This window comes from Harpegnathos saltator, unplaced genomic scaffold (assembly GCF_003227715.2).
Source record: "Harpegnathos saltator strain DR-91 unplaced genomic scaffold, Hsal_v8.6 scaffold72, whole genome shotgun sequence".
NCBI classification, from domain to species: Eukaryota; Metazoa; Arthropoda; class Insecta; order Hymenoptera; family Formicidae; genus Harpegnathos; species Harpegnathos saltator.
In genome coordinates, this window is record NW_020230560.1 from 431,604 (window position 1) to 503,692 (window position 72,089).

The 72,089-nt window shown below is 39.8% G+C and overlaps 3 protein-coding genes and 3 long non-coding RNA genes across 10 annotated transcripts; 4 read left to right on the forward strand and 2 right to left on the reverse strand.

The window, feature by feature from the left end:
• Positions 1 to 5,237: 5,237 nt before the first annotated feature.
• LOC112590128 (putative nuclease HARBI1) lies at positions 5,238 to 14,560 on the forward strand. The gene is made up of 5 exons (XM_025305856.1): positions 5,238 to 5,442; positions 5,725 to 6,021; positions 6,126 to 6,186; positions 13,985 to 14,132; positions 14,216 to 14,560. The coding sequence occupies exons 2-5, from the start codon at positions 5,827 to 5,829 to the stop codon at positions 14,502 to 14,504; spliced, it is 693 nt and encodes a 230-aa protein (XP_025161641.1). The 5' UTR covers positions 5,238 to 5,442; positions 5,725 to 5,826; the 3' UTR covers positions 14,505 to 14,560.
• Positions 14,561 to 14,672: 112 nt separating this feature from the next.
• LOC105181347 (uncharacterized) lies at positions 14,673 to 16,599 on the reverse strand. Of its 2 annotated transcripts, XM_025305854.1 has the most exons (6): positions 16,333 to 16,599; positions 16,026 to 16,239; positions 15,877 to 15,924; positions 15,499 to 15,603; positions 15,246 to 15,305; positions 14,673 to 15,172 (listed from the first exon to the last, which is right to left on the reverse strand). In XM_025305854.1, the coding sequence occupies exons 1-6, from the start codon at positions 16,507 to 16,509 to the stop codon at positions 14,862 to 14,864; spliced, it is 915 nt and encodes a 304-aa protein (XP_025161639.1). In that variant the 5' UTR covers positions 16,510 to 16,599; the 3' UTR covers positions 14,673 to 14,861. The 2 variants fall into 2 exon arrangements, with proteins under 2 accessions (XP_025161639.1, XP_025161640.1); XM_025305855.1 differs by lacking the exon at positions 15,877 to 15,924.
• A 10,069-nt stretch (positions 16,600 to 26,668) lies between these two features.
• RpL24-like (ribosomal protein L24-like) lies at positions 26,669 to 28,140 on the forward strand. Its single transcript, XM_011153245.3, has 2 exons — positions 26,669 to 26,916; positions 27,483 to 28,140. The coding sequence occupies exons 1-2, from the start codon at positions 26,836 to 26,838 to the stop codon at positions 27,918 to 27,920; spliced, it is 519 nt and encodes a 172-aa protein (XP_011151547.1). The 5' UTR covers positions 26,669 to 26,835; the 3' UTR covers positions 27,921 to 28,140.
• A 4,865-nt stretch (positions 28,141 to 33,005) lies between these two features.
• On the forward strand, positions 33,006 to 36,009 carry LOC112590124 (uncharacterized). Its single transcript, XR_003114016.1, has 4 exons — positions 33,006 to 33,185; positions 33,265 to 33,448; positions 33,533 to 33,642; positions 35,787 to 36,009. It is a non-coding gene; the product is annotated as an uncharacterized LOC112590124 (long non-coding RNA).
• An 838-nt stretch (positions 36,010 to 36,847) lies between these two features.
• On the reverse strand, positions 36,848 to 49,694 carry LOC105185669 (uncharacterized). 4 transcript variants are annotated; one of them, XR_003114020.1, is made up of 8 exons: positions 49,530 to 49,694; positions 47,047 to 47,252; positions 46,685 to 46,966; positions 46,014 to 46,226; positions 45,551 to 45,648; positions 45,274 to 45,476; positions 43,659 to 43,974; positions 43,050 to 43,574 (listed from the first exon to the last, which is right to left on the reverse strand). It is a non-coding gene; the product is annotated as an uncharacterized LOC105185669 (long non-coding RNA). The 4 variants fall into 4 exon arrangements; XR_003114021.1 differs by lacking the exon at positions 49,530 to 49,694 and adding an exon at positions 47,997 to 48,248; XR_003114019.1 differs by lacking the exons at positions 43,050 to 43,574; positions 49,530 to 49,694 and adding an exon at positions 36,848 to 37,530 and having other exon boundaries at positions 47,047 to 47,965.
• Positions 38,815 to 42,279, forward strand: LOC112590126 (uncharacterized). Its single transcript, XR_003114022.1, has 2 exons — positions 38,815 to 40,344; positions 42,200 to 42,279. It is a non-coding gene; the product is annotated as an uncharacterized LOC112590126 (long non-coding RNA).
• Positions 49,695 to 72,089: the final 22,395 nt, after the last annotated feature.

Genomic DNA, 72,089 nt, shown 5'->3' on the forward strand with positions numbered 1-72,089 from the left:
AATACGTTCATACAAAAAATATTACTTTTTAATATCTTATAACAAAAATAATGAAATCAAAAAGTTGCGCCAATTGGTAATGCAGAAGTATGTTACATAAAACATAATAAACGATAAAGCAAAAGAAACTAATAGAGTAAAAAGTTTCTAGAATTAAAACATTTGCGTTTTATAACCAAGAATAAAGAAATTATTATGTTATACGAAGAATATAAAAAAGAATCTTAAAAAAGTCATATTTAATGACATTACAAAAAGTATTTATTGACTAAAACTTAAAACATGTAAAAACTAATATTAAAAATATAAAATAATTAAAAAAATTAATAAATGATGTAATAATAAATAACAAAAATGAAATAAATAGAATAATAAATATACTAACGTAATAAAAAAATGAAAAAAATTAAGATTTAGACAAAAACACTTAGCGTGCCCTTGTATACGTGCTCAGGATGCATCAGAACAAAAGTCGTAATAAATTGTACATTTCAATCTTCCAGTAATATAATATAATATTAAATTAATATTATATTTTTATATTATATATACAAGGGCACGCCAAGTGTTTTTGTCTAAATCTTAATTTTAATTTTAGATCTTAATTTTAGTTTTCATTCTTTTATTATGTTTATTATATTTATTATTCTGTTTATTTCATTTTTGTTATTTATTATTACATCATTTATTTATCAATTTTTTATCAATTATTTCATCATTTATTTATCAATTTTTTATCAATTATTTATCAATTTTTTTTATTATTTTATATTTTTAATTTTAGTTTTTACATTTTTTAAGTTTTAGTCAATAGATACTTTTTGTAATGTCATTAAATATGACTCTTTTAAAATTCTTTTTTATATTCTTTGTATAATATAATAATTTCTTTATTCTTGGTTATAAAACGCAAATGTTTTAATTCTAGAAACTTTTTACTCTATTAGTTTCTTTTGCTTCATCGTTTATTATGTTTTATGTAACATACTTCTGCATTACCAATTGGCGCAACTTTTTGATTTCATTATTTTTGTTATAAGATATTAAAAAGTAATATTTTTTGTATGAACGTATTAATAATTTTCCCTGAACATTTTTTTATGCATGTATAGTTTTCGGCAAGTTAAAATATAACATTCCATAATATTCTATAATAATTATCTTTGTCTTTATTTTTTTGTAACGTTCTTTTGGAATTTGTTTTTAGAAATTAGTCCTTTATGGGATTTTCTATTCGGTTAATTGTACCAACAAAAAGGTAAAAAGAAGGCGCCAAGTACAAGCGCTGTGTGTACATAACATAAGTTTTTACAAGTAAAACTTATAACAATATAATAAAACTCTACACTATTCTATTGTACAAAAGAAGTGATATATTAGACAATAGCGCCAACTCAGAAACCTAATATATATTGTCATCAATTTTTACAAGTAACATTTATTTACATGTAAAATTTACTGTCCCAACAACTAAAGTATCAGTAGCAGGACAGTTATATAGCTACAAAAAATGTCTTTAACATAAATTTTTACAAGTAAAATTTATTTACATGTAAAATTTACTGCCTTAATGCAAAATGTGGCTCTGTAGGGACCTCGATAATAGTTCAAGGAATATTCCATATCAATTCGGCGGTTACATATATTACGCCAACAAGGCGGAATATCTCTTCTTGTGAAATTGTATTCGCGTGATCCACTTTGACGCTTGATGCATCTTTATTTATTGCGACCGCTCCTATCGCGCAGGAAGCGGGCAAAAATTCGCCACGATCTGTCCGTCGCCCTCCGCCTCGTCGCCAAAAAGTTTCCTCCACCAAAGTGGTTGGACGCCAGGCACGATGATCGTGCCCACCAACATTAACGATAGCGGTAGCGGCGGCGAGACGACTCGATCGCCTACGAGACCGGTAGCTCCTAGGATTATAGTCGGAGTCGGGGGTAGGTTCTTTCTATCAAAACCTTCGGGAACCGGATGGTGGGAATTGGAAATAATGCGGACTCAAGCGGTTTGACAGAAACGACGTATATTTCAGCTCGTGTAACCACGGGGTTACAACTCGGTATTCCTTTCCCGGCGACAACTGAGTCCCGCCGGGATCGCTACTCCGCGATAGCTATTCGGTATCCGCGGTGACTCGCAGGCCACGTACAAGAATTTTCTGATTGACTCCTGACGGAGAGGCGATATCGATCCGATATGTCCTCGCAGCGCACAACTCGTGCTTTCGATAGCTGCTAACACTCGCGTACGAGAGAGAGACGCCCTGCTCCCCGCGTTCCGCGGGAGGACCGCCAAACGGTTTCGGACACCAACCCTCAACACAAATTTTCGCCCAAAGTCCGACAGCCGATCGGTCCCGTCGCGCAAGCGGTTCGCGCAGACAAAGGCTACTACAGACGGATACTCTTACACTCTCGCACGCCTCTCGGCAGCCTCCTTCGGTTGCGTTGCGCTCCTCCACTGGTCCGATTCACTCGCTCTCTTCCTCGCCGCCTGCACTCGCTCGATCTCTCTCTCTCTCTCTAGCCCGCTTCGCTCGCTCTCGCTACCTCTCTCTGGGATCCGCACGCGCACGATGCACTGCACGCCCGAGCACCCACGACACCAAAAAAAAATGCGATAGCTCCCCTAAGCTCGCGAGATTTTTCTCGACAACAATCGTGCGTTCACTCTCTGTTCGCGTCTTCGCCAGAAGTGAGACCTTTTCCTCCGATCTCGAACGATATTGCTTCTGTTGCTTCAATTTTTTTTCTTTCCGGGATCACGCGACATCGAGAGGCGGCTCTTTATTTTCTTTTTTGTCGACGAGTCTCTTCCGCGTGATAAAGGTCCCTCGTTAGCAGGTGTCGTGTCCCGGTTTGTTTTCATGCCTACGATAATAGACAAAAATACATCGACAGCGGTGCAATCTTAACGGCACAATTGTCCGAAACCAAAATTATAAGCGGGCCAATGACATCACCTGAGAGATCCCTTAGTGCCCTTAGCGCGGCGGCTCCTCGATACCTCCCTCCTTCCTCCTCGGTCTCTTCTCCCTCGTCCGCTGCTCCTGCTGGTCGGAGGCTACCCACGGCGAAGGGCACACAAGTCATAGGGACGCGGAAGTATCATCAGACAGAAAAAGAACAGTAATCTCGCACCCGTTGGTACGAGATCGCTCGCCAACCAAAACATATCCGCGATTCTTCCGAAAAATTACGCAACTCGTGTCACGATCGCGGCCGAGCGCGATAGCCCGGGGACCCCCTCGGAGGTCCTCCGCCTCTTGTGACGGGCGACCCCAAAATCGCCACGTCACATTATTTATAATAAAAGTTAGGCAGCCCGATTGCAAAATTTGGCTTTGTGAAGATCTTGGGAATAGTTTTAGATATATACTATAACAATATGATGATGATATATTAACATCAGTGAAGTAATATATCTTATTTTGTAAAATGGTATTGTACGTGATCCGCTCCGACGCTACATCTGTATTTATTTATGATACATTTTTCATGGCCTGACTGCAAAATCTGGCTCTGTAGGTTTCTCGGGGTTAGTTCAAAGAAGATGTTATAACAATTTGGCGGTTAAATATATCGTCAACGAGGTGAAATTTTGCATCTCTTACAATGAGTTTTCAACTGATTCGCTCCAACGCCTCGTACGACGGGCGCTTTATTTATATATTGTAAATTTTTGATGATCGGATTGCAAAATCCGGCTTTGTACCGATCTCGGGAATAGTATGAAGAAGATGCTGCAACAATTTGGTAATAATACGTATCGTCAAAGAGACGAAATATTGCATCTCGTAAAATGATATTTCGAGTGACTCGCAGCGACGCTTGGTACAGCAAACGCTTTATTAATGTATGATAAATTTTTGGCGGCCGGATTGCAAAATCTGGCTCTGTATGGTTCTCGGGGATAGTTCAAGGAAGATACCATAATAATTTGGTGATTATATATATTGTCAACGAGGCAATATATCTGTTCTTGTAAAATTGTATTCCGCCTGACTCGATTTGGTGCAGCTGACGCTTTATTTATGTATAATATTGTTGATAGCCTATTTGTAAAATCTAACTCTGTAGAGATCTCGGAAATAGTTGTAGGAAGATGCTATAACAAGTTCATATATTACGTCAACAAAGCAAAATATTGCGTCTTGTAAAATATTCCACCTGACTCGCTGCAACTCCTGGTACGGCTGATATTTTATTTATATATTATAAATTTTGGACGGCCGGATTGTAAAATCTGGCTGTATAAGGTCCTCAGGGATAGTTCAAGGAAGATGCTGTAACAGTTTAGTAATTATACGTATCGTCAACGAGGCGAAATTTTGCATCTTGTAAAATAATTTTTGGAGTGATTCGCTGCGATGCTTGGTACGGCGGACGTTTCATTTATTTTTCATAAATTTTGGTCGGCCGGATTGCAAAATCTGGCTTTGTGGGGATCTCGGGAATAATATAAGGAACATGCTATAATAATTTGGCGGTGATATATAACGTCAGCTAGACAAAATGCGTCAATTTGTAAAATGGTATTGCACGTGAGTCGCTGCGACGTTTGGCTCACTCACCCAAAAGCCTGAAAAGCATTTTCTCGCTGCGTATCGGTCGGCGAAATGCCCGAGTGAGTAAGACAAGGACCGTGCGATCGATTGTTCGTCCTTGTCAAACTGACTTGACCCAACCTTCCTGCTCTTGCGCTCCCGCGCACGGTGTTAGTTCGCGATCTCGCCGCACGAGGCCTCCAAAGTTAACGCTGGATTAGAGTCCCTATGGGCGGTATTCATAGTCGATTCTTATTTTGAGGACCGCCTTAAGTTTGGTCTCAAAACATTCTCTACATCAACAAATAAGCGAAGACTTGAGCAAAACCTGAAGGCAAAACTGTTCGAAGACTATCTTATTTTAAAACGTCTTAATATTATTCATAAACTAATCTTATTTCATATAAGCATTGACTTAAAGTTATCTTATTACTACCGAATTCATAGTCGTTCAAGATTATCTTATTCGACGTATATATAGTTAAATAAGGCGGTCTTCATCAAGTCATGTTAAAAGTAGACTTAAGATATTAGTAGTGCTCAGTGCTTGTGTAGCTATTTTGTCCATAGTTAAACAAATTTATTTTTTAATATGGAAGTGGTAAATATAATTAATTTACATAATGATTTAGAAATAGAGGATATTAATAGCGATGATGAAAGAGACGTGCGTGTTCCGGAAAGATATATTAGAGACTGGTTCGATCCGTTTCACTTTTATAGTAACAAAGAATTTAAAAGGCGTTTTAGATTTAATAAAGAATCTGTAATACACGGAATTTTGCCAGAAATTGAAGAAGGACTTGTACGCAATAATAATCGTGGTCTTCCAATACGTCCAGTATATCAATTGTTAATTTGTCTACGGTTCTACGCTACAGGCAGTTTTCAGGTTAGAGAAGATAAAATATTTAATTATACATGCAATAAGTTATTATATATAGTATATATTATACATGATAAATTTATACCACAGTAGGAATATCCAAAATATATCATAAGCATATCCTAAAGATATTACAACTTCTGTAAGATATCCCTATGATGTGTTTTGATGATTCCTGCTAGGATATATTGAGATATCTATCATAATTATTTCAAATAATATTTTATAATTATAATTCTTTTGGATTCATTAATGCAAATAATATATATTTTTTTTATATTTTTACAGGCAGTACTTGGAGATACAATTATTGTCTCGCAACCAACTATATCAAGAGTTGTATTTCGAGTATCCATATTGTTAGCAAGGATATTCAATAGGTTTATAATAATGCCTTCTACACCAGATGCTATAAGAGAAAATCACAATCGTTTTAAAAATATAAGACGTCGTGCTGGAGGTATTGGTTTACCAGGGATTGATGGAGCTATTGATTGTACACATGTACGATTAGTTGGTACCAAATTGCAGAACATAGAAGAAATTTATAGAAATCGAAAGGGATATCTATCATTAAATGTACAGGTATGCAATGCAACATATGTAAATACACACATATTAATTGTAATAAAATGTTATTAAGTACATTATACTAAAAAATATTGGTTTTAATATATTTTTATATGTAGGCTGTTGTTGGGCCTAGAACAGAATTTTTGGACGTTGTTCCAGAATGGCCGGGTAGCCAACATGATAGTCCCCCCCGTGGGCGCCACCTTGACGTGGTGGGGGGGCTTGTGTGCCACAATGATGTACAGAGCTGTGCCGGCGGCGGTTTCGACCCCTGGCAGGTTCTACCATGCCGGAGTGGTCTGTACTGAGAGGCCAGACTAAGAGCGTCCTTATTCACTCTCGGAGGGGCAGCTGCCTCCGTGTTTTATACAGGGACCGGAGGACCGCACTGGTACTTGTACCTGTGCGACCCAAAGGACCCTACAGCGCGGGCAGAACGGGCTGGTGAGCCGGGTGAAGGCAACCGTTCTAGGGGAAGGAAAACCCTGACTGCAAACCCGTACTTGTCAGGACATACAACCTGACACAATTGCGAGGGGCCAGGGTGCTTCGGCACTCTGGTACAGGGGGCTCAGGCATCCCCGGCAGACCCTAGCCTACTACAACGTAACCCTAGGTCATGTCTCTGGGGCCGGGAGTCTTGCCTTAATCGGCCGGACCGCGAGGCGGGTTCTCTAAAAAACACCACGTAATCCTACGGTTGAGGCATGACACGCCTATGGGATGAATGGCAGGTGCGTGACCCGTCGCTAGTGGTTCCTCATCCTGGGCACCTGGCGAACCCAGGGGACATGCTAGCCTTACCCCGGGCAATGTGGGGGCTCTGCCCGGGGTCGACGCCCACTTCCCGCCGTACTCGTGGGACCAACAATGGATTCACTCTTAAAAAATACAAACTCCGAGCTCTCGGGCTCAGAGCCCTCGGACTCAACGGTACCTAAGGATGGGCGTAGCAGCCCGTCCATGGTCCGACCACCCGTTTCGGGTGATTTTTTGACGGTAGGGACGGGGGTTGAAGAGCTGGTAGCAGGAATCCGATAGGCGGGTGCCTCTTCCCCTCCCTCCGGGGAGGTTGAGCATGCGGACTCCAGGGGGCTAGCCCCTGGAGTGCCGCCTAAAATTGAGGACCGACCACCGTCCTCAACACAGCACCTCCTTGATCGCGGGGATGGTGCGGTGAGCCCGCCGGTTAGGATAACGCGGGCGGCCACCCAACGAGGGAGGGGAATGTCCCAGGTGTCCGGGGATAAAACCCCGCCACCTGGGACCAACAAACCAGGCCCTCTCTGCTTCAAGCAGAGACAGGGGGCAAAGGAGGGGACCACTGGAACAGCGGAGGCATCGGGACGGACCGCTGGCCCGGTTGTCCGCTCCGACATCCGGCTCTCACAGGGCAGCAGGGTGGTAATCCAGCGCCTCGCGAAGAACACACCGGGACCAGAGGCTGGGCCGAGCACCGGCAGGGACATCGGGAGAAAGAGGATGCGGGCCAACACCACCAGCGGCAGCTCCTCTGGGGAAACTCCCGTTCTGGAACCCGCAAGAAGGGGGCCGGGAAGGCTACCCACCACTGGCGTGGTCAAAAAGAAAAAGGAAGCAGAGATGGAGAAGAAGAGGGAGGAGGAGAATAGGAGATTGGAGGAGGATATACGGATACTCCTCGACACGGGCATACTGAGGTCCCTCGAAGACAAGCGCCCGGTCGAGGAGGTCTACAGGGATAACGTCACCATCAACCTCCTGAGGGAGGCAGGAGTGGCCGAACTGACCTCGGAAGTGGGCTGAGCGCTGGGCGCGGTTCGATTGGTCTCGCGAAGGTCCCGAACATTGAAAGGGACTTTCGTGGAACTATTGAACCGCGCTGTTGCCACTTCCGAGGCCGTTATGGCCACCCTACTGGCGAGGACGGCGGAGCGCGATAGTAGGGGAGAGGAAGCCTCGGAGACGAGGAAAGAGGCGGAGGAGCTCCGGGCCTAGCTTCGCAAACTGAGGGTGGAGAACAGGAGGCTGGGGGAGGAACTGGGGGCCAAAAATGCCTCCACGTCCTCAGCCCCTGTTCTCCCTCCCTCGTTGCTTCCCAGGGGAAGGAGGCTCTCCTACGCGGAAGCAGCAGGGGGCTCGACTACTCCTGCATCCACGTCGGCGGAGGATGAAGAAGGAAAAGGTAGGAGAGATGACAGGAAGAGGAAGAAGAAGAAGAGGAGGAGGGTAACCAACCCTCCCTCCCCCTCCTCCTTTGAGAGGAAAGGAAGTGGAGGTGGGTGTTCTGGTGGACATCCCGTATGACGATAATCCTCCGGAACACCCACCCCCTCCAACATGGAGGACGGAGAAGGCAGAGGAAGAGTTGGACGCCGCCATGGCCATCTCGGCTCATACTTGCGGTCATGGGGAGGAGCTCCGCCGTATGAGGGCGGAGCTCGACGCCCTTATGGCCGCGGGTGGAACGGGCCGGGCGGCTATGGCGGTGAGAAAGGAAGGAGGAGAGAAGGAAGTCCCGGACCAGCAGACCCAGGCCCGGAGGACGTCGAAGCTGGAGCAGTTGGGGAAGAAGAAGGGGACCAAGAGTGAGAAGAGGAAGAGACAGAAAAAGAGAAGGAAGGAGAGGGCCAGAAGGATGAAGGAGGAGGAGGAGGAGGAGAGGGCCCGAGAGGAAGGAAACGGGATGCCGGCCAAGGAGCTGCTGAAGGCGATACGGCGGCCACCTGGCCAACAGCAACAGGCATCAGTGGGTAAGGCAGAGGAAGTGGCTTGGTCCCAGGTGGTGGGAAGAAAGGTGAGGAAGGGGGGAAAGGGGGAGGAGGAAAAAGGAAGGGGAATGCCCCATCCTCCACCCCTTCCCCTCCAAAACGGAAGGGACCCGGGAGGGGGACAGCTGCGGCGGCACAGGGCAGGCCGAGACCGCCGCGCTCGGCGGCCGTCACCATCACGTGCCCCGACGGAAAATATGAAGCATTCATGCTAGAGGCCAAGCGCCGTATCAGGCCGGCGGACAGGCCTGGGGATCAACGCGTCCCTGAGGGTCCGCCGGGCCCTGAATGGAGCGATGCTCATTGAGGTGCCTAGCCTCAACGTCGGGGCGTCCGCCGACCGGCTTGCGGAGGAGCTCCGCAAGCTGGCGGTGGACAAAGGCCCCGCTTATCGCGTCCAGCGGCCGGCGAAGTTCGCAACATTGCGAATAGCCGGCCTGGACGCGACGACCGAGGAGGTGACGGCCACCGTGGCCCTCGCTGGGGGATGCTCGCCGGAGGATATCTCCTCAGGCGAGATGAGTATCTCCCAGCGAGGAATAGGCGCAATGGTGGTGCGATGTCCGCTGGCAGCGGCCGCTAAGGTCGCCGCCGCGGAGCGGGTCCCCCAGGATGGACCCGCGCCGGAGTAACGGCGCTGCCCGCTCGCGCGACGTTGTGTTTCCGTTGTTTGGAACGGGGACACGTGCGCGAGCGGTGCACGAGCGCCGTCGACCGCAGCGGTATTTGCTACCGCTGCGGTAACCCCGGCCAGCGCGCCAAGAGGTGCACGAAGGCGGTGCGCTGCCCAGTGTGCGCCGAGGCGGGCAGGCCCTCTGGACATAAGATCGGAGGGCCTGCCTGCAAGCCCCCTCCCGGAGGAAAAAGAAGGGGGAAGAAAAAAGAAGGGAGCAGCCAGAAGGAAGTCACCAGTGGGGGGAGGCCCGAACCGCCATCACCGGAGGACCGAACTCGACCAGCCAGGGGAAAGGGAGTCGACAGGCCTCCCCCCACAGAAAGAAGAGACGGCCAGAACGACCCCAACTCCCCCCCCCCAGGCAGGAGTCCCGGAGGAGGAAGTGGACGTCGTCTCCGTGGACCTCATCGACCTCGGGTGGGAGCTGGAGATGATCCACGAGTCGGAAACGCCTCAGCCTCGAAGGAAGAGGAAAGGAGAGGAAGAATAGACAGACAGGAAGGAGGACGACCCAGGAGAGGACGGACAGGTGAACAAGGTGAGGAGAGTGGAGCCCTCGGGCCCATTCCCATCGGAGGTAGAGAAAGGGGAGTCGGTGGGAGCGCTGCCCCCGACTCCCCTACAGGATGGCTCCCCCTCGTATCCCCCAGAGGAGAAGACCACGAAGGTAGGGACCCCCCAAATCTCCGCGGAGACACCCGTGATAGAGGCCACATTGGCCGAAACCCCCTCCGGGGAGACCATGACGGCAGTACCGTCAGAGGTCTCCCAAGAGGAGGGGGTTAAAGTAGGCCGCCCGGAGGAGGCGTGAAAGGCCTAGCCTTCACGCTACTCCGGGCCCTACAGGCCAACCTCGGCCACGGCGCCCGGGCTCAGGATCTCTGTTTACAGAGAATGGCTGAGCTAGGCGCCGGGCTGGGGGTGGTCGCCGAGCCGTACTGGGTGCCGGTAACCAGTACGAACTGGTACGGCAGCCCGGACGGCTCGGTGGCCATGGTGGCGAACCCTGCGGCGGGGACCCCTCCCTGTATTTTTAGGGAGAACGGGTCCTCGTACGTGGCGGTCGATTGGGGGCCCATCACTGTGGTGGGGGTGTATCTCCCCTACCGCAGGAATAAGGCCGGTCTCGGGGAGCTCGCCCCAGTGAAGAGGATCCTCGACAGGATCAGGGAATTGGTACGTAGGTGCCATCCCCGGCCTGTCGTGATTGCCGGGGACTTCAACGCCCACTCGGAAGGGTCCCCGGCAAAGGGACCCTCGGGGCGAGTCCGTGATCGGCTTGGCAGCGGGGCTGGGCCTCCTGTTGATGAACAGGGGCTCAACCAGCACCTGTGTGCGGCCGGGGGGGAGTTCGGTCATAGATTTGACCTGGGCCACCCCCTCGGCCGCCGGGATGTTCCACGAATGGAGGGTGGAGGCGGAGGGCGAATCGCTGTCTGATCATAGACATATAGCGTGGGCCCTCCGCCTCCCCAAACCCGCACAGATGCTGGCCCGCTGCCTTGGGGAGGGGAACTTTCCCTTCCCCAAAAGATGGGCCCTTAATCGATTCGATTCGGACAGGTTTCGGGTGGCCGTCCTTGCGGCCACCTGGCACCTAAATGTGGGGCCAAGTGAGTAGGACCTCAGCCCCGCGGACGGGGCTGGGGAAATAGTGGGCATCGTGGCGTCGGCATGCGACGTCGCGATGCCCCAATCCCACCCCCGCCGGCGCCGGGCCATGTAATGGTGGACGGAGGAGCTGGAGACACTCCGGGACTCCTCCGTCCGAGCCAGACGGTTGTATTACCGGGCCCGGCGACGAGGCGGGGATGCCGCGAGGACAAGAGAGGGCTATCTGCAAGCCAGGAAAGCCCTCAAGGTCGCCATCGTCGAGGCCAAGCGAGCGGCCTGGGAGCAGATGGTGAGCTCCCTGGACGACGATCCGTGGGGGCGCCCATACAAAAGGGTCATGGGAAAGATCCGTCCATGGGCGCCCCCACCAACGGAGACGTTGAACCGTCAGACCCTCGAGGGGTTCCTGGACGCCCTCTTTCCGAGGGCAGAAGGGGGCCCCCCCATGATCCCGACCCCCCCATTGGAGGAGGGTGATTGGGACGAGGATCTGGCGGTGAGTCCAGAGGAGCTCACCGCGGCCAGGAAAAGGCTCGGGGCCAAGGGGAAAGCCCCTGGCCCCGACAGAATTCCTGGCCGAGCCTGGGCTCTCGCCCTCGGCGAGGGAAACCTGTCCAAAGCCACGCGCAGGGTATTCAGCGGGTGCCTCAAGGAGGGGGTATTCCCCCCAGAGTGGAGGAGGGCCAAATTGGTCTTCCTCCCCAAGGAGGGCAAAGCACCCGGGAGTGCATCGGCCTACAGGCCGATATGCCTGCTGGACGAGGCGGGCAAGATGCTGGAGCGCATCGTTGCAGACCGCCTCGTCCAGCATCGGAGGGGCCGGATCTCCACGACCGTCAATACGGGTTCAGGCCCGGAAGATCGACGTTGGATGCTATCCAATGCTTCCGGGATCTGGCCCAGGCGGTCGTGGAGGAAGAGGGCGGGGTGTTGGCGGTTTCGTTGGACATAACGAATGCCTTCAACACCCTGGCCTGGCCGGAGGTTGGGCGGGCCCTCGAACACCATGGGGTGCCCGCCTATCTCCGGCGAATAATTTCGGCCTACTTCGGGGGCAGGGACCTCGCCTTCCCGGTGGAAGGCGGGGTCCAAGGCCGGCGCGCTATGGAGCGCGGTGTTCCGCAGGGGTCGGTTCTCGGCCCCCTGTTATGGAACATCGCGTTCGACCGGGTGCTGCGCACTCCGCTTCCTCCCGGTTGCCACGTCGTCTGCTATGCGGACGACACGTTAGTGGTAGCCGGGGGGGAGAGCTGGGGGGAAGCCCGCCTCCTAGCGGAGACGGCACTGGTATCGGTGGTGAGTACAATCAGAGACCTGGGTCTCAAGGTGGCGCCCCAAAAGACCCAGGCCGTGTATTTTCACGGCAGGGGTCGAAGGGTGCCACTGGGGACCCAGGTGCTCGTAGATGGAGTTCACGTCCGCGTCGGGCCGACGATGCGATATCTCGGCCTGACGCTGGACAGCCAGTGGAGCTTCGGACCCCACTTTGGGGAACTGGCCCCCAGGATGCGCAAGGCAGGACTGGCGGTGGCCAGCCTGACACGCACCCAAGGGGGCCCAGGATGGAGAGCTCGCCGCCTGTACGTCACGGCGGTGCTCTCGATCGCCCTGTACGGGGCGCCCATATGGGCGCCACAGCTAGGGGCCTGCCGCGGCGGCAAGCGCGCACTGCGGCTGGCCATGCGGCCCGTGCTAATCAGGGCGATTCGGGGGTACCGGACCGTGTCGTACATGGCGACGACCACCCTGGCCGGCGTCCCCCCTGTGGAGCTCCTCGCAGAGGAGCGTCACCTTCTATATTGGAGAGTGAAGGAGCTCCGCAGGAAGGGAATAGTGTCGGTCAGGGCCCTAAGGGGTCTGAGGCTCCAGGCCGAGGCCCGGACCCGGGGGAGATGGGCGGACCTATTGTCCGACCCCCGGGGTCCCGGGCCAGCGACGGCCGCGGCTGTCCGCTCCTGCCTGTCCGAGTTGACAGGCAGGAGAGGACGTGGACTATCCTTCCGTCTGGCGCAGGTGCTAACCGGGCACGGGTGCTTCGGTCGGTACCTGCGCCGGATAAGGAAGGAGCTCACCACTCGATGCCACCACTGCCCCACGGCGGAGGACACGGCGCACTACACCCTGGTCGCGTGCCCAGCATGGGTCCGTGTCCCCTGCGGGGCGGTGGGATGCCGAGAGGGGGAGCTCTCGCTCCCGCACATAGTCAAAGCCATATGCGGGAGCGAGGAGGCGTGGACAGCGGCAGTCTCCTTCTGCGAGATAGTAATCCCAGAAGGAGACCGCCGAGTGGGGGCCAAGACCGTACCGGGGCTGCGGGGAGCAGCTCCCGGGCGGGCAACGCCCCCAGGGGGACGAGGGACGCGACATCGTGCCCGGGGCAGCGCCGGCCGAGGGGGGCTCACAGATCCGCGAGGGTCGGGAGTTCCCTCGGCCGCCCCGGGCCCGCCTCCGGTCGTAAGGGGGGAGTAGGGGGCGGCGAGACGCCTTCCCTGCCTTCCCCCCCCAAGCGATCGGACAAGTAGGGACAGGGGGGAGCGGTGCCCCGGGTGGGGCCGGGCCCGCTCCCCTACAAATCCTCCCCACCCTGACTAGCAGGGGGGTAAGGAGAGGGGGTGGATGTCCTTTCCCTCCTTGACAGGGGACAGAAGGCCAACCGGCGGGGGGTAACCCTCGTCGGAGACCGCGCCCTGGATTCCCTTCGTGGAACAGGGCGCGGTACATAGGTGGCGAGGGGCTCCCGGAAGGGAGCCCTGGGGCCGGGGGGTTTGAGAGGGAATACGGGAGTAGTTCCCCCGACTTCCCTCCTCACGGTCCGACAGGTAGACATCCCGCAGGGGTTTTAGTCGGTAAGAGTCCGACATAATCCCCTCCTCCCCAAGGGGAGGGGGTATCCATGATGGATTTCCCCTGCGTGACCAAAAAAAAAAAAGCCAACATGATAGTAGAATTTTTCAAAATTCTGCTATATACATGAAATACTTTCAACGTCAGTTGCCAGATATTCTAGTAGGAGATGCAGGATATCTCTGTTTACCATTTCTTTTAACTCCTATTCAGAATCCGCAAACAGATGAGGAAATTGCGTTAGTATTTTTCTGTGGTTACATTAGGTTATATATATATTTTTTTTTATAAAACGTTAGTAAACAAATGTATTTTTTTACAGTTATAATGTACTTCACGGAAGAACACGTCAGATTGTTGAAAGAACATTTGAGATATGGAAACGTAGATTTCCGTGCTTATCTAGAGGATTAAGCAACAAGTTAATTAGTTCAACAACAATAGTTGTTGCGTGTGCTGTGCTGCATAACATGTCTTTAATTTTTAATGATATGTTACCAGAAGAAGAAGTTGAAGAAAATAATGAAATAGAAATACCAATTGAACCACACTGGCAGCCGGGAGAGGGTTTTGTAATGCGAGAAGCACTTACTGAGAGATTGTATAGATAGTTTATTATATAACTTATTACACAACTTATACAATAAACAAAAAGTAACAAAGTAAATTTTATTCAGTCTTTTACTTTTTATTGCACATTTCCACTGTTAATTATGTATATTATTATTATATATATTTTAAAAATAAAATTTTTAAATTTTCTTTTATAATAAAACAAAATATAACAAAGTGAAAAATATTTTGTATACATCGTGGCTGTGCAGTGAGTTATCGGACACTAACATAATACGGTTAATCTATATTATTCAATACTTTAATATTATTTCTTGCAGCTAAAAATAAATAACTTTCTCTTATAATATTTCTTTGGCTAAATGGACTTCGATATTTCCTTTTACAGACTTCTTTTAAAAACGCATATTTTCTTTCTCCCTTTGTAATTGTAACTCGGTTAACTCAGCTTTCGCAGTAGCTTCTCGAATTTGTAAAGCAAATAATTCTGTTTGAAGATTTTCTTTCATTGTAGCAATTCTTTTCTCATGAAATTTTTTTATATCTGATATATCTTTCTCTTGTTCTATGATTTGCTTTATTCTTTTTATCTTTACAGTATCTTCCTCGCTAACAAAATTTTCTTTTATATTTCTCTTTCCTTTTGCTATTTTTACTGGTCGCGTACAGGCAAAATCCAATTTATTTTCTTCTTTCGGCTCAAAAACTGTAAAAACAATAATATTTAGTTACTTCCTCTCATTAACACTATAAAATAAGTAAAAAATAGTTTATACTACCTTCATTACAAAGATTAGTATCTTGGTTCTCTTTGTCAATCATCTCTTCCATTATTATATCTGAAAATCGTTAATAATGAATCTAAATTATTTGACAATATTTTTAAATAAACGTATTTATTTTTTCTATTGTATATAATTGAGTAAATATAAAAGTATTAATAAAATCTATATAATTAACAAATTATGTACCTTCTCGCAGATAGTATGGTATATGTAAATTTAATTTTGAATTAATTTTAATCGAAAATACCTTGTGTTTTGTTAATTTCTTTATCATTCAGCTCATCAACATTACTCCCGTATAATGATGAGATGTCATCATTTACTAAAAGATTCAAAACATGTTCTCCTTTCTCTGAATCATAAATAAAATATATTAATATATGAATTATAATAAATATTTGTAAAATTCTTTCTATCTAGTAAAATTATATCTTTAGCATGTGCAACTATGACCGTTTCAAAATTATTGACAGTGCTGAAAATATTTAATATACGTGACATCAATTGTAAGATGCATTCCGTTTCTAGCATGAAGCGCATAATGTGAACATTTTCTATAATATATGTAATATGAACTATAGATAAATGTATGCATCATGCATTTCATGCGAGAAATGGAATATACCTATAGTTTGTGAAGGCTGGCAATGTTTGGCAATGATTGGAACGCAGTCTATATTGTGTTTAATAGTAAGAAATTTATACATAAATATATATATATGCCTTACTTATGTTTCTTTATTTATTTTTAAATATATTTTTAAAGTTACCTACCATTTATCTCATTTTCTGTCATATTAGATGTAAACAGAACAGGAGCTGTTTTTAAAAGATGTGGTGCTATTATGGCAACATCAGGATCAATGTTTATTTCTGGTAGTGGCGGGCCACCACCAGTGGCTAGACGAGCTTGTTTTTCTTTAGTTAATAATTCTCTTTGAGTTTGTTTAATATTTGTCCAGAGTTTCTTTAGCTGTTGAACTGTACGCTGCAAAAGGGAAAACATTTATATCACTAATATATCTAGAGCTGTATTTCAAAACTTTTCTGTACGTAGTATAATTAATTTTGTTATATTTACTTCTTGCATAATCATGGAAGAATCGTTATATCTCTTACAAATTTCAGCCCATGCAAGTTCTTTGTCATGAAATGTTGAAGAATCACTTTTTTTAACCTCAATGACGTGCTTAAAATCTTTTAATATCTCTACGAAAAGTTTTCTTTCCACAGTTGTATAATGTTTATTCTTCGACATTTTCAAATTTTTTAATTTTAAAGATTGAAATCTTACAATGAGACAAGTAGCAAATAAAAATTTGTTAATTCTTTTAATCAAGTGTATCACATTTCTCACATGTCCACTTTAACTTGTTGCACTAGTGTAGTAGTACAGTTAAAAAGAACAGACCACTCTTGTTTTAACCACTTCAGCTCAAAGGAAGGATCATTTTTATTGGTTGGCCTAAAAGAAATAATACGGAAATAGCCGAATGATCAATAAGTATCATCTTAATCAAATCTTTGCGAAGATATTCTCAAATAGAATAAGAGTTTCTTAGACAAGAACTTCTTCGCAAAGATTATCTTAATATATGTTTATGAATTATATCGATTTTAAGGTGATCTTCATTCAATAAGATAATCTTGACTAAGACGATCTTCAGTATCGCCTTGAAACTCGACTATAAATACCGTATGGGTGTAAGCAGAGAGAAATCTAAGAGCGGCCATCAGCGAAGGTTCAGAAATTTTTATGAATTCGACGTACCCTCTGAGAAAATAGACGTTAACTACGTCGATGTTGTTCGGTAACGAGGTTTGTCTGTAATAGTTTGGTTCATATCTGAGCTACTACACAGAATATAGTAAAAATTATATATATCATCAGGAGGAATCATCAGCAAACACAATATTACATATAATGTGCATGTAAATTGTAATTTCCTATTCAACAATATAACTGTTATATAACACAAATGTTATATAATAGTTATGAACTAAGATCTTTATCAGTTTTCTTTCAGTATAATAGTCAAGATATGATGAGCAAAATAATTATTCGATAGAAATGTAAATAAGATTATCGAATTTGAAATACTGTATACAAAAAAGTCATTTTCACAATCATAAATAATACTTTTAAGGAAATGTCATAAATAACAATATATAAGAAAAATAATATAAAAAACTAATCCACGTTACATGTAATATTGTGTTTGCTGGAATATTTCACGCACTGCGATTCGCGTAATTAGGAAAGGAAATTATTTAGGATAAGAAATAAATATAAGTAATATATTATATTTTCAATTTTTTATTTTCTTGTGTGTGTGTGTGTGTGTGTGTGTGTGTGTGTGTGTGTATGTGTGTGTGTGTGTGTGTGTGTGTGCGCGCGCGCGCGCGCGCGTGCGTGCGTGTGTATATATTTGTTATTGCGTCATATAAATATTTATATAGGGCATTCCTCTGCCTCTTCTTCTCCATTCTCCTCTTACTCTTCCTCTTCCTCTCCATTCTCCTCTTCCTCTTCCTGCGTTTTCGCTTCCACCTCTTCCTCTTCCTCTCCCTGTCCCTCTTCCTCTTCCTCTCCCTGTCCTTCTTCCTCTTCCTCTTCCTCTTCCTCTTCCTAGTGCAGCTACCACCGCTGCTTCAATAATATTTTGTAATGCTGCAGTAACAATAAGACAATATTAAAATATAAGGTAAAAAGTGAAATAAGAAGTTACAATTTAATATAATGTACTCAGTAAACATATGTCTTGAAGACGTCTAAAAGCTTTTTTTAAGACAATTTTTAGACTTGTATGTGTAAAAAATGTCTTAAAGAAATCTTTTAGACGTCTTTTAGACATGTATGTTTACTGGATATTGATTAGCGTCTAGGCCCTGTCGCCAAGAATAGTCAATCTGCGTCGCGAGGTTCACAATAACGTTTGTTATAGCGGTGCTTCGCTATTCGTGCTTTGTGATAAATATTTTGATCTGAGCTGCAGTCTTTTTTTCCTTCGTGAGATTAGTGTTTTACAACATTTGTTTCTAAATGATCTCTCAGATCTACGTGATCTGTCTCTTTTGCAACATGTATTACGATTTTTTGCCCAATACCATTATTAATAAATATATTTATATACGCCTGTATTGGTGTATATACTTCATTGTATTGGTTCATTTATTCATTCTTTTTTTTCCTTTTACGTGTTGCTTTTTTTTTCCTTTTTCTATTTTTCTCTTTATTCTGTCATTTTTAGTTTCTTACTTTTTACATTTTCTTCTCACATATCTAAAATTATTTTTTGCACTGCATTGCAAATAAAAATATAAAGACTATGTTGACTCCAGAAGATAGCTCTTATAACAGGTACATGTATAAAGATTGTCAGAATGGAAAATCAACTGGAAAACGATTATTCAAATTCCCAATGCAGAAGGATGCAAGATATAATACATTAATACTTAATACAGGTAGATCTTTCTGCAATAATAATTTTCTATATAGAGGAAATGCGGATAATAGTACGCATTTTTTACATTTAATTAATTGTACACTGTACAATTTGTAACGATACGACATACTTACTCCAAACTAACACTGAATATGAAGTGTTATCTGTTGTGTACTGACACTACTAAAAATTGAAATTGATATAATTGAATTAATAGTGTTTCAAATAATTAACAATATGAAATGCTGCAAATGCGTACTCTTGGACAACCTATGAGATAAGAGTACGCACAGGAAGTACAAGGATACGCATTTTTTATTCTATTAATTAAATTAATGAAATTGATTAACCCTTTGCAGTCGGCAGATTTCGAAGAGATCGATAAACATTAATATCTGTAAGTTGATCTAAACATTTGAATCTAGCATCGGGAGGATAGTTTTCTTTCATTATCGCTAGCCTCGTTCGCCGTGCCGCACGCCAGGCGATCATGAATGCCAGCCTGGCGGCACTGACTTCTATGTCGACTTGCGAATGCCGCCACTGTGGCGGCATCGACCACAAAGGGTTAAATGTCATCCTGACTTACTGCAGTTACAAATCCTCGCCGTTCTATATTTTTGCGCTTGTATTTTGATGATCTAAAACTAAAAAGAGCCGCCGAACTTCTTAGACCTAACGACGATATCGATATCGCGCGACGCGTAAGCGGTACGCGAGGATGACCGGCCGGTCAATGACATATACGCTGCGGCGGCTACACAGACAGACCAAAAATGCTCGCGACAACTATTGTCGGGAAATCATTAAAATTTTGTCCTCATTTAATAATTTTTTCCTCATTTAATAATTATTTTAAAATATATATGTTTATGTGTGTTTAATGATAATATGACACAAAGATGCGCTCCAGCTGATTTCTTATATAGCGACGGACCTCAGCGGCCCGTGATCGTCGCCTCGGCCGCTAAGCGCGGAACGGCGCACAGTGGGAAAAAACTCATTTTTTGGATAAAAATCTACGGATAGTGCAATTTTGATTGCTTCTTGTACGTTAGAGAAAGAAGCGACGTGGTAACTGTGCGAACCTAGCACGTTGTACTCTTATTTTTTATTTTTTGGGTATATTATTGCAGAATTATTTTTTTTTTCGTTATAGAGAAACTGTAGAACTATCAAAAGCGCTATTAGAACTCTACTTGCTTTTTTCATATTGATAGTTTGACGTGTTAACTTCACAGACATGCCTTCCCGCTCCTCCACGCGGTCCTTGAACGCTTTATTTAAATTGGTTATAAGGCCTTCTGAATTTTTATTTTTCATTTTCTCGCGAACAAAATTTTCTTACTCATTATACTTTTACCTAATACTAATGTGCATGAATATTTATCGCTACGAGATGCAGCTAAAAATTATATTTACACGTCAGACCCTTCTCTTGTAAGATGCTACGTTCAAGTTGAATATAAGTTTTTTCATAATTAGTTCCGCAGCCGTATAATGCTATATGCAAGATTTATAGTCCTGCAAAAGTTCGGAAGAGTCTTCTTGTATAAAAGCACAAAAACTGAATGACACAACAAAATTAAGGGCAATGACTAAATGAGTATACGAATTGAGGCGCTGGCCGAAATATCGAAGTTGTAGGCATGTCAAAACAGATCTTGTATATTTGTAAGCATACTGAAGCATTTTGTACAGGGTTGTAGGCACGTTGTTAGCACTATACAGGGTGTTAAATTTCAAACGTAACAGGTAAAAAATCCTGAAAACTATGAAAGATAAAAATAAGTTAAAACATGTGTTCCATGATTTCGAAGGGGAAAGAGACTGGCATTATCAGTTTTTTATTTGGAAGGTATTTTCAAGGTCAGTTGAAGGTCAATTTAATTTTTTTTAATAGAAAGCTCAATTTTTCATTATATCTTCTTTTTCTACCAATTAATTTTAACAACTTTTGTCTGAATTATTTTTTATTTCCTTAATTAATATTTTTTGAAATATTTAAGGAAAACTTGGTAACTTTCAACATTTAATTTACGATATTTCGGTAATTTACGATATCTCGGTCAATTCGACGAAAGAAAAAATAGTATTAGACTTAATACTTTATTTATTATCAAGAATATGTTACTATAATAGTGTCCTAACTTTTGTTAACTTATCAACCTTTGGAAATTTCAAAATTATTAAATTAACAAAAGTTAGGGCACTATTATAATAATACATTCTTGAGACTAAATAAAGCAAGAAAGTGTAGTACTACTTTTTCTTTCGACAAATAGCAAGATATCGTAAGTTAAATATTGAAAAAGTTATTTAGTTTTTTCTCAAATATCTCAACAAATATTAGGCAAATAAAAAAATGTCTTAGACAACAGTTGTTCACATTAATTGGTAGAGAAAACAGTGTAATAAAAAATAGGGGTTCCCATTTAAATTTTTCAAGTTGACTTCCAAATGACCTTGAAGGTCATGGCCAAGATCAAATTCAAGGTCACCATCAAGTCCGTTACTCAATTTTCTACAACTTTTGTATTTAAAGTTTTTCATGAAAACTTAATCCTGCAAAATTATTCGGGAGGTCCGATATTTTTAAGACAGTCTGTATATCGATGGATTCGATATTAAATGCTCTTAAATTTTGTCCTTATAAAAACTTAAAAATTTGCAAAGGTAATGGAGAGGAGGGAGGAGGAGGGGGTAAAATATTGCATTTTGAAACATTTGAATAGACTGGTGGAAAGAGTATAAAATACTATAAAACTTTTGTCTGAAAGACTTTTTCATATACTTCATATTTTAAGAGATATTAAATAAAAACGAAAAAGTCTGTTTTTTTCAGAGTTTCGACCTCTAAACATCGAGATAAGCACATAAAAGAATACGTATCTAATGCTTTTTGATGCTCTATAAAATATCCAATGCCCATCAAAATCAATGAAGGACGGCCCCGACTCTTTCCTTGTCAGCGCACAACAAGGCGATCATAATCAGTGATAGCAAATTTCAGCCTAGCGGCTCCGCGGCTACACGCAGTGGGCTAGAATATCTCTAAATGTGGCCAAAAGTCAATATCCGCATTGATCTAAAATAAAGTTATTATTGTATTTAGAATGTTTGAAAATAGTTATAAGAGAAATGTTATGTTGATTGGATTGTTTTTGTATCAGTCTTAATAGGATGAAATTATAAAATACATTAACACTTTTTTTCATTTTCTTTACTTTATCGTTCATATTTTAAACAATTATATATTATTTTTTGGACTTTTAGTTAACGAATATGATGAGCGAAAATCAAGAATGAAAAATATATAAAATTGGAGGAAATAAAAATAAATTATAATATATTACATTCTCTTTTATTACATTATTACAAGTATATTAATCATAATTACTCATTCCGATTTACCATTCCCCGTAATTTCACTTTCAAGAAAGAGCATTCTAAGTTATATATGCTGCTTATGATATATATTTTAAGAAAAAAGTTTTTGTTACTTTTTGATACTTTTGTTACATAACGTAAGCAAACATATGTAAACAAATGATCGCCTATATCTAAAGGTCCGTACTGACTTGCTGATTAATATCGCAGTGTAACAGTACAGGCCTTTAGATATAGGCGATGACTTGTTTACATAAGTTTGCTTACGTTATGTGACAAAAGTATCAAAAAGTAGCAAAAACTTTTTCTTAAAATATATATCATAAGCAGCATATATAACTTAGAATGCTCTTTCTTGAAAGTGAAATTACGGGGAATGGTAAATCGGAATGAGTAGTTATGATTAATATACTTGTAATAATGTAATAAAAGAGAATGTAATATATTATAATTTATTTTTATTTCCTCCAATTTTATATATTTTTCATTCTTGATCTTCGCTCATCATATTCGTTAACTAAAGGTCCAAAAAATAATATATAATTGTTTAAAATATGAACGATAAAGTAAAGAAAATGAAAAAAAGTGTTAATGTATTTTATAATTTCATCCTATTAAGACTGATACAAAAACAATCCAATCAACATAACATTTCTCTTATAACTATTTTCAAACATTCTAAATACAATAATAACTTTATTTTAGATCAGAGCTCGACAAAAAATGCACGCGACGGCCGATTTTCGACTATCTCCGCCCACCGCTGTTCCCTTTACCTCGCCACTCCGCATGCTGCCCACAAGCCGCTCGAGCCTCAGGAGAGTGTTTCGAACAGTTTTCCACGTCACCCATGAGGTACTATTGTTGACGCGTTTTTTTTTAAGTGGTATCCCCAGTAGGCCTAATCTATAATTCTATAATCTATAATTTTTGAAAATGAAGTTTATAAAAAATGAGAAGCGTTCTTCTTTAAACGACGATTCCTTACCACGTCTTATGCGGCTCGCTACATGCAATATGCAAATTGACGTTTCCGCTCTTACTAATAAAAGACGCCGAAAATCGAATTAAATATTCTTCATTTAACATATTTTATTTCGCTTCTGTTCAATTAGTTACGGGTTGTTACAGTCATCAGTGGATTAGGCCTACTGGGGATACCACTTAAAAAAAAATACGTCAACAATAGTACCTCATGGGTGACGTGGAAAACTGTTGGAAACACGCTCCTGAGGCTCGAGCGGCTTGTGGGCAGCATGCGGAGTGGCGAGGTAAAGGGAACAGCGGTGGGCGGAGATAGTCGAAAATCGGCCGTCGCGTGCATTTTTTGCCGAGCTCTGTTTTAGATCAATGCGGATATTGACTTTTGGTCACATTTATACATTTACAGATATTCTGGCCCACTGTGTGCCACGGTCGAAAGGGAAACGCATATAAATGAAAGCCGTGTACATGTGCCACATGTATGCGGCTTTCGTTGCGCGTTTCCCCTTCCACCGTGAGACGCGGAGCCGCTAGGTTGAAATCTGCTATCACTGATCATGAGTAAGCTGTTTCGCTCAGAGTGCGACAAGGCGAACATGAATGGGCTGTCTCAATCTCGCTCAGTGCGCCAAGCGCGTGAGAAGACAGAGAAAACCGAGTGGTGGGGGTAAGCCTCGACCGTGCGTCTAAGAATTTCCAGCATTACTTGTGCCTGTGTCGCGTGTCTGCTCACTAGTGGTGAGGCAAAGTTAAAGCGATTCAATTGTTATCCTTCTCTTACTCATATATATATATATATATATATACCAGGTATGTCGGTAATTACTTTCCGGTTTTTGTAACAGATGTCATTAGCCATAAGTATGCAATGTTATGATTTGATACATGTCATTTTATTCTACTGACATTAACCTCAAAACTACACAAGTTACGTTCCAAAATAACAGCGTTATAGATTAATAATTTTTTGGAAATGTCGAGTTTTGTGCCTGAAAACATGCATTTGCGGCACGCATTACTTTTCTTGTTTGATCAAAAGAAAAAAGCCGCTGAAAGTCATCGTTTGCTGGTAGAGACTTACGGTGAGCATGCTCCAACCATAATAACATGTGAAACGTGGTTTCGACAATTCAAATGTGGTGATTTCAACGTTCAAGACAAAAAACGTCCTGGTAGGCCGAAAACGTTTGAAGATGCGGAATTGCAGGAGTTATTGGATAAAGACCCAACACAAACTCAAAAATAATTGGCAGAAAAGTTGAATGTGAGCCAAGTAGCAATTTGTGAACGATTACAAGCGATGGGAAAGATCCAAAAGATGGGAAGATGGGTGCCACATGAATTGAATGACAGGCAATTGGAAAATCGAAAAATCCTCAGTGAAATGCTGCTTCAAAGGTATGAAAGATATGAAAGGAAGTCATTTCTGCATCGAATAGTAACGGGTGATGAAAAATGGATTTATTTCGAAAATCCCAAGCGAAAAAAATCATGGTTATCACCTGGCGAAGGCGGCCCATCGACTGCAAGGCCAAATCGCTTTGGTCGCAAGACCATGCTCTGTATCTGGTGGGACCAGGTTGGTGTCGTATATTATGAACTGTTGAAACCTGGAGAAACAGTTAATACTGATCGCTACCAACAACAAATGATCAATTTGAACTGTGCATTGATCGAAAAACGTCCACAATACGCTCAAAGACATGATAAGGTGATTTTGCAGCATGACAACGCGCCGTCTCATACAGCAAAACCAGTCAAAGAAGTGTTGAAATCACTTGGATGGGAAGTTTTATCGCACCCGCCATACTCTCCAGACCTGGCTCCATCCGACTACCACCTTTTCGCATCGATGGGACACGCGCTTGCAGAGCAGTATTTCGCTGATTTCGAAGAAGTTAAAAAATGGCTCGATGAATGGTTTAGCTCAAAGGAGAAACAGTTCTTTTGGAATGGCATCCATAAATTGCCTGAGAGATGGGCAAAATGTATAGAATGAAATGGCCAATACTTTGAATGAATATATTTTAACTATCCATTGTAAATAACGTGTTTTCTTTAGCGAATAAACCGGAAAGGAATTACCGACACACCTGGTATATATACAGGGTGTCCCATTTTAATCCGGCCGGCTGAATAAAATTCGAGGATGATATTTTCCAGAAAAAAATGTCATACAAATGTTGCTCAGTTCTAAGGGGGACATTCGATGCCATCAACAATTTTGACCTCGGGTGAAGGGTTCAAGGTCATTCAAGGTCAACATTTTTTTCTTAAATGGGAATCCCTATTTTTCACATCGGCAATCGATTCTACGTAAAAAAAATGAAACTTTTGTCTGAAGCATTTTTTTTATAACGCAAACTAATTTCACTTATTCAGCCTCCAAAATTGAAATTTTCTGAATTTTTTACTCGAGAATAGTGGGGTTTGGGGGGAAATTGCAGAAGACAGAAAGTTCTTGGAATGCTGCAAGGAATTCACTCGAATTTTCGCATGCCGAGGGTACTGGACATGATAAGATAAGAGATTTTTTCCAAACATTGGCGGAAAAAAGTGCACGATCAACTATGCGAAAATTCGAGTGAATTCCTTGCAGCATTCCAAGAACTTTTTGTCTTCTGCAATTTCCACTCAAACCCCACCATCCTCGAGTAAAAAATTCAGAAAGTTTGAAAATTTCAATTTTGGAGGCTGAATAAGTGAAATTAGTTTGCGTTATAAAAAAAATGCTTCAGACAAAAGTTTCATTTTTTTTTTACGTAGAATCGATTGCCGATATGAAAAATAGGGGTTTCCATTTAAGAAAAGAAAGTTGACCTTGAATGACCTTGAACCCTTCACCCGAGGTCAAAATTGTTGATGGCATCGAATGTCCCCCTTAGAACTGAGCAACATTTGTCTGACATTTTTTTCTGGAAAATATCATCCTCGAATTTTATTCAGCCGGCCGGATTAAAATGGGACACCCTATATATATATATATATCATTTTCACTATAGTCTGTTTTAGTAGGTCGGACATTAACCCGACTCAAATCATAGACATAAACCTCGTATCGTTACCGACATATCGAGTTAGTTGACATCTATTTTCTCAGGGGGCGTATCAGGACAGACATATGCTTTCGCCCGGTGGTCGCTCTCAGGTTTCTCTCTGGTGTAAGTTTGTGCGCGATTCCGTGTTTCTCAAACCTGCAATTATAGGCGTGCCACAGACACGAACCGCCAGTAAATGGGCGTAGAACGGACACGCACCAAATAGAGACTTTACCGGCAACGTCTGCAAATGAACGTAGTCAATGTAGTTCCCGGCTACAAATGGGCGCAGATGGTATTAAAATCAGTCGTGAAAATGCATGTCGCCCAAAACGCCAGCGTGGTCGCTCTTAGGCCTGGTCTACAATACGTGTCGTAAGTTGTAAGTCGTAACAATTGGCGAATCACAGTCGATTATTACAAAAATAATCGGCTATAATTGGTCAGTTTTTACGGCTTACGACTTACGACACGTATTGTAGAATGAACTTAAAGGTCATTCTACAATGAGGTTGTATGCAGTAGTATGCAGTAGGCAAATTGACCAATCACGATCGATTGTTCTCTTTACGATCGAAGAATAATCGACTATGATTGGTCAATTTGCCTACTGCATACTACTACAACCTCATTGTAGAATGACCTTTAGATTTCTCTCTGCCATCGTCTTCCCCTGTTCCTCTCCATATAGATACGTGTTGATACGTGTATTTAATTTATCACAATATGCGTATTGAGACATGTTATTTCTGTTCGTCCCGGATTTATCCGGGACACGGTATTCAGTTTGTGAGAAATGATTGTAAGGTGAGTATTATTTTTATTATTATTAATTTATTATACGAACAATGAATTTAAAAAGTTTGAAGAAAATTATTACATGCGTAACGAGTCATCAGTACTGATGTTAGGTTATACAACTTGTAAATATCTAACTTATCATTTTTCTTTGTAATGTGAAAATGTAAGCTAGTATACCTTTTTGGAAAAGAAACAGTACAATTGAGACTTATTGGAGAAAAGAAAGAAGAAATGATGCATTTAGCTCAATAATAAAGAATGAATCTGTGATATTTCTGAACATCAAATTAGATGTCAATTTTATGCCATTATTAATGTGTAGTTTATATTCTTAAAATTAGTAATGCCTAGCAAAGCTGGATGAGTGAAAAAATTAACTTTTATGTTCTGATCGCTCATAAAATATGAGCTCAAAATATGGCTCATGAACTGAATTTTATTAGTGACCTGTCCAGTGGATTGACTATGACTTTTTAACTTATCATTATCCAACACATTGTTTCTGGCAGTTATTGATTATTTTCAGTGTATTTTTTTTTGTAACTGAATAGTTATGTTTTTGCAAATTACAGATATTTAAGTTCTGTCGTTCGAAATGCCATGCTGCATTCAAGAAAAAGAAGAATCCCAGAAAAGTTAAATGGACCAAAGCCTACAGAAAGACTGTCGGCAAGGAATTGGCAGTGGACCCATCATTCGAGTTTGAAAAGAGGAGGAACATGCCTATCAAATATAACAGAAAATTGTGGACTAAGACAGTGGAAGCAATGAAGAAAATAGAAACCATCAAGCAAAGGCGACAGAATCTTCACATTATGCAACGATTACGCAAGGGACGGGAATTGGAACAGGAAGTAGATATTAAGGAAGTTCAACGTGATTTGTCTCTTATCCGTTCGCCAGCAATTGGTCTTAAGGATAGGATGAAACAGGAAGAAGCAAATGAGGAACATGAACAAATGGAAACATCCAGCGATGAAAATGAAATGGAAGAAGTTGAAGTAAATTAAATTATTATATGAATTCTCCTTTATTTATCCTTTATTATTATTATGAATTTATCCTTTATTTTGCACTAATTGTCTCCAATATGTAGTAGAAATTCAGAGACCTGCAAAATATTCATATCAATACATACACACATAGACATAAGTGCAGACATTAATTAATCTTTCTGTAAACTAAGAAACTCTATAGGTTCTCTCAATATTTATATACATAACAAAAAGAAGAAAGACTATTGATGATACAAAAACTTAGAAAATTTTATTTGTTAAGGAAACTTATACATAAATATAAACTAGAAGTTATATTAAATGTTTACTACTTAACTATACATTTATTACATCGTATTTTCAATACCATAAGAACTCCTTGAAGTTAAGTTTCTCACACGATAATGAGTTCTCTCTCTCGGCTTTAAGTTTTCTTCTTTATTGATAAAATACTGTGAGATTCATGAGAACTTCTATAGATAGCATCACCAAGAAACTATAAGCTATTTAAGGGTCTACAGGAGCCTACTAGAGACCCACGAACTAGGCAAAATTATATTGCAAATTATGAACAAAATACGAAGAGAATCACCTTATATGTATGATATTTGTAATCAGGAGAAACGTCCGCATGCTCGTACAGAGCGCTTTTTTGGAAAAAAGGTCTGAATAAAAATCGAATAAAAATTTTGAATGAAAGTGCATCCCGCGGTGCAGCACGAGTCTATATTTCCATTTATTACAAATTTTCAAGAACCTAAATGCAAAATCGGGCTCTGTACCGATCTAGATACTAATATAAGGAAGATACCTATGTAAATCTGATAGGCAAATATGATGTCTGCAAGACAAAATATGCTACACGGAAAAATACACTGAAAGTGTAGCCCAGCTGCACTATGGTGCAGTTTATATGACCTAACCTTCCTGCCTTGCGTTCGCGCGAGCAATGCATTAGTGTTAGCGCATATATGAGCAGTGCATAAGTATTGCCGTGTGTATGTATATGAATACCTTCCAGCTTCCACTGTAAAACATAAGATATTTTGCCACGTTGACCATATATGTAACCACCAAATTGATATGGAATATTCCTTGAACTATTATCGAGGTCCCTACAGAGCCAGATTTTACAATCCAGCCGTCCATAATTTATGAAAAATAAATGAAGTATCCGCCGTACCAAGCATCACTGCGAGTCACTCGAAATATCATTTTACGAGATGCAATATTTCGTCTCTTTGATGATACTTTGATGATATTATTATCAAATTGTTGCAGCATCTTCGTACTATTTCCGATATCGGTACAAAGCCGGATTTTGCAATCTGGTCATCAAAAATTTATAATATATAAATAAATCCATCCGTCGTCTAGGCGTTAGAGCGAATCAGTCGAGAAATGATTGTAGGAGATGCAAAATTTCACCTCGATGATATATTTAACCGCTAAATTGTTATAGCATTTTCTTTGAACTAACCCCGAGAAACCTACAGAGCCAGATTTTGCAGTCAGGCCGTGAAAAATGTATCATAAATAAATACAGATGTATGAAGCGTCGGAGCGGATCACGTACAATACTATTTTACAAGAAGAGATCCGCCTCATTGGCGATGTATGTAACCGCCAAATTTATATATATGGAATATTCCTTGAACTATTATCGAAGTCCCTACAGAGCCAGATTTTGCAATACAGCTGTCAAAAATTTATAATATTTTAATAAAGCGAGCGTCGTACGAAACATCGCAGCGAGTTCCGCGAAATACTATGTTACAAGAAAAGATATTTTGCCTCGTTGCACTCATATATTACCACCAAATTGTTACAACATATTTCTCGATCTATTTCCGAGGTTTCTACAAAGCCAGATTTCGCAATCAGGCCGTCTAACTTTTATCACAAATAAATAAAGATGCACCAAGCGTCAAGATGGATCACGCGAATACAATTTCACAAGAAGAGATATACCGCCTCGTTGACGATATATGTGACCGCCAAATTGATGGAATATTCCGTGAACTATTATCGAGGTCCCTACAGGGCCAGATTTTGCAATCTGGCCGTCCAAAGTTTATGAAAAATAAATGAGTCCGCCGTACCAAGCATCGCAACGAATCACTCCAAAAATTATTTTACGAGATGCAAAATTTCGCCTCGTTAACGATATGTATAATTGCTAAACTGTTATAGCATCTTCCTTGAACTATCCCTGAGAACCTTACACAGTCAGATTATGCAATCCGGCCGTCCAAAATTTATAATATATATAAATAAAGCATCAGCCGTACCAGGAGTTGCAGCGAGTCAGGTGGAATATTTTACAAGAAGCAATATTTTGCTTTGTTGACGTAATATATGAACTTGTTATAGCATCTTCCTACAGCTATTCCCGAGATCTCTACAGAGTTAGATTTTACAAACAGGCCGTCAACAATTTATTATACATAATTAAAGCGTCAGCTATACCAAATATCGCAGCGGAATACAATTTTATAAGAACAAATAAATTGCCTCGTTGACGATATATATAACCGCCAAATTATTATGGTATCTTCCTTGAACTATCCCTGAGAACCCTACAGAGCCAGATCTTACAATCCGGCCGTCAAAAATTTATCATACATTAATAAAGCGTCCGCTATACCAAGCGTCGCTGCGAATCACTCGAAATATCATTTTATGAGATACAATATTTCGTCTCTTTGACGATACTCTCTTTGACGGTATTATTACCAAATTGTTGAAGCATCTTCTTCGTACTATTCCCAAGATACAAAGCCGGATTTTGCAATCCGGTCGTCCAAAATTTATAATATATAAATAAAGTGTTCGTCATACCAGGCGTTGGAGCAAATCAGTCAAAAAATCATTGTAGGAAATTTCACCTCGTTGACGATATGTTTCACCACCAAATTGTTATAGCATCTTCTGTGAACTATCCCCGAGAAATCTACAGAACCAGATTTTGCAGTCAGGCCATGAAAAATGTATCATAAATAAATAAAGATGTATGAAGCGTCGGAGCGGATCACGTATAATAGCATTGTACAAAATGAGATATATTCCTTCACTGATGTAATATGTCATCAACATATTGTTATAGCATATCTCTAAAACTATTCCCAAGATCCTCACAAAGCCACATTTTGCAATCAGGCTGTCCAACTTTTATTATAAATAAATAAAGATGCATCAAGCGTTAAGACGGATTATACGCGAATACAATTTCACAAGAAGAGATATTCCGCCTTGTTGGCGTAATATATGTAACCGCCGAATTGTTATGGAATATTTCTTGAACTATTATCGAGGTCCCTACAGAGCCAGATTTTGCATTCCGGCTGTCAAAAATTTATCATATATTAATAAAGCGTGTGTCGTACGAAACATCGCAGCGAGTCCCGCAAAATACCATGTTACAAGAAAAAACATTTTGCCTCGTTGCTGTTATATAACAGCACCAAATTGTTATAACATATTCCTCGATCTATCCCCGAGGTCTTTACAAAGCCAGATTTCGCAATCAGGCCGTCTAACATTTATCATATATAAAAGACTGTACCGGGCATTGTAGCATGTCACGTACAATACAATTTTGGAATATGAAAAATATTGCCTCGTTAACGTAATATATCACCATCAAATTGTTCGGCCGTATTCCTTGTTTTATTTCTAATCGTCGCTCTAAAACAGGATTTTGATTATTAACACATATATAGAGTCATCGAAAAATATCGGACCCCCCTAATATCTTCAATTAGAATGCATTTTGGAGAATGTCCAATAGCAAAATTGTATGGTTTCAAGTGGGGAGTAAGATGATGACCTTGACTTTGACCTCGATCATGTCCTTCAAGGTCATTTCAAAGTCAACCTTATTTTTTTAAATGGAACCCCCAACATTTTATTGCACATTCTTATAGCTTATCTCGAGAGCTTTCCAAAACACTATAATAAAATGTTTTTTCATTAAGTACTTTTTGAGTTATAAAGGTTTGAAGTTAACAATTTGTTAAGTGGTGTGTGATTCCGGTCAGTTAAGGCAAGAGTGGTGTATGATTCCGGCCAGTTAAGGCAAGAGTGGTGTGTGATTCCGGCCAGTTACGGCAAGAGTGGTGTGTGATTCCGACCAGTTAAGGCAAGAGTGGTGTGTGATTCCGGCCAGTTAAGGCAAAAGTGGTGTATGATTCCGACCAGTTAAGGCAAGAGTGGTGCGTGATTCCGGTCAGTTAAGGCAAGAGTGGTGTGTGATTTCGGCCAGTTAAGGCAAGAGTGGTGTGTGATTCCGGCCAGTTAAGGCAAGAGTGGTGTGTGATTCCGACCAGTTAAGGCGAATTTCATTCCAATTGGTCAGCTTGGGCAAAATATTCAATTGTACCAAACAATTCACAACAAATGTTCAAATTGTTGCCCTTCAACAGCCTGGCAATATGCCAATCTGTTATAAACAGCTGAAACCGCATTTCGGTACGTTTCCGGCGGTATTAGTTCTATCTCTCGAGTTATTCTCCCTCTTAAATCATCTAAATCTTGAGGCTTTACTTAAAAAGTAAAGTTTATGCCACCAAGCGTCTTGACTTTTGTTAACTGATTTTTGGAAATTTCAAAATCATGAAATTAACAAAAATCAGGGCACTATTGTAACAATATATTCTTGAGACTAAATAAAGCAAGAAAGTCTAGTACCACTTTTTCTTCCGACAAATAGTTTGCGAGATATCGTAAGTTAAATATTGAAAAAGTTATCAAGTTTTCCTCAAATATCTCAAAAAATATTAGGCAAATAAAAAATGTTTTAGACAAAAGTTGTTCAAATTAATTGGTAAAAAAAACAGTGCAATAAAAAATAAAGTTTCCCATTTAAAAAACGCAAGTTGACTTCCAAATGACTTTGAAGGTCATTGGCCTTGAGGACCAAGGTCAAATTCAAGGTCACCATCAAGTCCGTTACTTGATTTTTTACAACATTTTTATTTAAAGTTTTTCATGAAAACTTGATCTTGCAAAGTTATTCGAGGGTTCCGGTATTTTTAAGACACCCTATATAGCGTATTATACTTGAGGACATACTGTATAGATATATTTTTGCAGATAATGGTATGATTGTTGACTCAAATGAAATTAACGATGAACCATTGACCGAGATCCTTCGAAATGAAATGTTGATTGGCGAAGTCCAAAAGCGAGAAGCCTTATGGAATTTTAAAATCCCTGTTGCCGAAATGGGCAGGAGTATTGTTCAGAAATTGTGAGAGGAGGTAGTGTCTGCTATGAATGGTATGTTAGTTAAACACAGTCGTATTTCTTCATATAAAATATTCTCGAAACAATAATCAGTTTGCAATTTTTCTTATAGGTAACATCAGAAATGTTAATGAGGCCAAGAATATATGGAAAAAACTCCGTTACAATTAGGCGAATTTTAATACCGGAGAGCAATAGCAAGAAAAGCGGCTCGGCTGGTAGTGGAATGAAAAAAATAAATGGTCATACTATGAAATGATGGCCTTCACTAAAGATCTCTTCATCGACAATAGAAAGTAAATAATAAAATCATACATATAACACATTGTTTGTAAATGAATAATACATTTTTAATTATGTATCTTGCCTATTATTTATAGAAGAAGTTCCAATATATCAGTATTAAACCTGTACAATGATGATATAATGATGTCGGTTGCATCGACCAGTTCATCTTCATAAGTACCAGAAACAGAGGCAAAAAAGAAACGTAAGTCTATATTTTGATTTTTGGCAGAGTTTAAGGAAGGATTATTAGAACGAAGAAAAGTTGTATTGATATTTTCTTTAAATATGCGCATATGAAAAAAATATCTCTTGAATTAGCACGTAATAGTAAGTTACAGATTTAAAAAAAATTTCAATATAACTTTTCTTCGTTCTAACAATCTATATGTGCGCATGCGACGAAAAGTCTCTTAATTATACGTATAACTAACGTATAACTAATTCAATTCAAAATATATTTTTATTGCATGTGTTACGTCCTGGAGGAGGAACGCAACTTGACGCTTGCTTTCGCAAGCTCCGGCGTACTCGCAAATCTGCGGAACAGATCAAGGATCGGAATGACCCCTTTATCTGGCGCAGACGTACGTCGGTGGTCCTTTATTTAGGTCAAGGAACTGAATCCTTTTATCTGGGATAGGACCATGAGCGACAGTTCAGGGAAGGGAGAATTTTTGGTTGAGAATAATTATTTGGAAAACGTGATTGGTTTGCAATTACAAACAACTTGTTTTATTAGTGATTAACGGAAGTTCACAATGAAATAAAATTTGTAAGATTTTATAATGTGTCTGTATACATATGTGGTTAACAATCGCGCTCAGAACAATGATTCTCGATTACTCAGAACAATATTCCGTGTTCGTTATGTCTGACTGTGATCGAAAGGATTGGGCCACTGACGTCTGATTTAACAATTAAGGAGGAATGCCAAGGAGGATAGAAAACGGAAGTAAAACGAAAGGAAAAGAAAAGAGAGAGAAAAAAAGAAAAAAAAATGAAACGAAAGAGGTCGCTCAGGTAAAAGAAAATATAAGTAACTTACTGCTGGACTTCTCTGATCTTAGTAGACAATGAAAGGTGTGGTTGCTGCGTCTCTGTGAGGATGGACCCAAGTTGCGCCAAGGACTAGAAACTGGTCTCAGCAGGATCTCTCGCAATGTCTCAAGGGTGCACGAGATCGTTGCACAGAAGAATAGATGACTGAAGAACACTGATCTGACTCACTAGGGTTGGTTATCAAAAAACCCTGAAGGGGTGGAGAGAAGGCTCTGTCCTGGCTGCGGGTCGGTCGGGAGAAAAAATAGAAGTGGCATAGCTTTTTATTTTACCAAAAACGTCGCCTCGGTCGAGAGGTGGGGTTTGGGAAGTTGCGTCAGGCTCCAAAGTTTATGTCCAAATATGGGTATAGGATTTTGTTGCAAACTTTTCGGAAGTGGGGTTTTAGTAAGGTTCTTAGATAAATATGATAAAGGATCGGGTATCTATGGCAGTAAAAGATTTCAAGGTTTCACTAGGGTTAGTCAGAGGTTGTGCGCGATAGGAATTTATGAATAACGTGGGAAACGCGTGAGTTTCCGGAGATCAAAGGCTGGCAACATCATATGACAGCATGAAAGATTGTCTGGTCGGTCCGTCTTCAAAGAAAATTATTGCTCCGAACGGGAAGTTATTTAAGGTTATTTGGAGAGGAGGTATATGGCCAAAATGACTCAACGGATCTTTTCCGACGGAAACAGAGGAAACTCTGGTGATTAACGCAGAGAGAAAAGGAAGAGAAATCTGTGTGTGTGACGTCACAGTTCTCGGAGGGTCGCGGAATGTGAACATTTTGGTAGTATAATATAAAATGCAATCCCCCCTACTTGACAACAAATTCAAAGTACGCGGAGTCCGCAGGACGTAACACATGTACATATAGATTTTTAAATTTAGAATTCAGTTATTTGACAAAAAGTTGTATTAAGTCCATGTACTTTTATAGAATTGTCTCTCCTCTTCCGAATAAGAAAAGTTCTGAAACATTAAATGTTGAAATGTTGAATGCAGAATTCATTACTGTTTTTTTCAAAAAAGAAAAAATTAATTATAACTAAACCATACTGTTTTCTTTACGAATAAGTTCAGATAGATAAAAATAAAGCTATTTCCTCCAAAGATACAAATTATATCTTTTAGAAAAAGTACATTTTTATAAATTTTATCTGAAATAAAAACTATGGTCTGGTAAATTATAATTCAGAACTTTTCCTCTTTGGAAAAAACTTGTATCTCTGTTTTAACTTTTAATTATAAATAAAAAATAATCCAACTTCGACTTTTGGCATTATACAAACATTGTTACAGTCACTCATCCGAGTCAAACGAAGCAATATTAATGAAACTCATTTCTTTCTTGGATGCACCTGTACCTCTATAGCCTGAACTCGTCTTACCACCATTACTTGCTATGCCACTGCAGAACGACGAAATAGAAAACTTAATAGGACTAGTTCGGGCAGCGTTAAATAGAATACTTCTTTCGAAGAGACATGAGTTTATTGTAAAATTACTTACATTTTTATATTCACGCGAAAACTTATAAATAAAAAATGTTTTTCAAAAAATATATTATTTACAAAATGTATATTAAGTAATATATGTTATTAATCTATTTCGAGCTTCTCCCCGCTGGCGAAACGATTGATTCGGACAAGTACTGTCGCCAATTAACCAATCTGAATCGAGAAATAAAAGAGAAACGTCCGATTTTGTCAAATCGCAAGGGAGTCGTCTTTCATCACGACAACGCCAGACCACACGTTTCGAAAAAGACGCTGCGCAAACTGAAGAGCTTGAAATGGGATGTCTTAACGCATCCACCGTATTCTCCTAATATCGCACCATCTGACTATCACTTGTTCCAGTCATTGCAAAATTATTTAAATGGAAAAAACTTTGACTCTTTGGAGGCCTTAAAAAACGGCGTCTCTTCGTTCTTCGAATCTAAACCGCGCAGTTTTTATGATCGAGGCATCCGTATGCTGCCAGAACGTTGGGAAAAGATTATAGAAAACGATGGAGAATATATCATTGATTGAATAAAGATTTTTGTTTGCCTAATCACTGTGTGACTTTTACTCACAAACTCCGCACGAACTTTTGCACTCACCCAATATATATTAAGTAAATATATTAAGTGTAATATTGAGTATAAATATATTAAGTACAAATGTATATTAAGTAATATAATACAAATATATTTCATATAACATAATAATAATCTCAAGTGTATTATAAAAAATTATCTTTTTGAATTTCATGATACAATAATCGAACTCGATTCTAAAATTGCTTACTTCGTACAATTCTAAAAATAATATACATTTATAAAATAATTTAAATTGTTGACATTTTGTTTAAAATTTTTGAAAACTGCCAATCAACAGCACCTTCTTCGTTGAAATATGTCATAAATTCATCTCTTATACGAGCAGCTTCGCGTGAATGCGTATTTGATTCAAGACGACATATGTTTTGCATTCCACCTAAATTGTTCATTGTATCATCACTTAATTCTAATTCGCAAGTTTCATCATCGGCGTTGTCCGCCCATATAAAATTATGCAAGCAAACGCAAGCCTCAATTATTTTATATACGTTTTCGACATTTGCAATTATCGGTTTTCTAAAAATCCTCCATTGTGACACCATTGTGAAGAATGCCAAATAGTAACCAAAAAGTAATTTCAATCATTCTCCGTGCTCTACTCAATTGATAATTAAAAATTCTTTGATCCACACTTAATCCGCCTCTTCCAGGATATGGACGCATTATAAAAGTCGTCAACGGAAATGCTTCGTCGCCTATTAAAACTTGCAGTAGTACAGGACCATCTTCGTAAATTTGTTTAGCTGGTGGCAAATCAGCTTCTCCATTAATTAATGCCTGCCCAATAAATGATGATTTAAATATTCTTCTATCGCTTTGACGTCCTTCAGCGCCAATGTCAACTATGATAAATTTGTAGTTTGTATCATATACGGCTAATAATATTAAGCTATGACTGCCTTTGTAATTGTAGTATGTCGATCCTGAATGTTGTGGAGCCTGCAAAATATATACATTAATGTATGTGATGGTGACATGTTCTAAACTTATTACAGTATAAAATTAATTCGACTAACTTCTATCTAACAGATTATAATATATGTACAGGGTGTCCGGAATGTGATCATTAATATTTTGTGTACTGGTAGATTGTAGCCGAGAAGAAAAGTCATGTACCATAATGCCAAATTGGCAATAGTTATCGAGTTATTAATTGAAACATGTGAGCCAATCAGCGCGTAAAGAGCGCTGGGCAGCCGCCTCTTGTCGCTTGCGCTCGCTCGCTCCTTGTCGCGCGCGCACGCCTCTTATCGCTTACGGTTGCCTCTCACCGCGCGAGGTAAGCCATCTTCTTATACATAGAGCCCGTCCTTTCGCTTTCTCGTGTGCTCATTCGTTTACACATTTTTATTAATTACGGAATAAATATTGAAAAAATTGTAAAATGGCACAGGACTTTTTTAATTGTTTTAACGAGTTCTACCAGTATACAAAATATTAATGATCACATTCCGGACACCCTGTATATAAAGGGTGTTTGATAGCTGATCATGCAGACGAAAGTTGGAGATAGATTGGGTGTAGCCGAGAAGAAAAGTCATGTACCATAATGTCAAATTGGCAATAGTTACCGAGTTATTAATTAAAACATGTGAGCCAACGAGCGCGTAGAGAGCAGAGGGCGGCCGCAGTAAGTACGTAGACATTTGATACAGGCGGAGTCAGCGAGTGACGGTAAGCAAGCGCGCGCGGCGAAGGGCAACGTAAGCGACAAGAGGCGATCGCGCGCGGCGAGGAGCGAGCGAGAGCTTTTTCTTTATAGCTCGCTCGCTCTTCGTCGCGCTCGTTCGCCTTTTGTCGCTTGCGCTCGCTCGTTCCTCGTCGTGCGAGCGAGCATAAGCGACAAGAGGCGAGCGAGCGCGACGAAGAGCGAGCGAGCGCGAACGACGAGGAGCGAGCGAGCTATAAGGAAAAACCTATAAAGAAAAAGCTCGCTCGCTCCTCGTCGCGCGCGATCACCTTTTGTCGCTTACGTTGCCCCTCGCCGCGCGCGCTTGCCTACCGACACTCTCTGACTCCGCCTGTATCAAATGTCTACGTGCTTACTGCGGCCGCCCTCCGCTCTCTACGCGCTCGTTGGCTCACATGTTTTAATTAATAACTCGATAACTATTGCCAATTTGACATTATGGTACATGACTTTTCTTCTCGGCTACACCCAATCTATCTCCAACTTTCGTCTGCATGATCAGCTATCAAACACCCTATATACAGGGTGTTTGATAGCTGATATTGTTACGTCTCAGCTCCTATTTTCCCCCCTTTTTCTTATTTCTTTTTTTTATCTTTATCGAGCGGTACATCTTGCAATCTAAACTTCCGGTTCTCCCCTCCCTCGTTCGATATGGACTAGGATTATATTATGTTGACATTCGTAACGGCGACCTGTAATTGTGACTAGCATTTTATTTTAAGTTAATGCGTTAGCTTTAATGCCTTTTACTATTCCTTTATATATGGAAAACCTTGTGTTAAATTTCCGACACCGGCGTGTGTTAATTTGATATATCGATTTTGGATGACACATTTTATGTGCCAGACTCAACGTATGAATTGTGTTACTCTTTCCTGTTTTCTTTCTTTTCGGCACTTCTGTTCTATGTTAATTTGACACGTGGTTTTCTACAGCGCGCGTATGCTTTATCATTGCTTACGTAGTCTCAAGAATAACAGCCCGGTTGCGCGAGGGCTTGGCTATTATTTCTTACTATTATTCCAAATTATTTTTATCATAGCGGACAGACTATGCAGCTTCCCCATCTCTTACTTCTTAACAATAAAAATAAGCACTAAGTGTGGGAAAGTTGTGTTATAACCGTTAACAACTTTTCTAATCGTTATCTTTATAACTCTGCAGTATAAGCATTGTGATTCTACGAATCTCATAACTGTTTTGCGTCAGCAGCACGGCCCAGCTTCGCTCTCAGGAATCTCGGATGGAAGACAAGGCATATCGCGTCGTAATTCTCCACCTTGTTTCTTTCATCCGACATCTCGCTAAACTTTACATATTATCCGGTTATTAGATCAAAGTGTTAGAAATGTAGTGTAAAGAAGTAAAAACCTATCATTATAAAATTGTACTACCCCCGTTTGCCACTCTCCGTTAAAATTATTAAACTTGTGTCGAATTCGCCAGGAACGCTTCCTTGGCCTATCATTGTAAAGCGTCGTACCTAAATTCGCGATTGCCGCATTATTGTCCACCCGCGGTTGACTATAAAATTGTAAACGTTTTCATTCTAAGATAACCGAACTGTTTAGGCGACACTTTGGCGGGGTTCTTATCGTTGTTCCATCCGGAGATCGAGTAACTCGCGTCTTGCTCCGACATAAAGAAGAAGGACTCCTCGGCCCGTCGGCGAACCGCCCGCTTCTTCACTCTCGTTGAGGCCGTCACACGTTTCGGACGCGTGCTCACAAGTCTCTCCTTAACTATTGTACTTAGAGAATCTTCAAGTTCCACCATCTCGTGACGGTTTCTCATATTCTCGTATATCTCCTTTTTTTTCTTTCTGGTTCTTTCTCATTACAATTGTTGCAACCAAGTGTATTCGTAACTTCAACCAATTTCACGATCTTCTTAATTAATTCGTACAAGAAAAGACAGACGCGACTTTCGGAAGGGAGTGTGACATCGCGAGCGTTCGACGTTCCGTCATCTAAGCTGGGAGGAACGCAGGCACGTACGAGGGCTCCTTCTCCCGTTCCATTCCGACGCCTAAACAGTGACGTTCCAGCCATCCGATCACAGTAAGCCTTTCGATATCCAAGTTAATAAACAATATTTGTCTTCCTCTATGTCATTCGATGTGTTTCGCAAACCGTGTATTGTTCTCCGTACAGGGGCGCTTTCCTCATAGTCATATCCACGTTATCAAATAAATTCTATTGAATCCAATAAAATTCCACAGGACGTAACAATATACAGGGTGCACGATTTATCTGAAGACATTGAAATATCCCGAGAACTATGCATTGGATAAAAAAAGTGGTTAATGAAAGTTGTTAGTCTCGAAGGGGGACATCCAATGATACCAAACTCGACCTCCCACCCCACCCCCTGGGGGTGGGGGTTGGGGGCAACTTTGAAATCTTAAATGGAAACCCCCATTTTTTATTGCAGATACGGATTCTACGCCACAAAATACGTAAATTTTGTCCGAAACTTTTTTTTTGATTCGTGATAGATGGCGCTGTAATCGCAAAAAATTATATTTTCCGCAATTCTCCAGAAATGATCATTGGATTGAGAAATAAAAAATACCTGTTCAATATTTTTAAATCAACAAATGCCAACAACCCGTGAAAACATGGTAGAACGCATAAGAAACGCTTGCGCTGAAACTCCCGCAGATATGCTTCTATCCTGTGTACAGTCATTTGAAAAAAGGATCAATAAGTGTATTGAAGTTGAAGGTAAAAATTTCGAACACTTACTCTAATTAATTGAACAGTGAGAGGCAAGGGGACTCACATTAAAAAAGCACCCCGATCTGTGAGAGGCAAGGGGACTCACATTAAAAAAGCACCCGAAGGGAACATAAAACTACTACATCCTCGTCGTTGTTCCTGTGTAATGCTAAAAGTAGTTTCTCGGAAAAATTCAACGCTATCTATCACGAATGAAAAAAATTGTTTCAATAAAAATTTCACGTACAATCTAATTCTGCAATGAAAAATGTGGGTCCCCATTTAAGATTTGAACGTTATCACCCACCCTACCCCGAGAGGATGGGGGGGGAATAACTTTTAGTATGTTCTTTAAAAATATTGAACAGGTATGTTTTATTGCTTAATCCAATGATCATTTCTGGAGAATTGCGGAAAATATAATTTTTTGCGATTACAGCGTCATCTATCACGAATCAAAAAAAAGTTTCGGACAAAATTTACGTATTTTGTGGCGTAGAATCCGTATCTGCAATAAAAAATAGGGGTTTCCATTTAAGATTTCAAAGTTGCCCCCAACCCCCACCCCCAGGGGGTAGGGTGGGAGGTCGAGTTTGGTATCATTGGATGTCCCCCTTCGAGACTAACAACTTTCATTAACCACTTTTTTTATCCAATGCATAGTTCTCGAGATATTTCAATGTCTTCAGATAAATCGTGCACCCTGTATATAACCAATTTGTCATTTTTATTATACTCAAAAAAACCTGCAGAATATTTATGCTATATAAATATTCTACAAATATACTAACAATAAACTAGGAAATATTTCTAATAGATACTAGTAATATTATTAAAATATTATTTAGATATACCTACAATATAATACGAAATATTCTCAGTATATACTGAATAAACTGCGGAAGCGGACATAGGAACATTCTCAGTATATTCTCAAAATATTACAGTACGTATTTCGGATATTCATGGAATAATCGCAATTTACGTTTGCGATATATTGAGAATCTGCTTAGAATCTACTTGTGCTGTATGGATTGTGCGAATCTTTAGGTATAAAAATAATTAAATAATTGTAAAACATTGCACATAATTAACTTTTTTCATTAATTATAATGACTTTTATTAATTATAATGCCTTTGATATTTCGTTATTATAGAATATCGATCATTATACTAATAATTTTAATTGTTGCAGATTCAGAATCTTTCTCTGAAAATGAGAAAGCATCTGTCGCGGATTTCATGGAGTCGTCTTCTTCAGTGTCACTTTCTAACTCATCAATTTCACAAAGCATTGCATTCACAAGCATGCAAAAAGCCGTAGTTTCTGCTATCACACCGCAAAGACTGACACCACCAGCAGATAGTACTAAAAAGAGAAAGCGATAGACAAGTGATGAAGTGGATGCAGCAATGCTAGAATCATCCAAAAGCATCTCCTCCTTGGTCAACTCACTAGAAATTGCACTGAAAAAAATATAATGTCAACAGCATTACAATCGTAAAATCAGAATTATCTACTGCAGTAAAAAACATGATGAGTGGTATAACCATAGGATTGAGCAAAGTTCATGAAGAACATCAAATGGATTGTTTTATATCGATCCTTGCTTACATTAATGACTTTATAAAGAGATGAAACTTATGAATTTTTTAATATGCATAAGATTTCTTGACTATTTTTCTTTCCATAAATGACTTGATTGCTTTTGTTTCTATAGATGTATAAAAAAATATGTTAACTTCTTGTTTGTTTTGGAATTTATTTGAATTTATTTACTATAAAATGTTTTCATTTTACTTTCAGAACATGTTCTGACCAAATAATAAAATTTTTGTTTTCTTAGATTACATTTTTATTAGAAATATTAAAAAATGTTAATATAGAAATATTAAGAATTATATAATGTTAAACAAAATAAATTATAATGAATAAATTATAATGAACAAATTATTTTCTCTTTTCCCATTTATATCTCTGTTACAAATTCTAATTTTTCATAAAAATATTATAAATATCAATTTTAATAAATAAAAGCGTTTAAATGAAAGACATACAATTCTATATTTAACATATTTTTACATGGATGTGTAAGATATAGACGAGGAAGGACAGCACCAGCCTGTTCCGGGGGAGACACAGGAGAAAGTCCGGTCCCAACAGTTCAGGTTCGGCGGATGGAGAGAAGATAAAAGGAGACGAACGGACGGAGACAGGGCTTTTGCCATTTAGCTTGGAGACGGATAATTAAAAATAGAGTCGAGTCGAGAGACAAAGTCGGAGATCGTCAAGCTTTGTAAAGCGATATATTTTGTATAAATCGCGGTGTCGGGTACAATTGTATTTGTGTTCTTTTTACAATATATATATTTTTATATTCTTGTTCAATATAAGAATAGTTTCATATTAATCGCTCGGAACCCCTACATCCTGAACATACCCTTTTCTAACTAAGGAGGATCTTGAAGAAGAGAGATTAGAAAGAGAAAGGAATAAAGATAAACGATTGCTCTTTTTGAATCTTACAGATGTATGGTTTAAATAAATTTTTTACCATCACTCAATAAACCTATAAAGAGAAACATGACATGCATTTCTACATGCAATATAACTATATATTTAGATTATGAAATATACTGCTATGATTACATACTGTACTTTTCAATATCCACCCATGTAAACTTATATTCTCCATCGCAAGCAGCCATAAGTACCATGCTAAAAAATCCTTTATAATTGTAAAATTGGGATCCTGACATAGCAAGGGTTTTAATGCGTATGTGTTTCCCATCAATGGCACCGACGCAATTAGGGAACTGCCATTTATCCATGAATCCCTGTGCCACTCTATTCCACGAATTTTTATCCATAGTTGGGAGAAAAGTTGGTTGTAATGCTCAAATTGCTTGGCTCAATTCTCAAATTGCTTGGCAGGTCTCAAGGATTATCGTGTACACTCCCAGTAAACACTGTTATATAATTGTTATATAACCGTAATGTAACTAAATATTACAAATAATATTACAAACATGTTACCAGTAAGATACCAGTTTCTTGTAATTTCCCACTCATAAACATAACGTGTAACATAACATTGTTATATTGCGATTACATACCTAGAGAATTATTTTGTTATATTGTAAGAACCATTTTGTTATATTACGAGAAGATATGTAATATTTATATGGTATTTTATTTAAAAATAATAGGAAATCAAATTACAAATATTGATTTTAATAATTTATTTCAGTTTTTGTCAATATAAATTTTTATTACAATCCAATGTAAAAAACATTACAAGAACATTACAAACATTAAAAAATAATTTATAATCTCTGGCAAATAGATTGCAATTAAAAACTTACTAATATATATTTATACATCTATATATTATATACATTGCAGCCCGCGCATTTTAAAAGGATATTTAAAAGGAGCTAGTTTTTTATACTAATAAAAACTAAACAAAACATATGAACCTTTAGGAGAAATTACTATAAGATGTTCAAATTAACTTAATTATCTTAGTTAAATTAAGTTAATTAATTTGAACATGTTAAAGTAATTTTTCCTAACCCACGCAGCACTGCAATATTGCAGCAATATTGAAGCAATATTATAATATCGTAGCAATATTACAAAATCACAAGGTTATTATATAATATTTCAGCAATATTATCACAATATTACAGAGTGATATATCAGATTACAATATCACTGGAATATTACTGCAATGTTACAATGTGACTATCGTATGGCAACATAGTGACAATATTACAACATTATTGCGCGATGATAAATCTTATTGCAATATCATAGGAATATTGCCGCTATATTCCAGCATGACAGACCGCCACGTAATATTTCTGATTATCGCCGTAATACTGCAGTGTGAAACAATTCATATACAGGGTGTCCCATTTTAATGTCACATCACAAATATCTCAGAAACACTGCGTTAAATCAAAAAATGTTTCAGACAAAAATTGTTTGACTTGAAGGAGGACAAGAAAGCGATAGCATTTTGTTTATAAATGGCGCCACTTTTGAGATATTCACTGACAATCAATTTTCATAAATGGAAATCCGAATTTTTTATATTTTCTTTTTCTATCAATTAATTTGAACAATTTTTGTCTGAAACATTTTTTTATTTGGTTAATATTTTTTGAGATATTTAAGGAAAACTTGGTAACTTTTTCAACATTTAACTTACGATATCTCGCTAACTATATCGTCCAGCATATACATTTTCTGGTTTTACTTACATATTCTTTAAGAAAATCTTCGTCTTGTAATCGAGTTTCCATATGTCTGATATCGTTAACTGTTTTTAATGGTAAACAATTAGTAACTCGTTCTGTTGAAGACGTTATTTTTACTGAAGGTGTTATTCTGTCTATACGTTGCATAATATCTTGCATTTTTACTTGTAGTTTAGCTACCATTTTAATTACAATAGTAATATTTCCTAGAACAAATGTAACAGTTATAACCTGGTTTTATATAAAAAAAATCTACATATTGTGAAAAATATATACTTACTTTCAATATTTTTGGTTATGTTCATCAGTTCGTCATATTTATTTTTCTGGGAATTTGTATTCTCTACATCTTTTGTTGCATTCGTTGAAGTACATTTTCTGAAAACATGATTGTTTATGGGGATTATATTATAAGAAATTGTACCCAGATAGTCAAATATAGCGAATAACAAAACCCCAGAACAGAACCATAGTCTACTGTGTCTGTATTAAACTCCTGTTTTGTAGACAAAATCTGTTGCAGTAACTTTATGGTACATTAGTAGCAAAAATGGCTATTTCTATCGCCAAATTGCCATAAGATTATTATAACAGACTTTGTTCACAAAATACAAGCTTAATTTGGACACAGTAGACTATGGATCTGCTGTGGGATTTTGTTATTGGCAAAATAGTTATCTGGATAAAATGTATCATATTGTATTTCTTATATTGTTATATATAGTATTTATTTCACTACTTACTTCTTTTATTATCGTTAATACTTGTACGTGGCGAAACTGATTGATATTCAGAACGTTCTGCTGTTATAGAACGAGGCCATTGTGGTATTTCAGTTGGACTTTTCGATACGTCACTTTGATTATCACTTATGTTCTCTTTTTCGGAATCGCTCTCTATATGAATATCCTTAGTGGATAATTTTTTTTTGTATTTGTTCCTTGATTGTCCTTGTTCTATAATTATATATATATATATATATATATATATATATATAATGTATGTATATATATATATAGTGTGTAATAAAAAACACTTCTCTTTTCAAGTATAATATATACTCTGCAATAATATATATGCTTCTGTATCTGTATAATATATACATTTGCAAATAATAGAATTCTACAACAAATTCATAACCCTTATCTGCATTAAGCTCATGTTCTACAAATAGCATCTATTGAAATAATTTTACAGCAGTTTAGCGAAAAAATAGCTATTCCTTGTCATAAACAGACATTACAACAGTCATTATAACAAACATTATCCGCAGAACATGAGCTTAATGTGGACACAGTAGGCTATAGATCTACTGAGATTTTATTATTTGCACAGATTGATTAGATATGATTTAAATATATTCACAATTTATATATTGTAAAAGTTATGTGGTAAGATTGCTATTTATATTTACTTTTGTCTTTTTTTGAAATTTCTTGTGAATGTGATGAAAATATTAAATCAGCAGTTTTATCAGTTTTATTTGTAGGCAAATTCCCTGACTGCCAACATTGTGATATCTTTGTTTGACTTGTTTCATTATCCATATCATCTAGGTTCTTGTCTTCGTTATCACTATCGTTATCTTAAAAAAATTGCTTGGGCACTTTTTTTCTATACCCTTTTCCCAAATCAACTTCATCTGTGGAAGTATAATTATTATTTTCCGCAACTTTTTGAGCTTTGCCCAATGTACCTTTAAAGATGTAGACATATATTAAAGTTACAATGAAACATTAATAGAGAAGCTTATCTGTATTTATCATATATTCTTACTACAGTATTTTTCAATTAATATTGGATGTTGCATCCATGTTTTAACATCTGGTTCAGTACGTTTTAATATTAAAGTTGATAAATTTTTTGTTTTTGTTGTTGGCCACCAACATACTGTTTCATTCTGATCTTTTTGAATCCAATTTGTTGGAACTTCATTTACTGCACTATCATCAAGAAATTTTACCACAGCATAAGCCATATTTCTGAAATAGTACATAACATATACAATACATTACCCTGTCAGCCAAGACTACGAATAACAAACTCTCAAAGCAAATCTATAGCTATCTGTGTCTGCGTTAAGCTTATATTCTGTAGATGTCTATTGAAATAACTTTATGACAGGTTCCAATGATCACTCTTGCCATTTACCTACCATAAGGTTATTTCAATAGATGTCTAAAGAATACAAGCTTAAAACAGACACAGATGGCTATGCATTTGCATTCAGACTCTATTATACGCAGATTTAGCTATCTGGATAATTAGTATCATATAATACATGTAAGAATATTTCTTTGAACTACTATAATTTTGTAAAATTATTCAATGTGTTGTAGAGCTTTAAAAGCCAACCGCACATGATGTTTTTGGCTGAATTGCTTGCATGCTCTTGTGCTGGAAATCTTCCTGTTTTGCTGGAAACTATTATGCAGTTTGTTGACTACTTTACTAGATTTTCATAATAACCCAGGGCCTATTATCACAAATCCAGCAGAGTGGCCATCAGACTGCATAATTTCAAGCAGATTTTTAGCACAGAACACGCAATCTAGTCAAAATCACACTTTATGCACTTAACTTAATAATCTCTCATATATTGAAGTTTTCAATTAATTTTATAAATGTTGAAAACAAAATATGGAAGTAAGGTTATGTAACATATTGACGTTTTAAAAAAAAACTTAAACTTATTCCTTAATTATAAATATAATAGATAATAATACTAATATTATGATAATTATCCAGTTTAGGGGCTCCGCCTTAGAATTCGATAAAAATAGACTCAATCAACGCGTTTTTTAATAAGGAGCAACTTTTTCCTCTGCGAAAATTGTCGCTCTTCACTGCGAAACGAAATAAAAATAGTTAAAGTTGACTGGTATAATAGGTTAGGAAATCTGTCAAGATTCTGGATGGGTTCGCAACTTTCCACGCGCAACGAGGACGGGGTAGGTGCGGAAGGGGGGCCGAAGGCCCCCCCCTCGTACCCCCCGCGTGGGTATGTGTGTGTACATATGTTGAGGCATTTTTATTTATTAAACCAACGAATATTGTACACTTATTAATTTAGTAAAGCAGAAAATTTTAGTACAATTTTAATAAGATAAATTTAAAAAATTAAAAATAAATGTGGAATCGATAGTTATGATCTTTAATTGTTAATAATTTTTTTTATGACGAAACTGTTAAGTTAATGACATTTGATGAAAGATATTCACCTTATTACAATTGTACTAAAATTTTCTGCTTTACTAAATTAATGAGTGTACAATATTCGTTGGTTTAATAAATAAAAATGTCTCAACATATGTACACACACACACACACACACACCCACACGGGGGGTGCGAGGGAGGGCCTTTGGCCCCCCTCCCGCACCTACCCCGTCCTCGTTGCGCGTGGAAAGTTGCGAACTCATCCGGAATCTTGACAGATTTCCTAACCTATTATACCAGTCAACTTTAACTATTTTTATTTCGTTTCGCAGTGAAGAGCGACAATTTTCGCAGAGGAAAAAGTTGCTCCTTATTAAAAAACGCGTTGATTGAGTCTATTTTTATCGAATTCTAAGGCGGAGCCCCTAAACTGGATAATTACCAAAAACTCTTATATATACAGTCGTTATTTATGTGTAATATACATTGTGTATTTTTTCAGGGACAACGTAATTTTAAAGTTTCTCAGTGATTGTGTTGTGAATTAAATTCCACGAAAATAGCTTTGTAATAAGTAATAAAATATAAAGGAAAAACCCAATACTCTAAGTCAACATATTATAATTATTGAAGAATATAGAATATTTATCATTAAGATTAAAACATCCCATCATACGTGGATTTCATATACCTAAGGCTCGCGGACAACGGACGCTTCCACATTCCTTATGGCTCGTACACAACAATATAATTATATATGAAATATTGTTATATCCTATAAGAGTAACAATGTTACATTGCAGTAATGTTTCATACAACGATAATGTAATATTATACTTGTTATACAGATAATATGTTGCAATGATATAACATACAAATAACTTATGTTATATTACTTGTTCTTTACATGTTATATTGCTGCAATGTATAGTGTTTACTGGGTTATTACGTTAAAAAAGATCTATATAAAATTTGAAACGTTTCTTATTTTTGCTGTGTAGCTTTATTCTAATCTATTTATTATTTATAATATGCATTAATATTTAAATATACCTTGATGTAAGTAATTATATATTTCATTATTATGTTATTTATACATACCTTTTTTTAATTGTTCGTGCACTTTTGCAGAATCTACAATATTATATATGTCTTTATATGTATATTGTGCTTCATATAAATTGGAGGCATCCATCTTGCTCAACACGTTGTGCTTAGATTCAGCTTACTTGTTTGGTCTGTTCTTTGTAGCTGCACTGCTGAACTGGTGCAATAAGCTAGAGTGAGAAAACCTATATTTGTTTCACTTTAACTTACTGCACCAGTTCAACAGTGCAGCTACAAAGAACAGATCATTAGTTCGCTGAAAAACATGGCGACCGCTGAGTAAGCACGTTGAACCGCTGAGTCCGTTTAGTACCGTTTAGTTCAGAAGATAATCATAAAACGGTTCTGCAACTGTTTTATCCTGCAGCCATTGTATCATATTGTGAATCTCCGATTATAAGATCTGCGCTTGCCACTGTGATGTTTAGAGTATAAGCAAAATCAAGTCTAAATTAGAGAAGTTCCAAATGAAAACTTGGCGATATATTCTCGAAATCAAGGTATAGTTAATAGCTTTAATATTTCATGTAACTATTAACATTTTTTAAGTGTACGTAATATTGTGAGACTTATTGTTTATTAATTATTCAAAATAGAACGATCTTGTCAAAGCAATACATTTGTCATAGTGATAGTTTTATGTTAATAATATAGAAAGGAATTTGTATGATTAGAAAATATTAACTTTATATTTTTTGTTTTAATATAGTGATTAATATAGATCATCGTGGCTTCCCAACAAATACAATATTATATGTAACGTGCATGTTAGTTGTAATTTTCTACTCAACAATATAACTGTTATATAATACATGTGTTATATAACAGTTATATTGTTGAGTAGAAAATTGTTGAAAAATATTGTTCAGTAGGAAATTACAACTAACATGCACGTTACATGTAATATTGTGTTTGCTGGATTCAGCTTACCCCGAGGTACATGCAGCTATATAGCACTTGTAACTTTGTATTGGAGGTTAAGATTATATGTATAATACACTGCCAGCTATGTATATACATACTCTTACATATATTTCAGGTTTATTTTAGATCATACGGCAAATTAACGACAAAATGTTAGTATTCAAATAAAAGATTAAATTCAATATTGTAAATTTTCATTTTTTAAAAATATATATTCTGTATTTCATGCATACTCTGGCATTCATGAATGTCAAATTCAATGGAGATTTTGGTGATTGAGGTCTTGTTGCTTTTACTCGATAAAAATGAGAAAGTATGCTATTTCCAAAGTGACTAATGATAGATACAAGAAAGAATAAGTCAGCAAATTGCAAGGTGAGAACAGGCCTCTGGTCATATATATTCATTTATATCCATTTTATTTGTAATGAGTATGATTATGAAAACAAAAAACTCTTTTCTAAATCTATGGCAATTTTTTGGTTAATATCATAGCAGGCAATTATATCATAAACTTAGAGATCAATTTACTTCACTAGAAATTCATAGGCAATTTCTCTAACATTCTATATAGCTAATTATATATAGTTAACTATATATAAGCAATTTTTTAAATTACCAATTATAAACAAATGAATTATTTAATTTACCATTTTGTATCTAACTTATGTTTATAATACTATTTATTCCATAATTTTTTTAATGCAATCTTTCCAGCTACTTTTCTATGATTTTACATTGTCAGACAAGTAATTATTACTATCTTTGTCTTATCATAGTTAATTATATATAGTTAACTATATATAGCTAATATATAGCTATGAAAGTATTTGTAAGAATAATGAAAAGACAGATCAAATAAAAGAAAAACAAATTATAAAATAAGAGTTAAAATAACAAGCAAAACAAATATAGCTATTATATGAATATAAATTCGAATTCTATATTTAATTTGGATTTAAGAACATATACAGATATCTATATATATGTACATAGACACAGATACACATATACAGAGTATACACAAGTTCAGTATAATTTTTTATCACATGCATTGCCGATTTAGCATTGCCGACAGCATTGTAGTTAATTGAGTCGTGTATAGATATTGCATGCATCATGTCATTATAGACAAGTTCAGGTGATTGACTTCTTAGCTACTTGAGCTAAGATCTCTACGAAAAGCTATACATACTTAATGTGGAAGTGCATTATAAAAACATGACAATAGAAACATAAAAATTATGTCTATAGCAGGGAAGATTTTAAGATTTATATAACATTAATTTTATTACATTTTTATAATGCATTATCACGTTAAATATCTCCATATACCATAATATCTTGGTAACTATTTGTCGGAAGAAAAAATGATATTTTACTCTACTATATTTTACTCTATTTGACCTCAAGAATATACTGTTACAATAGTGCCATAACCTTTGTTAACTTAATGACCTTTGGAAATATCAAAGTCAAGTTAACAAAAGTTATGGCACTATTATAACAGTATATTTTTGAGACCATATAGAATAAAGTATAGTAAAATAGATTAAAATAATACCATTTTCTTTTCTGACAAATAGTTACCAAGATATTGTAAGCTAAATCTTGAAAAAGTTACCAAATTTTCTTTAAATATCTCAAAAAATATTAAGCAAATAAAAAAATGTTGCAAACAAAAGTTATTTAAAATAATTGGTAGAAAAAGATAATATAATAGAAAATTGGAGTTTCTATTTAAGAAAAGTAATGATCAATAAATATCTCGGAAACGGCGCTATTTGTAAACAAACTGATATAGTTGTTTTATGTCCCCCTTGAAACCATACAACTTTTGTCTAAAACGTTTCTTAGTATCTTTCATATTTTTCAAGATTTTTGTTTTACGATATTTCGCTAACTATTTGTTGGAAGAAAAAGTGATACTAGACTTTTTTGCTTTATTTGGTCTCAAAAATATATTGTTACGATAGCGCCCTGACTTTTATTAATTTGATGATTTTGAAATTTTCAAAAGTCAGTAAGTTAACAAAAGTCAGGGCACTATTGTAACAATATATTCTTGAAAAAATATGTTCTTGAGATGCATGCAATATCTATACGTGACTCAATTAACTATAGTGTTGTCGGTAATATTAAATCCTGTGGTAAAAAGTTACTCTTGTACACCCTGTATATATATATATATATATATGGGGTATTCTCTATTAAATCAGTTATCCCCTTGCGCATCTCAGTTTTCGATATAAATTATTTTTATAGGGTGCAAAATTTTCGTTGCAATGTCTATTTTTTTATGCCGTCTGGTATTTTTGGTGCCGCAAGATGGCGGCGCCATAATATAAACCGAAACGAGCATAAGCCATGAAAACGGCCATGAAAGCCATGGAAAATCTTGCTACAAATTTCGAGGTTTCCAATTTTTCACTTCTAAAACTTAAAAACTCGGTAAATATCCAAGGATGAGATTTGGATCGATGGCATTTTGGAGATATGAGGAAGTTCTGATTCGGGTCGTGGAGTTCAGGGCTTATGGCGTTCCAGCAATGAAGAGATTTCAGGAACTTACAATATATTGGGTCATGAGAATCTGGGGTGAGAGGTTTTTGGGTTCGGGTTATGGGGTCCGGGACTCGTGGTGTGCGAAGAATACAGGTTTTTTCAGTAAGAATTCATATATTTACCGAGTTTTTAAGTTTTAGAGGTGAACAATTAGATATGTATACAGGGTGTACGATTTATCTGAAGACATTGAAATATCTCGAAAACTATGCATTGGATAAAAAAAAGTGGTTAATGAAAGTTGTTAGTCTCGAAGGGGGACATCCAATGATACCAAACTCGACCTTCCACCTCACCCCTTGGGGGTGGGGGTTGGGGGCAACTTTGAAATCTTAAATGGAAACTCCCATTTTTTATTGCAAATACGATTCTACGCCACAAAATATGTAAATTTTGTCCGAAACTTTTTTTTTTATTCGTGATAGATGGCGCTGTAATCGCAAAAAATTATATTTTCCGCAATTCTCCAGAAATGATCATTGGATTGAGAAATAAAAAATACTTGTTCAATATTTTTAAAGAACATAATAAAAGTTATTCCCCCCCCATCCTCTCGGGGTAGGGTGGGTGATAACGTTCAAATCTCAAATGGGGACCCACATTTTTCATTGCAGAATTAGATTATACGTGAAATTTTTATTGCAACAATTTTTTTCATTCGTGATAGATAGCGTTGAATTTTTCCGAGAGACTACTTTTAGCGTTACACAGGAACAACGACGTAGTAGTTTTATGTTCTCTTCGGGTGCTTTTTTAATGTGAGTCCCCTTGCCTCTCACAGATCGGGGTGCTTTTTTAATGTGAGTCCCCTTGCCTCTCACTGTTCAATTAATTAGAGTAAGTGTTCGAAATTTTTACCTTCAACTTCAATACACTTATTGATCCTTTTTTCAAATGACTGTACACAGGATAGAAGCATATCTGCGGGAGTTTCAGCGCAAGCGTTTCTTATGCGTTCTACCATGTTTTCACGGGTTGTTGGCACTTGTTGATTTAAAAATATTGAACAGGTATTTTTTATTTCTCAATCCAATGATCATTTCTGGAGAATTGCGGAAAATATAATTTTTTGCGATTACAGCGCCATCTATCACGAATAAAAAAAAAAGTTTCGGACAAAATTTATGTATTTTGTGGCGTAGAATCTGTATCTGCAATAAAAAATGGGGGTTTCCATTTAAGATTTCAAAGTTGTCCCTAACCCCCACCCCCAGGGGGTGGGGTGGGAGGTCGAGTTTGGTATCATTGGATGTCCCCCTTCGAGACTAACAACTTTCATTAACCACTTTTTTTTATCCAATACATAGTTCTCGAGATATTTCAATGTCTTCAGATAAATCGTGCACCTTGTATATATATATTGGTAAATATGCACATTAGGTCAACCCCGTCAAAAGTTCATGACCTTGATATATGTTAAGGACATGTTCCTGAGTGTTATGCAAAAAGTTGTAGCCATCGCTCATTGTTTATTAAAAAGTTATTAACAAAAAAAGTTGTACGAATATAACGTAATTTTTCGAAACAGTTTAATAAGAAGGAGGTAACTTTTCATCATCAGATATACAGGGTTTGTCAAAAGTATGGAAACCCTTAAATAATTTTTGTAAAAATGAAAATATCAAAAAACGGTAAAACACGTATTTTGACTTTTCAAAAAAGCTACCCTACGACATGGATACCGATCATTCCCCTAGTACGCGGGGGTAAAAGGGGGGGTTGAAAATTTTAAATTGGACTAAGAGTCCAGTGGGGGTGATTTGAAAGGTCTTTTCATAACACATCCTTAAAATTTTAAGTCGCTACGACCCTCCCCATTAAAAATGGCGGTAATTCAAACTTCGAAATTTCATGCACTTAGTGTTATCCAGGATCAACCGCTACTTAAAATCAGTTGTTCTCATGGCTACTTAAAATCAGTTGTTCTCACGGCTACTTAAAATCAGTTGTTCTCACTGCTACTTAAAATCAGTTGTTCTCACGGCTACTTAAAATCAGTTCTCACAGATCTTAGACAGATTAAAAATTAAGCGTTTTAAAAATGGCTGGCAAATTGTCGGAACGTGAAAGAATCACTATCCTCATGATGCGATAAAATTATTTAAGGGTTTCCATACTTTAGATGAACCTTGTATATTGAAGAAGCATGTAATATAACAGTTTGGCTGAAAAGTTCGTAGGCTAACATAGTAAGACAAATTTTTTTGGTAAAATTCGATTTTATTATTCAATATAGTTGCCTTCGAGGGCGATACAACGATTATAGCGGTCATACAATTTTTCGATACCATTTTTATAGTACGATTTCTCTTTAGCCTCGAGATAGGCCTCAGTTTCGGCGATAACCTCTTCATCAGTGCTAAATTTCTTTCCAGCAAGCATTCTTTTGAGGTCTGCAAACAGAAAAAAGTCACTGGGGGCCAGATCTGGAGAATACGGTGGATGGGGAAGCAATTCGTAGCCTAATTCATGCAATTTTGCCATCGTTTTCATTGATTTGTGACACGGTGCATTGTCTTGATGAAACAGCACTTTTTTTTCTTCAAATGGGGCCGTTTTTTCGTGATTTCATCCTTTAAACGCTCCAACAAAGTTATGTAATACTCGCTGTTGATGGTCTGGCCCTTTTCGAGGTAATCAATGAATATAATATAACCACGCGCATCCCAGAATACTGATGCCATAACCTTGCCAGCCGACCGTTGCTTCTTTCCACGCTTTGGCTTTGGTTCATCGCGTTCAGTCCACTCGGCTGACTGTCGATTGGACTCTGGAGTGTAATGATGGAGCCATGTTTCATCCATTGTAATATATCGACGGAAAAATTCGTCTTTATTACGGTTGAATATCGCTAAACATTGGTCCGAATCATCAAAACGTTGTTGCTTTTGATCGATTGTGAGCACGCGCGGCACCCACTTTGCACAGAGCTTTCGCATGTTCAAATATTCATGCACAATATGTCCAACACGTTCCTTTGATATCTTTAGAGTCTCAGCTATGTCGATCAACTTCACTCTACGATCATTCAAAATTATTTTGTGGACTTTTTTGATGTTTTCGTCGGTAATAGCCTCTTTCGGTCGTCCACTGCGTGCATCGTCTTCGATGCTCATTTCATCCCGTTGAAATTTAGCAAACCACTTCTCAACTGTTGATTTTCCCGGTGCAGAGTCCGAATAATGTTTATCAAGCCAAGCCTTGGCTTCAACAGTATTTTTTTTCGCCAAAAAGCAATGCTTCATTAACACACGAAATTCTTTTTTATCCATTTTTTCACAATAACAAAAGTTGCTTCACTCACAATGTTATATCTCACGAACCAATTGTCCGACACCTGTGAAATTTATACACGTTTCTTTAGAAGATTGGTACTAACTAAACATCTTATGGATTTATTCTAGCGCCATCTATGTGTTAGCCTATGAACTTTTCAGCCTAACTGTTATACATACGTGTTATACAGGGTGAAGAAAAAACCCCGGGACCCCTGAAAATTTCGAAAAATATACACTTTATAAAAAAATGTTTCAGACAAAAGTAATAGCGTTGAAAAAGATCTATTTACCGATCTTAACAATTTGACTTTGGGTGGCGTCATCAAGGCCAGGACAAGGTCACTTCGGATTTTTTAAATGGAACACCCAATTTCTTATTGCATATTCTTATAGCCCTTCTTCAGACCTTTTCAAAGCACTATGGTTTTATCCAATTGGAATAAGCTGTTCCAAAGTTATCGAGTTTTTTAAAGTAAGATATCTAGCCAACGGAGGCAAGATCGGAGGATGATCCAGCCAACTAAGGCAAAATCGTAGGATGATCCAGCCAACTAAGGCAAGATCGTAGGATGATCCGGCCAACTAAGGCAAGATCGTAGGACGATCCGATCAACTAAGGCAAGATCGTAGGATGATCCGGCCAACTAAGGCAAGATCGTAGGATGATCCGGCCAATTCAGGCAAGATCGTAGGATGATCCAGCCAACTAAGGCAAAATCGTAGGATGATCCGGCCAACTAAGGCAAGATTGTAGGATGATCCGGCCAACTAAGGCAAGATCGTAGGATGATCCGGCCAATTAAGGCAAGATCGTAGGACGATACGGCCAATTAAAGCAAGATCGTAGGATGATCCGGCCAACTAAGGCAAAATCGTAGGATGATCCAGCCAACTAAGGCAAGATCGTAGGATGATCCGGCCAACTAAGGCAAGATCGTAGGACGATCCGATCAACTAAGGCAAGATCGTAGGATGATCCGGCCAACTAAGGCAAGATCGTAGGATGATCCGGCCAATTCAGGCAAGATCGTAGGATGATCCAGCCAACTAAGGCAAAATCGTAGGATGATCCGGCCAACTAAGGCAAGATTGTAGGATGATCCGGCCAACTAAGGCAAGATCGTAGGATGATCCGGCCAATTAAGGCAAGATCGTAGGACGATACGGCCAATTAAAGCAAGATCGTAGGATGATCCGGCCAACTAAGGCAAGATCGAAGGATGATCCAGCCAACTAAGGCAAGATCGGAGGATGATCCAGCCAACTAAGGCAAGATCGGAAGATGATCCAGCCAACTAAAGCAAGATCGTCGGATGATCCGGCCAACTAAGGCAAGGTCAGGAGTTGTCCGGCCAACTAAGGCAATATTGGAAAGCTTTAAAGTAATTGTTCAAAGTGTCTGCCATCAACAGTTTGATAATAAGCTAATCTATCGTAAAAAGATGAAACGGCTTTTTGAATATAATTAGTTGGCCGGATCATCCTACGATCTTGCCTTAGTTGGCTGGATCATCCTCCGATCTTGCCTCCGTTGGCTAGATATCTTACTTTAAAAAACTCGATAACTTTGGAACAGCTTATTCCAATTGGATAAAACCATAGTGCTTTGAAAAGGTCTGAAGAAGGGCTATAAGAATATGCAATAAGAAATTGGGTGTTCCATTTAAAAAATTCGAAGTGACCTTGTCCTGGCCTTGATGACGCCACCCAAGGTCAAATTGTTAAGATCGGTAAATAAATCTTTTTCAACGCTATTACTTTTGTCTGAAACATTTTTTTATAAAGTGTATATTTTTCGAAATTTTCAGGGGTCCCGGGGTTTTTTCTTCACCCTGTATGTTTAGGGAAGAAATAGGAAGAGAGAAGATTAGGGGAAGAGCAGGAAAAGCGGCATAGAGGATGGAGAGGAGGTTACAGGAAGGAAGGGGAGGAGGTGGCGAGAAGTTGCTGGCAGGAGATGAGAGAGAGGTGGAGGAAGGGGAGAGGGGTGGGGAGATGGGAACAGGAGAGAGTGGGATTCTGGAAAGAAAGGAGAATGGGAGAAGCAGAGCAGGAGGAAAGAGAATATGAGGAAATTGAAAAGAGAGATAGGGAAGAACAAAAGGAAGAAAAATGGGAAAAGATAAGAAGCTCGAAATATAATAAATGATATAGGTACGTGAAGGAGGAGGGAGAACCAGCATATCTAGAAAAGGGATGGGTAGAGAGAAGATGGAATAGGGTGATAAGGTTTAGGATGGGAAATGAGATGAGGGAGTGGAGATATTGGGAAGGGAGAGAGAAGAGAAGTTGTAGGATGTGTAAAAGAGGAGAGGAAACATGGGAACATGTGTGGGAGGATTGCACGAGATGGGAGGATGGAGGGGGAAAGGGATGGAAGGAAGTAGTGGGAACGATATTAGGAGGGGAGGGGAAGGGGAAGTGGTGGATGAGGGGTGAAGGAATGTAGGGAAGGAGGGAAGATACGGAGGGGGGGACGAAGGAGAATGAGTGGAATGGATGAGAAGGAATGGAGTGTATGAGAGGAAACAGAAGTCGGCGATAGATGTAAGAGAAATAGAAATAAGGAGCGAGTAGTAGAAATAAGGTAGTTATAAGTTAGTGATAAGTTAGGATAAGGGGGTGAGGGGAGGGAGGGAGTGTGTGTGTGTGAGGGAAAGCGTGCGAGCGGATTAGGAGTAGGAATAAGAAATAAGGAGGAGAGAATGGTGGAGTTTGTAACCCCGAGAGGGGAAACAATAAAACATATATACATACATACATATTCAAAATATTATCCAGTCGTATCAAATCTCTGTTTATCCAATAACTTTAATTATAATTTTAGCTTATGTAAAATACAAATGACATTTCGAATATTTGTTTTTTAATCTTGTTTTATAAAGTTGTTTAAATATAGTTAAAAATAACTTATGCTTCTAATATTTTTAAGTCATTTTTTTCGTTCAAATTTAAAAATTTTATTTTCCCGGTAGCATTGTTATTGAAAAATTATAGAATAATATCAGAAACAATAAACAACATAAAAAATTAAAGAATTTCGCTATAATTATGATAAGATGATTCGTTATTACATAGTAATTTTGTCCGAATAAAATTTCTAAATGACATTGTTAAAAATTAGAAAAATTCATGTTTTAAATAGAATCTCCCATTTTTCATTGCATATTTTTGTAGCTTATCTTGAAAGCTTTGCAAAACATTATGATAAAGTATTTTTTCATTAGGTACTTTTTGAGTTATGGGGCCTCAAAGTTAGAGTACCGCCGGTATTAATATTATCCAAGGTGTACAGCGTGGAGGTTGCACGGTCGGATTTACACCTGTTGTGCATGTGCGTGCGTGCATGTGTGTGTGTGTGCGTGTGCGTGTGCGTGCGTGCGTGCGTGTGTGTGTGTGTGTGTGTGTGTGTGTGTGTGTGTGTGTGTGTGTGTGTCACAGCAGAGATAAGGACTCTACGGTCACTTCCGTAGTATTTATCGACTCCAAACCGTATCTGCTGTTTGTGTGTATGTATATAGCTTATGTGATTAAGCCTTATAACTTTCGAAATGTTCACCGTTTGCTTCAATACAAGCAAGTACTCTTATCTCGAAATTATTTGTTGCACGAGGAATTTTATCAACATGTAGAGAACGAATAGTGTCGCGCATTCTACGAATCATATCTTCTCTTGTCGTAGAGCATTCACGGTATATCAGTACTTTTAGTCTTCCCCAAGAATAGTAAATGAAAGAAAGTAGATTTCGTCCGAAATGTTTGATTTTACGCGCTGCATTAGTAAATCCGAATATTTGACTCCCGTTCAGTTTAGTCTAACACATGTACACACGCGCATTCTCTTCTTTTCGGTTCTTTGAGTTCAGTCATTTCGTCAGTAGTGACAAAAAACTGTACACGCGCATTTCTTACGTACTAACAACTGCAAAAATTCTTTCGAAATAAAGTCAGCCCTGAATCGATTAAAATTGTCTTGTCTTGTCACATACTTTTTTCACGTCAAATACTGTTACGTAAGGTGTAACAAAATTCTCATTTACCAGCTATGCCGTATTCAAACGCTGAAGCTTTGAATATGATGTTAATTTTAGGTGAATGTGGTAATCAATTTAGAGCAGCTGCAAGATTGTGGCGAGAACGATATTCAGATCGCGCTTCTCACTCGTATCAAGTTTTTGTTCGCTTAGTTAAGTGAATTACCAATAAAGATGTCAACCTGATCACAGTAAAGGTAGACGAATTCGATGCCAAGTTAGAGACGAAAGGACGCTGGAGATTTTTGCATCCGCTTAATTACATTCCTGCCATTCATCAAGATGTACAGAAAGAGATTCCGATATTAGTCTCAGCACGATCTACCGGATTCTTCATGAAATTAAGCTGCATCCATATAGAATGACTCTTCACCAAGCATTGATGAATGCCGATTTTATTAGGAGCGCAAAAAAGTTCTGAGTCCTAGATTTCATACTACTGAAACCACAATTTAAATTGCATTAATTTTCCCGCCCTGTTTTAAAGCAGTGACATTTGGTTTCTCGAAACATCGTGCGATTTGGCGTTTGATGCACATAACCTTAAAATCAGCAGTGTTCACGATGGCAATAACAAAAGAGCATATTCGATTTTCCATCCACTTCGCGTTTCATCTGAAGAAAAATGCTGCTGAAGCCACTGAAATGATCTGTGTTGCATATGGAGAGAACGCTGTAAGTTATGCTACGTGTAAAAGGTGGTATCAAAAATTTCGCCAAGGAGATTTCAGTCTTGAAGATGAACCGCGTGCTGGACGCCCTCAAAAGATTGAAACGGACGAACTACAAGTATTGTTGGATATAAACTCTGCACAAACCGAAAAGGAGCTTGCAAAGCAACTTGGCGTTACGCGACAAGCCATTTCCACACGTTTACATGCAATGGGAAAAGTTCAAAAGGAAGGCAAATGGGTTCCGGATGCACTGTCCGAAGACAACAAAAATCGACGGCGTGACACGCCACTCACTTTGCTTTCAAGGTCCCGGAAAAAGGGTTTTCTGTACCAAATCATTACAGGTGATGAAAAGTGGATACTTTATGATAATCCGAAGCGTAAAAAATCATGGGTTGACCCTGGTCAACCTTCGACATCGATGCCAAAGACCAATATCCACGCCAAGAAGGTTTTGCTTTGCATATGGTGGGATCGGAAAGGTGTATTGTATTACGAGTTGTTACAGCCGGGTGAAACAGTAACGGCAGATCGCTATCAGCAGCAATTGAGCAATTTGAGCGATGCGTTTGAAGAAAAGAGGCCACTTACTGGCAAAGGACATCGTAAAGTGATACTGCTTCATAACAATGCCCGACCACATGTTGCGAAAGTGACTCAGGACCATATCTTTAGACCATAGCGTTAGGCTGGGAACATCTCCCGCACGCAGCGTATAGCCCAGACATGGCGCCTTCCGATTACTACCTATTCCGGTCTCTGCAGCATTTCTTGACTGATACACATTTTGTGACACTTGAAGAGATACGAAAATGCATTGATGACTTTATCGCCTCGAAGCCGGTGAGCTTCTACCATCAGGGAATTCGCAAGCTGCCCGAAAGATGGCAAAAGCTCATCGATGCACGGGGAATATTTCGTTGATTAATATAGTTTTGTTTGTTTTTAAATAAATTTTGAATTTTGCAAAAAGAGGCTCAGAACTTTTTTGCGCTCCTCATAGATACAGATTCGAATTTTGCAATTGGACTCGTCAACAATCACGAGACTTTCATCACAAAATTTTATTTTCTGATGAATGCACATTTACAAGTGATGCCTCTGTAAATACTTAGAACTGTCGTTACTGGGCACAAGAAAATCCTTATTGGTTCCGAGAAATTGACTATTAACATATTTGGAAAGTTAATGTTTAGTATGGAATTGTTGAAAAATGTTGTTGGACCGTTTTTCTTTGAAGAGAACCTAAACGGTGTTCGGTACGCCAATTTCAAATGATCCGCTCTTGCTTGAAAATGTTCTTCCACAATGGCTTGGGCAATGCTGATGCCAGCGGTGCTCTAACTTTCAGGCCTCATAACTCGAAAAGTACCTAATGGAAAAATATTTTATTATAGTGTTTTGCAAAGCTCTCGAGATAAGCTATAAGAATATGCAACTAGAAATGGTGGTTTCATTTCAAAAAATTGAAGTTGACCTTCACGTGTGTTTGAAAACGCTATTCAAGATTATATTAATACCACTATCTGATGCATCATTTAAAACTCTACAACTTTTGTCTGAAACAGTTTTTTTTTAAATGTTTTGTTTATGAAAAAATCAGGTGGCCTTGGTAGTCTGAAATATCCTGTATATACAAGGTGGCCCACATGAAGTGTTACAAGTCCATAACTTTAAAAATATTTATCAAATAAAAAAATTGTTTATAAGGAGGTTTCATGTATTCGAAAGGTCTCTCTAACTATATAAATGTAAAGTCGCCCCCGCTTTCCTCTTTAAGAGGGGACGGGGATAACTTCATAATTTTAAATGGAACCCCCTATAAAATGTTACATATTTGGATTCTACGGGACAAAACAAGTAATTTTATCTGAAATGCTTCTATCAAAAGTTGTAAGCATTTAAGAGGGCATATACATCTAGGAGCCCAAAAAAAGGTGATTTTCGGGAATTTTTTTCTGGGAAACCATTCAAGTTACAGAATCGAGGTTTTCTTTATATAAAAATATATACTTTCAAGTATATTCACAATTTTTTATGTTAAGAAATTTAAAAACATGGCGGAGATACAGCAAAACGGAAAAGTAGTGTTTGAAAAATTCACACAAACGGTACCAGGTGTATCTTCGCCAAAAATCAACTGAAACAAAAAACGAATGGCATATTAAATTAGACACTTATATATTTCGTGTATTGTAGCTGATTTTAAAAATATCGATTTTTTACAAAATGGCGGACGTTTGAATTTAACATTGCGATTTTCGAGGAAAAATTCGTTCGTTTTCTGCTATAAAAAAAACTAAGTATCGTAAAAAAAATCCTACGATACGCGATAGAGAATTTTGTATAGAATAAATAGAAAAAAGGATCAGGTGAATCGGTTCGGTGGTTTTCGACATATATCTGGTACCAGTTTGAAAGAAGTCATTTTGAGAAAAACGCGTTTAAAAGTTCAGTGGTTGATAAAACATAAAATTTGTTAAACTTACATAGAATCGTCGATACCAGGGCCATAATACAAATCTTCTTCGATGGATGATACGGCCATATTGTCCAGATTTTGTTGGCGACGACGTATTCGAGCTTCTTTTGTGTTTTCAAACGCGCGCGTCTCTGCTTGAGCGATACGGCAGTCGTCCTCTCGTGCAGCATATTGATGTGCGCTCGGCCCGACAGATACACCCATCGTATGCAGTATTTGTAATAATGGCGTTGCACCATTATTAAATACACAAACAGCTGTATATGCAGCAATTTCAACAATAATGATTCCGCTTAATTATTTTTGGGGCTATTTTCCAAATGAGATTATTCAAACTTTCGTTATTATTCTACGTGTAGCCACCGATACAGCGCTCCAATAACGCGTCTTTAGAGAGGTCTTCGTAAATCGGTTTGATGGCCTTCAAAACTGTTCTGGTAACGCCGAATAATCGTGATGAAAATTACATAGCTTCCCTTTGCTTTTCGATTGTTGCCACTGACACCATGAGTCCTTGGGGACAGTAATTATGTTGAGGCTTGCTGTCTGTCGAGCTGTAATGTTTAAAAGTTGCCCATATCGCTTTCTTCGTATTATCCTTCGAATTGCAGTGTCTCCGAATTGCTAAGCCGTAATACACGCTCAGTTTATCGATTAACTTTGCAGTCAATTTGTTTTTTCCGCCGATGCCAGGATTTTTTTTCTTATATTCTCTCAGACGGCTTCCCATGCGTTTCTGGACATGCCCTACACACTCTTTTTTCATAACTGCTACGTCGCCGTAAGGATGAGAATTTATTATTCCCGTGTACGTTTTACAATCTCCATCTCCAATATAATTAATATATTTAACACCATACTTTAGTGTTGTCAGGTGCAATATATTGCGACGCTACAGCGCATGCGTGAGATGACATAGGAGCTCGCTGTTTGAGTGAAAGTCTCAGTATCATATCTTTTTAAGGTATTATAGCGCCCATATTATACTATGCATTGCAATCGAGTAAATTAGATAATCTAAATCGTGGTTATTTTAATTGATCTGATAGTAATTCTCAATCTATAGTCTAATACAAATATTATGTAACAGTTACATAGTTGAGTGAAAAATTATAATGTTAATGTAACGTAATTGTTACTTAGTATCCACTGGAATTATAATGTTAATGTAACTGATATTTAGTATCCACTGAACAATATAATCTAAGATAAGGCACTCGCGCAAGAAACATGGGAAAACCACACTGGAGCCTGGAAGACAGCTGATTGGATAGCGCGGGCCCCTTCATGGACCCTGCGATGCGCTTTATTGCCGTCATTGACATAGAGCTCCTACGTCATCTCACGCATGCGCTGTAGCGTCGCAATATATTGCACCTGACAGCACTGCCATACTTTTCAACAGATCTTTTAAATATTTCGCTCATACCATCTACCTCCATTTAGAATGGGCAATGAATCAGGAAGTTAAGCGACCTTTCAGTGTTTTGTTGCATATCCGCTTGATTACAGATTCATGTGACTTCTTCAAAAGTACTCCATCGAACGTTATATCTAGATATGTCCGTAGCGAACAACATGTCGCAGCATAGTCTCGAATCACCAACTTCTAAACTGTCCACGTTGTTTTAAGTATAATGAAATACTTATATATGCCGAAAATCTTTGGTTAGAATGAATTAATAAATAACATATGTTCGACCGATTGATAAGACCGATTTAGATATGATTGCAATTCTCTCTAAATCTTCAATCATTTTAATCATTTTAATCATTTTAATCAGATTGTCGATGTTTCTAAGCTGCCTTCGGTATCGACTGCAGATAGCTTCATATTTGCATCGGTACAAAAGTTAGAATATTTATGTTTGAACATACGACATTTGGCTGTAGTTATAGGTAAAAATCATCAACTAAAAGTAACTGGACATTCTATTATTATAAAAATTAAACATTCATAAACACACAGTGAGAATTATGCTTGTATTGATTTAGAACCTATAATCAGAACGGTAGACAGCAATGACTATCTACAATTCTAATTTTCAGATAAGACCTCACAGTTCAGTACGATATATCTGTAGTAAACGTGGCTTCTCTTTCTATATCGAATCGTATTACTTCCAATGCAGCAACGAGATCGAGAGATTCCTTAGACATCTATAAAAAAAGAAATGTTTCGTTGAGAAAGAAGGGAGAGCAGGTATTTATTGTAAATATGGACGATAATGCATGGTCGCTTGTCTGGAAAAACTACGAATTAAATGATAAAAAGCTATGTTTCAGAATTCTGCAGATGCGGAAGCAAAATCTTTACCGGTATCGATTAGTCATCCATTGGACAACATAGGAATTATTAAATATTTACGTAGACTTTACCTCTTCAATTATGAGCTAATTCATCGAATAAGTGGAAGGTTCGGCACAACTAAATTAAGTGAGCACAACTTTGTCAACATCAGGTCGAAAATGACGAAAGCGAGAGGCAGGGATTGGCAAAATGTAGTTGTTCAGTTTGATAACAATTGATTGGAAAATATATACCAAGAGTCTTGACTATCTTTTTTTGTTAACGGGGGAGAAATCCTCATGGATACCCCACCCCCTTGCGGGGAGTGAGGTTATACCAGACTCCTATACCGGCCCCTGGGATGGCTACCAGAGGTGGGCCGGAGTGGAGGAGTCGGGGGAACTGCGCTGATATTCCCTCCCCGACACCTCGGCCCTGGGGCTCTGATAGAACCTTCGCCCAAGTGCCACGCCCTTCCACGCAGGAAGGGGCGCGGCGTCCCAACCGGGTAAGTTGCCGGTCAGGTTATCCAACCAGAACTTCTAACAGGAGAGAGGGGACACCCGCCCTCTCTCCTAGCCCCCCTCGATGTCGAGGGGGACGGGGAGTGGGGTCCGTCCCCAACCGGGACACCCACTTCCCTTTCCCTCCCTTACTGTCGCGTGGGGGGGGCAGGCCTAACGCCTGTAGTCCCCCCTCTGCGGACTCGAGCCCGTGGCGGTCAGGGCGGCCCCCGAGGGATCAGGGGCGGCTCCTAGTCTTGACTATCTACGCTAACTGAAGCTGGAAGAACTGATATTCAAATAGGATATAGATAGTCTCACCAAGACTTTGATGCGCATCCTCACTGATACCTTTGCGGAGGCAATGTTTAGAAACGATCAGGGAAAAAAGCGTTCATAGAATGTAACGGAGCTACTAACAAGAAAAGAATGGCTCGATTTGATGACTTATTAAACTTGGTAAATATTGACGAAGACAAGTAATACTTACTTGACTTTGCGGTTATATATTAAGAAGATAAATCTCAAGCTCAGTAGTTGACAGAAGTTTGTCGGAAAGCAGAGAAAAACGTGGAACAATGGAGAATTGTTTATAAATATTATGACAATATGTGAGGTGTACAACTTTGTTTTCGCCGTTTTCCTATAGATATATGGCTTTAGCGGTAAGTAGTGGTCGAAATAAATAGATCATAGACGTCATGCAATAAACTTGAGCATCTGTCAACATAACCCCATAGAAACATTAGTCGATTTGTGTCTGCATCATAAAGTTATTCTCGATTGAAAATGTCAGTTTACGAGCCAAATTCTCGTCATTTGCGGGAGGTTTCAATTTTCCGCTTCAATATGAAGAAATCTGCGGCTGAGACTCATCGAATGCTCTCAAATACTTATGGCGAGGCCGCTATTAGTGAAAGAATGTGTCGTGAGTAGTTTCAACGCTTCAAGAACGGTGATTTTCACGTCGAAGACCGGCATAGCGATGGAAGAGAGAAGGTTTTCGAAGATGCAGAATTGGAGGCATTACTTAATGAAGACTCGTGTCAAAGTCAAGAAGAATTGGCACGATCGTTGGGAGTGACTCAACAAGCAATTTCAAAACGCCTCAAAGACATGGGAATGATTCAGAAGCAAGGAAATTGGGTGCCGTACGAGTTGAAACCGAAAGATGTTGAACGGCGTTTGTTTGCTTGTGAACAGTTGCTTGAAAGGCAAAGACGAAAGGGATTTCTGCATCGCATTGTGACTGGAGACGAAAAATGGGTTCATTATGATAACCCCAAGCGCAGAAAATCATGGATATATCCTGGCCATGCTTCCACGTCGACGGCCAAATACCGAATATTCACGGCTCCAAGGTCATGCTCTGTATTTGGTAGGACCAGCTCGGCGTAGTATATTATGAGTTGTTAAAACCGACTGAAACAATCACAGGCGATCGTTATCGAACGCAATTAATGCGTTTGAGCCGAGCATTGAAAGACAAACGGCCGCAATACAACGAGAGACACGATAAAGTGATTTTGCAGCATGACAATGCTCGACCCCATGTTGCGAAAGTGGTCAAGACATACTTGGAAACGTTGAAATGGGAAGTCTTACCCCACCCGCCGTATTCTCCAGACGTTGCTCCCTCTGACTATCACTTGTTTCGATCAATGGCACACGGCCTAATTGACCAGCACTTCCGGTCTTATGAAGAAGTAAGAAATTGGATCGATTCGTGGATCGCTTCAAAAGATGACCAGTTTTTTCAACGCGGGATTCGTACGCTGCCCGAAAGATGGGAGACAGTAATGGCCAGCGATGGATAATACTTTGAGTCATAAATGTATAACCAATTTTTTACTTATTAATAAAGCCTCGAATTTCGGAAAATAAACGGCGGAAGCAAAGTTGTACACCTAATATTATGAGTAGATAAGATGGTGCTCACATCCTATGATATGTAACCTTCTCGACCTATATCCTAAAGAAAACTACCTGTTCCGTACGGTTCGGGCTGCGGAAAGTCGGCTAGCAGATCGGGACTGCGGGGTGGACGGCCTAGCTCCCGGGACGTTCTTGCAAGCAGCGAGGAACGCCGGTTTCTCGCGAGCGAACGCGCGGAACTCCCGTCGGCGCCCCGCGCCTGACTGGTAACTCCGACCGTGGCCGCTATGCGGTGCAGCCTGTGATTTCTGAATCTTGCTCGCATGCAAGATTCGGCCGCCCAGCTATATAACCGGGCGTGCCGTGTTTTGCTTCTCCTTGTCTTTTGCCATATCATTTGCTTGGCCGTTCTCTGTGGCAATCTATGCTGCTTTTTAGTGCGAACTGCCGCACTTCTAGTTACCGACGCGCATTTCTAGGCTTTCCTAGAGCGGTCGTGCGTTTACGTTTCGGATTCGAACCACTTCTCTACACACTCTGCTGAGTTGGAGGCGGCGCTAATATACCCTGCTAGGTTGAGGCTAATGGTTCGAATCTCATCTTCTATTGTTGTTTTCACGGCGTTACCGTGATTCAGGAGCGGCTCGGCCGTCTCCTCGGAGCTTCGAGCTCCCTTATCCTCCGAGCTTCCGTAGGGGACCTGGGTGGTCTCAGGAGCGGCGAGGCCGCCTCCTAGAAGCTGCGAGCTCCTCTTTCTTCTAAGCGTCTGTAGGGGAACTTAGTCTTCTCGCGAGAGCGGCTTGGTCGCCCCCTGTTTGCTAGAGTTCAGTGTTCTTTTCCACGCGTCCTCGGGACCGTGGTTGGCTGTAGGCCATTTCGTCCGAAAGGGCAGGCCTTCCGAGGTCGTTTCGTTTTCGCGTACTTTGACGTGCTCCGGGTGCCGCTCCCTGACGTCACTGATGTGTGTGTTCTCCGGGACTTTGCGCTGGCGAACGTCCTCACCTTGTAAATAGCTGCGTTTCTACTGCGTTTCTTCTGCGTTATTCTACTTGCATTTATACTGCGTTTCTATTGCGTCTGTTGCGTTTTACATTGCGTGCCTCTTTGCGTCGTCACGTGCATGTCCTTCCTCTCTCTTGCTTTCGCCGCCGTCCCTGGGCACGGTGCTGTTAGCACGTGGTGTTGCGCGTTTCTGCAAGGCTTTTGACAACCTTACGATAACCATAACAACCATAACTCAGACGTCGGCTAGGACGATCGGTATGTCGTCCAATTGCTCGAGCGACATAGTCGCAGACGGACATCGTTCTGCGATCTGAAATTCACCAGCCAGCTCTCCGGAGCTATTCTATGTTCGGTCGCGTTCCGAACATAATTTTGGTCCTTCGAACCGGATCGGGAGCGGTAGTCTCGGACCTGTGTCTTGTTGTTTAGCTTGTGTTTCATTATAACGTCTGAGGAGGAAATTCACGGGCTCATTGAGCTGAAATACGACCGGCAGCACCGCATGGAACTGCTGGAAAATGCGCGCATATCCGGTCAACTGAAATCAGTTGGCGGGCTGGCGTCTCGTATGCAGGTTTTCGATACCTACTGGGCTCAGTATCAGGACGATCATCGCATTATCCGAACGTCTCGCCGCAAGATCATGCGGGAGTCGGACTGCGTGCGACAGGATGCCTGTGGTACGACACAGGAAGTATACATCGCGCAGCGCGCAGAAATCCAAAACCTGCTAGATGGGTTGAGGGCTCAGGATGCTGAGTCGGCAGCTCACGCAGTCCCCGCGCAAGCGGTCATGCACGAGCTTCGTTGCCTCGCATTCCCATTCCGAAGTTTGAATGGAAGTTTGACGAATGGCGCAACTTTAAGGATCTCTTCGAGTCCTTAATAGTCGCAAACTCGTTTTTAGCATCGGTACACCGGATGCATTATTTAAAACAGAGCGTGTCGGGGAAGCCTGAGCGTCTACTTCGACACTACGGCGTCGCCATTGGCTCGTTTGAGCAGGCGTGGAATGCGCTATGTGCACAGTATGATAACCGTCGTTTGCTGGTGGACCAACACCTCGACGCTTTCCGTGACATTGACACGTTGCGCCAGGAGAGCGCGTCCGAGGTGCGAAGAATGCTAGATCGAGCCAACGAGCTGCGGAGTGCGTTGCGCCTTCTTGAGCAACCAGTGGAAGCTTGGGACGTGATATTGGTTAACATCCTCCGTTCCAAGTTGGACTCTGCTACGCGGCGGGCCTGGGAGATGGCCACCGCGGATCGGCGCGAGCCGGTGAGCTGAGATAGATTAGCGGTGTTCCTGGACGAGCGTCGGGTGGCGCTGGAGGCAATTGCGGCGGCTCTGTCCCTTAAAGGCGACCTCCCTCTGCCTTATCGAGTTCCGAAAGGTCTGGCAGCCGAGCGCTGCATCTTCACCGGCCCAAGCCAACTCGTTGCGCAGAGTGTGGCCGTGAACACGGGCTGAAGGAGTGTCAGACCTTCACGAATCGTCCGGTCTCATCGCGCCAGTCTAAGATTAATCTTAGACGCTAAAGTTATGTTTCAACTGCCCAGTCCTCACACCAGGCGGCCGCTTGCTCTTCTAAGAGTCGATATTGGAAGTGCAGAGAGTCACACTATTCGCTTCTGCACTCCGCTCGGGAGCCTCCGGCCTCGGCTTCGGAGGAAGAGCCGGTAACGGCGCATGCTGCGGTACGGCTGCCCTCGCAGCGAGTTCTCCTGGCCACGGCCAGGGTTTGCCTGATGGCGTGCAATGGGCGATCCACTGTGGGTCGGGCGCTAATAGATCAAGGCTCTGAGGTGAACCTTTTTCTTTTTGGTCACGCAGGGGAAATCTATCATGGATACCCCCGACCTTTGGGGGGGTCGGGGGTTATGCCGGACTCCTACCGGCTAAAACCCCTGCGGGATGTCTACCATTCAGACCGGTATGGGGGGTATGAGTCAGGAGAACTATTCCCGTATTCCCTCCCCGATACCCCGGCCCCAGGGCTTATTCGGAGAGCCCCTCGCCTAATTATCGCGCCTCCTTCCCCAATGGGGAATTGGGAGGCGCGGTTGCCCGGCTGGGTTGGCCTTCTGGTTCCGATTACAGGAGAGGGGGAACACCCACCCTCTCTCCCCGCCCCCTCCCTACCTGAGGGGGGCGGTGGAGTGGGACCCGTTCCCAAAAGGGTCACCACTCCCTCCTGTCCTTACCTGTCCGTGGCACGGCAGGAAGTCAGATTACCCCTGACTCCCCCCGCGTGGACGGAGACGAGCCCGAGGTGGTTGAGGAGGTCCACGTGGAATCGGGGGGCTCTCCTTGGCCGGCGCCACCTCGGGCTCACTGCCCATACCCGGCGAGCGCAGCCGTGTCCGCCGCTCCCTGCGGCGGCCTCCTTCTTGGACATCACGTCCTTGCAGAAGGAGGCCGCCGCCCCCCAAGTCTCCTCGCTCCCGTACTTGGCCTTGAGTATGCGCGGGAGCGAGAGCTCCCCCTCTCGGCACCTCACCGCCCGGGCGAAGACACGGCGTTGCGGAGCCCACGCCTGATACTCCGTCAGCATGTGATATACCGTGTCCTCCAGTTTCGGGCAGTGGTGGCATCGGGTGGTGGGTTCCTTACCGATCCGGTGCAAGTACCGACCGAAGCGTTCCTGCCCGGTCAGCACTTGCACCAGATGGAAGGTGTGTCCACATCCCACCCTGCCCACTACCTCAGGTAGGCAGGGGCGGACAGTCTCGGCTGTTTGGAGCCCGAACTCCCGGGGATCGGACAACATTCCGATCACTTCCCCAGGAGCCAGGCTGTGGCCTCTGAGGTGAACCTGGTGTCCGAGGCGGTTGCGCAGCGCCTGCGGCCTCGTCGGGCATATCTGAAGGGCCCCCTCAGTGAGTACGTGCCAGCACATCGTTCCAGCTAAAGGCAACTACTGG

Coding starts and splice junctions, on each gene's coding strand:
- LOC112590128 (XM_025305856.1), top strand. CDS start 5,827: ATGCCTTCTACACCAGATGCTATAAGAGAAAATCACAATCGTTTTAAA. Junction 6,022..6,125: donor ATCTATCATTAAATGTACAG/GTATGCAATGCA, acceptor TTTTATATGTAG/GCTGTTGTTGGGCCTAGAAC. Junction 6,187..13,984: donor AGAATGGCCGGGTAGCCAAC/ATGATAGTCCCC, acceptor AAAAAAGCCAAC/ATGATAGTAGAATTTTTCAA.
- LOC105181347 (XM_025305854.1), bottom strand. CDS start 16,509: ATGTCGAAGAATAAACATTATACAACTGTGGAAAGAAAACTTTTCGTA. Junction 15,604..15,876: donor CCAGCCTTCACAAACTATAG/GTATATTCCATT, acceptor TTTATGATTCAG/AGAAAGGAGAACATGTTTTG. Junction 15,306..15,498: donor AGAAATTAACAAAACACAAG/GTATTTTCGATT, acceptor AACGATTTTCAG/ATATAATAATGGAAGAGATG.
- RpL24-like (XM_011153245.3), top strand. CDS start 26,836: ATGCGTATTGAGACATGTTATTTCTGTTCGTCCCGGATTTATCCGGGA. Junction 26,917..27,482: donor TTGTGAGAAATGATTGTAAG/GTGAGTATTATT, acceptor TGCAAATTACAG/ATATTTAAGTTCTGTCGTTC.